The sequence below is a fragment of the Nuphar pumila genome, chromosome 12, assembly GCF_984573655.1.
Source record: "Nuphar pumila chromosome 12, dmNupPumi1.hap1.1, whole genome shotgun sequence".
NCBI lineage: Eukaryota > Viridiplantae > Streptophyta > Magnoliopsida > Nymphaeales > Nymphaeaceae > Nuphar > Nuphar pumila.
In genome coordinates, this window is record NC_143260.1 from 39,141,250 (window position 1) to 39,202,197 (window position 60,948).

General features: G+C 38.4%; 2 protein-coding genes across 2 annotated transcripts; one reads left to right on the plus strand and one right to left on the minus strand.

Moving 5' to 3' along the window:
- The first annotated feature begins 17,306 nt into the window (after positions 1-17,306).
- LOC149820789 (lipase-like) lies at positions 17,307-38,743 on the plus strand. The gene is made up of 11 exons (XM_089982318.1): positions 17,307-17,522; positions 18,955-19,024; positions 19,629-19,708; positions 19,980-20,045; positions 20,191-20,238; positions 20,992-21,059; positions 22,465-22,537; positions 22,624-22,785; positions 23,633-23,827; positions 38,050-38,138; positions 38,230-38,743. Exons 2-11 carry the CDS (start codon positions 18,958-18,960, stop codon positions 38,441-38,443), a joined length of 1,062 nt encoding a protein of 353 aa, XP_089838444.1. The 5' UTR covers positions 17,307-17,522; positions 18,955-18,957; the 3' UTR covers positions 38,444-38,743.
- Positions 38,744-43,079: 4,336 nt separating this feature from the next.
- Positions 43,080-51,841, minus strand: LOC149820790 (serine/threonine-protein kinase PBL27-like). The gene is made up of 5 exons (XM_089982319.1): positions 51,460-51,841; positions 50,769-50,968; positions 50,329-50,518; positions 44,575-44,966; positions 43,080-44,208 (listed from the first exon to the last, which is right to left on the minus strand). Exons 1-5 carry the CDS (start codon positions 51,563-51,565, stop codon positions 43,600-43,602), a joined length of 1,497 nt encoding a protein of 498 aa, XP_089838445.1. The 5' UTR covers positions 51,566-51,841; the 3' UTR covers positions 43,080-43,599.
- Positions 51,842-60,948: the final 9,107 nt, after the last annotated feature.

Here is a 60,948-nt window from a genome sequence, read left to right on the forward strand (position 1 = left end):
TCCTCCTTCTTCTCCTTCCTTTCTCTCTCCCTTTTCTCCTCCTCCTTCTGCTTCCTTTCTCTCTCCTTATTATTCTCCTCCTTCTTCTGCTTCCTTTATCTCTCCCTTTTCTCCTCCTCCTTTTGCTTCCTTTCTCTCTCCCTTTTCTCCTCCTGTATCCTTTCTCTCTCCTTTTTTGCCTCCTCTTCCTTCTCCTTCCTTTCTCTCTCATTTTTCTCCTCATCCTTCTGCTTCCTTTCTCTCTCCCTTTTCGCCTCTTCCTCCTGCTTCTTCCTTTCCCTTTCCTGCACTTCCTCCTCCTGCTTCTTCCTTTCCCTTTCCTTTTCTTCCTCCTCCTTCCGTCGCCTTTCTTTCTCTTCCAGTTCTTGTTTCCTTCTTTCCTACAATTCTTCCTCCTGCTTCTTCCTTTCTCTTTCCTTTTCTTCCTCCTCCTCCTTCTCCTTCCGTTGCCTTTCCTTCTTTTCCCCATTCTCCTTCTCCTGCCTTTGCATTTCCTTAGCTTCCTCAAACTCCTTCTCCCTCATTCGCCTTTCCTTTTCTTCCTCATACTGAGGAATATTCTGTTCCTTCTCTTCCTCCTCCTTATTCATTTGCCTTCGCCTCTCCTCCGCCTCCTTCAGTAGCCTTGCCTTGTTTCGCATTGCACTACGCTCCAAGTCTCTCCTCTTACATTGTGCCGCAGTTTCATCCACTAAATAGCTAACATAACTTTGAAACTCCTCCACATTCTTCTTCATCTTTTCCATCACCTGTGCGTTAATCCTCCGCCTTCTATTTATATTCTCATCAATATTTCTTGCCTTTGCCTTCAATTCGTCATCCTTGTTCTACATCTTTCGTAATTCAGAGTTCTTCCTTTGGTCCGCAGCCTCGATATCTGATGGATAATCCTTCGCATAATACGATTCCAAGGCTTTTTCCCTATCTTCATTGTTCTCAATCTTAAGTATATTTTGGTATCTTTCAAAAACCTTAGATAGATGGGACTGACAGATCACTTCTCTAATAGACAACCCATAGAACGACGAGGTATCTCTAATCTGATGAGGCGCAGACATTGCTAACCTGCACAACACATTACACGATTATCATGATTAGAAATCATCGGAATATTTGGGTTCATAAGAAACAAATCATTGTATAAGAAGCAATCTTCAGATTGAAGAAAGAAACCTTACACGAAACTCACTGAAACGATGGGAATTTGGATATTCCAACTGTAGAGTAAGCAGTGGTAACAACTAATACGCAACAGAAGGTGGTTATTATGCTGCGACTGCGCGTAAGACGGAAACCGATGCTCTGGAACAAAGGGAAAGGATGCTCCGACGACTCCATATGAAAGAAAAGAATCTTCGGTAGAGTGCTTAGAGCGAGAATGGATTGTTTTGAACTATTTGAATCATACAACATAACGCTTGCTACATACACAAACTCTGCGGAACGTTTTGGCGCGATAATGATGGAGGGCAGTTTTATCCTTTTCACGAACCGACAATTCAGTTTCCTAGAAAGAGGGCATTTATGTCCGTTCGAGGAAGAGGAAGCGAATGGCGGTAAAGGGTACTTAAGTCTTTGCTGCGGCACCAAATTACGATGCAGTATGATGCGGACAAACATCAGGATACATGCCAGTCTGGATCTTATATGTGGCACTATTTGGAACCCCCGAACATGAGATCTCAGTACCGGCCCTGTTCGGGGGGGGGCATATAACCTGCTTTGGTGAAAAAGCCGCCGGCCCGGACGGCTTTCCTGGCCTGTTCTATCAGAAATGCTAGACCATTGTTAGTAGAGATATGATTGTGGTTGTCAAAGACTTCTTTATCAAGGATAACACTATTAAGAATGTAATTTCTACCCTTATTTCCCTTATTCCTAAGTTTCTAGGTGCTGAGCAACTTAAGGATTTTCGGCCTATTGCCTTATGCAATCCCATTCAGTAAAATGAAAGAATTATAAATCTCAAAAATAATAGATAAGAATACTGTAATTTTTTATATAAGATTATTTCTAAGGTTACGGTGAATAGGACCGAAGATATTCTCACTAGAACAATCTCTCAAAATCAAGGAGCTTTTATGAAAGGCGGAGATATCAGAGATAGTATTCTTTTGGCTTATGAGATTGTTCACTCTATTGGAAAAAAGAAAACCCCAGCTCTTTGCTTAAAGCTTGATTTATCTAAGCTTACCATAGAGTTTCATGGAACTTCCTTGAGAGTTCTGTTGTTTACCTTGGATTTTGACCTCAATGGTTTCAAAGGATTATGTTATGCGTGAACACAACTTCTCATCGTGTGGTCGTTAATGGCAGCTCGGGAAAAAATTTTGGAGCTCTAGAGGCCTCAGGCAAGGTGACCCTCTTTAGTCCTACCTTTTCTTGATAGTTATGAAATGCCTTTCTAGATGCCTTAATCTAAGCATTGGTAACAATCAACTGAAAGATGTCAAGACCCCATTTGTTGATCATCATATTTTACATCTTCTGTACGCGGATGATGTGTTGTTATCGATAATAAAGACTTGAGAAACATAATTACAGATTAGTAAAGATAGATCAACAAACAATCTGCCACCAAAGCTTATGCACACTGATCAAGCAACCAAAACCAAGCAAAGAATGTGCAGATGTTTTCTTATACCTTATCTTCATCCAAGTCAAATACTTCAGCAGCTGCAACATAACACAAGTTAATCCAACAATAGTTGTAAGTAGGGGGGTCTACTAGGAATGAGTGGCAAACCTATCCAAGAAAGGAAGCAATCACACGAAAACTAGTTCTAACAATGTATAAAAGCATGAACTCAACATATTGTCATCCATTTTAAAATTTATGGCATCTTCTGTGAACTTCATCTTTGCGTCAAGCTCTGCTGTTGCCTCTTCACAACAACAACAACAACAATGCCTTCATCCCAAACAATTGGGGTCGACGATATGAACCAAAAAGAAAATCATTTTGGGTCCTCCACATGAATCCTTCTTCTCCAATCATTTCTATCCAATGTCATGTCCTCGGTGAGGTTCAAAGCATTCATATTCTTTCTTATCATCTCCATTCAAGTCTTCTTAAGCCTACCCCGACCTCTTTTAGCTAATAGATTTTCCCATTTCTCCATCCTTCTAACCGGAGCATCATTAGGCCTTCGCTGAATATGCCCAAACCATCGTAAACGATTCTCACTCATCTTATTTTCAATAAATGCAATGCCTACCTTCTTACGTATTTCCTCGTTCCGAATATTATCTTTTAGTGTATTTTCACACATCCATCGAAGCATACACATCTTGGTTACACTCATTTTTTGAAAATGATGTCTCTTGGCAGCCAAACATTTTGTACCATATAGTAAAGCGGGTCTAATTGTCGTCCTATAAAACTTCCCCTTCAACCGCAATGACATTCTACGATTGCACAACACTCCAGTTGCACTTTTCCATTTCATCCACCCAACCTTAATTCTATGATTTACATCTCCATCAATTTCTCCATTCTTTTGAATGATAGATCCCAAATATTTGAAAGTCATCCATCGCTATTTGTTGCTCACCAAGCTTCACTACACTCTTATCACTACTTTGTTGCTTACTAAACCGACATTCCATATATTCTGTCTTACTCTTACTCAACGTAAAATCTCATGCTTCCAAAGTTTGTCTCCATAATTCTAACATAGCATTAACCCCAGCTCTAGACTCATAAATCAAAACAATATCATCAACAAACAACATACACCACAACACATTTTCTTGAATTGATCTCGTAAGTTCATCTATAACTATAGCAAAAAGGAAAGGGCTTAATGCAGATCCTTGATGTAACCCAACCGTTATAGGAAAATTGTTTGTCATCTCTCCACAAGTGCGAACATTGGTTACTACTCCTTCGTATGTATCTTTAATTATACTAATGTACTTGAGAGAGATACCTTTCTTCATCATTGTCTACCAGAGAACATCCCTAGGTACTCTATCGTATTCCTTCTTCAAATCAATAAAAACCATATGCAAATCTTTGTTCCCCTTTTTATATCTCTCAATAAGTTGTCTAAGAACATGTATAGCTTCCAGAGTTGATCTTCCAGGCATAAAACCAAATTGATTCTCTGATATCATGGCAACCTTCCTCAACCTATACTCAATCACCCTCTTCCAAAGTTTCATAGTATGACTCATGAGTTTTATACCATGATAGTTTGTGCAATATTGTATATCACCCTTATTCTTATAGAGATGCACCAAAGTACTCTTCCTCCACTCATTAGGCATCTTATTTGTCCGCCAAATCTTGTTAAAAAGATTTGCCAACCATACTAAACCTTTCTCCCCCAAGCATTTCCATGCCTTGATAGGTATACCATCCGGGCCAACTGCCTTTCTGGATTGCATTTTCTTCAAAACCTCTGCAATTCCTTTCTTTTGAATCTTGTGCATGAAGTCATGATTCATCTCATGAAAAGGAATGGAGAAGTCTCCAAGATCCTGGGCATGCCTTCCATTAAATAGCTTATCAAAACAATCTTTCCATCTCTCTTTAATCTCCTCATCTTTAACTAAAACCCTATGCATTTCATCTTTGATACATCTAACCATACCCAGATCCCTCGATTTCATATCTCTCATCTTTGCAACCCTATAAATATCTTTTTCGCCCTCCTTGGTATCCAACTTGTCATGGACCTCCTTATATACCTTATCCCTCGCGTTTCAAAATACTTTTTTAGCTTCCTTCATTGCTACCATATACTTCTCCAAATTCTGATTGTCATGACTCTTACTTAGATTTCTATAACACTCTCTTTTAATCTTAATAGCTAATTTGACATCTTCGTTCCACCATGATGTATCCTTACCTAGCGGTGCACCACCTTTAGACTCACCCAAAACCTCTTTTGCCACCTTTCGCATGCAACCCACTATCTTATTCCACATTGATTCTTCATCCTCCTCGAGATACCAATTAATTTTCTTAGCTACCTGTTCTACAAACATTCATTGTTTAGCTCCTTTCAGTGCCCACCACTTAATTCTATGATCTATCATATGTCTATCCCTTTTGTGGCATTTTTTAATTTTAAGATCTAAAATTAAGACTCTATGCTGTGTAGCTACACTTTCTCCCGGTATAACGTTACAATCGATGCAACAACCCCTATCTCTCTTTTTTAGTAGGAAAAAATCTATCTGACTCTTATTAACCCCACTTTTAAATGTTACTAGGTGAGACTCCCTCTTCCTAAACCACATGTTGGCTAAGATCAAATCACAGGACAAACCAAAATCTAAAATCCTTTCTCCATTTTCGTTTCTTTCTCCTATACCATAGCCTCCATGGATACTCTCAAATTCATCCCTACTAATGCTTACATGTCCATTAAGGTCTCCGTCGATGAAAATCTTTTCTCCATGAGATATCCCTTGTACTACTCCGTCTAAATCTTCCCAAAATTGACGCTTAATGAAATCGTCTAAACCGACTTGAGGTGCATAAACACTAATAAAATTAATAATATCCGTACCTACTACTAATCGAATAAGTATAATCCTATCCCCCTTCCTACATACCTCAACTACATTATCTATAAACTCACGACTAGTAACAATCCCAACTCCATTCCTATTCCTATGTATTCCTGTATACCAAATCTTATATCTTCAAGGTTGTATCACTTTTGCTTTCTCACGTACCCATTTGGTCTCTTGTAAACATAAAATATCAAACTTTCTCCTACACATAACATCTACTAACTCGACCAACTTACCAGTTAAAGACCCTATGTTCCAAGTGGCTAACCTAATCGTATGGTTTTGAACTATCTTTTTTACCTTCACTCGTCCAACAAAGTGCGAGAACCCTTGCCTATTTGACCCCACCCCCGGGCGCCGGTTTGACGCATCGCTTCTGGGCAATGTCCTAGCTACCCTTGCCCACTTATCGCTACCTCCAGGCTTATAGAGTACAGAGCGTCACTTAGTAGGGAACACCCCAACGAAATTCACATATTGGTTCATATTCATAGGGTGTGACTAAGTTTTTACGCTGGCTGTCACTGGCCTACCGCAACCCTCCTCCGTTATCCGGGCTTGGGACAGACAATGTATAACTAAACAGTTATGCACATGATAAAAAAGCACTGCCTAAAATGTATAAAAAGCAAGTTTTTTTTTGAAAAGAAACGACATGAAAACGCCAACAAAAGGAGAATTTGGCAGAAATACGTAAAAAAATACCTTGAATCGTTGCTCATCGATGAGGGCTTCCTCCGTCGCCCGTGTCGAATCTCCCAAAGTGTGAAACCCCCTCCCTACCGCTGAGAGAGAGAAATAGATGGTGGGAGCTTCGCCTACCTTCGGTGACCCAGGTTCCGACGAACTTCCTGAGAGAGAGAGAGAGAGAGAGAGAGAGAGAGAGAGAGAGAGAGAGAGAGAGAGAGAGAGAGAGAGAGAGAGAGAGTATCCGGTAGTCGAGGGTTTCAGATTGCGTCCCTGCTCTGGTTCAGGCGACCCCAAAAAGAGAGAGAGAGTAACCGTTAGTCGAGGGTTTTGCTTCACTGTTAGTCGGCGACCCAAAGAGAGAGAGAGTATCCGGTAGTCAAGGGTTTCAGATTGAGCCCTGCTCTAGTTCAGCCCCCCCCCCCCCCCCCCCTTGATTTACACCAAAAAATTGAATGATAATCAGCCTTTCAGAAATCCACGAAATCCCCAAATCAACTACACCTACGAATGTCGATTCACGAAAATCTCAACCCCTCCTGGTTCCACTCATGAGAAAGGTAAGGAAGGAGTGTGGAATGGCCTCACAAGATAGTGGTTGGCTGATCAGGAACCCTCGGTGGTGGTGAAGTGGCGGAAGCCTGCCGTGGTTCTGACTGCAGGTAGGGATGTCGGATACACAACGAAACCGGTGGCGGTGGCGGTGCCGACTGCCGCGGTGGAGTGGGCCGAGTGGAGGAGCCTAAGGGAGCCGTCGACGCCGAGCCTAAGAGCCGGTGGTGGTAAAGTGGCAGAAAGAGCCTCCGGACGAGTCGCCGTCCTCCGAGGGGCGACTGGGGAGGAAGGAGAAGGGGACGAAGGCATCTGCAGGCACAATAGTGCTCTCACCGCTGTTGCCTCTTCACCTTTAGCAATAATTCTATCAATATCTTCATCTGTAATTGTGCTGTCCTTAGAACTGAAAACCATTTCAGCACCAAATCGCACCATTTGCAGCAATTCATCCTTTGTTAACAGCTGCAGCAAGAGATTTATTAAAGGTCAAAATAATCACCCTCAAAATAAGGCATGTACTTATAAGTTTTTACTCAAAAACATTCAAAAGTAGAACAGAAAGAACAGGTCACATACCTTTCTGCTCTGCCAGTCGACCTTGTTGAATGACCAAGGCATCAAGTGCAAGCCTTTTATAAGCCCTTTCAATTACCTTCTCTTCTATTGTATACTGCAATTAAGCACAGTAAAATGTGACCGATGGCCATCAAACTGGTTGACAGAGGTGATAACAAGTATCCTACTGAAAAGCCATTCTTTTATAAAAGGATTTCAACAAATACCTAGCAGTTGATCCATTTGTGTGTGCACACGTGCACAGACACAGGAGTTAGCGTGGATGTGTGTGTGTGTGTGTGTGTGTGTGTGTGTGTGTGTGTGAGAGAGAGAGAGAGAGAGAGAGAGAGAGAGAGAGAGAGAGAGAGAGAGAGAGAGAGAGAGAGAGGTGGAACTTGGTCCAATTCAGATTCAGGCAAACATGCAGGGAAATGGCACAAACTTGCTTCAAGCATGCATACTTACAGGCATAAGACACTAACTGACCTCAGTACAAAAACAGAACACTTGAACTTCTTTGTTCTGACCAATCCTGTGAGCACGATCTTGAGCTTGCAGATCAACTTGGGGATTCCTGGTTAGTACCATGGACAACTTTATATGACTTTATCCACAACTAAATATGGACACTAACAAAAGATCAACATAATGTACAAGCCATACCAATCACTGTCATAAAGGATCACAACATCTGCAGTTGCAAGATTGATCCCTAAACCACCAGCTCTGGTAGAAAGCAAAAAGATGAACTTTTCGCCTCCTGGTTGATTGCATGCATCAATTGAAGCATCGCGATCTTCACTACCAGTATTCCCATCAATCCGACAATACTGATAACCCCTGTACATCAGATAGTCTTCAAGAATATCCAACAGCCTGGTCATCTGAATACCAGAAAAAACCCAAGTATAAGTGTCTCCTATTGAGCACAATGATAATGAAGATTGCATGCTTTCTACATACACAAATGAAGGGGGAAAAGAAAAAGGAACCCATCAAGAACTGCTGGAATGGAGCTTGACAGATAAAAATGAAACCCATCAAGGACTTTTAGAATGGAGTCAAATTATCAATTTAAAGGATAAACTGAGCAATGGAATATCCAAGATCCGAGTATGTCACATATTAAAAAAAATGACTTAGATGAAGGCATTCATCTTAGAAATTAGAATAATAAATTGATGGCCCAAGGCAATATAACAAAACCCACCAATACTTTGATTAAAAAATGAATGAAAAGGTAAAATGTAACAATAGTTTAAAAATATCAAAAGTTTAGAACTCTCTTGATACTATCACAATTATGTTGTGATAAATCTGTTTATCTTTTCTATCACTTGAAAAACTGTTCTATATTTTCTTTACATTGTTGAAAAAAGATTAATCCTGAGACCCATGTCACACGGATACTCCATTTTTGACTTCTGTTCCATCACCTTATATATGAGTCATATTGGAAACCTCGCAAAAATGGCTAAAATCCCTGTATATGGAGCCATATCCATGTGACATAGGCTAAGACCAGTTCTTTTCACTTTTCATATTAGTTTTAACTTTTCAATTCTTTTAAAAACCAATATTTCCCAAGATATTACTCAGACCTATAATATCTCAAGAATATTCTTTGCTAGAGATATAGATGGCACCAAGTGTGACCATGGTTCAAGTAAATGAAAACCTAATTAATTAGCTCTAGTGGTTCAAAATAGAGGGAAAAATATCACAGCAGACAGAAAATAAGCTTCACACTTCAGCAATTTAATATTCAGATAAGAAGCTTCAACATGTTTATTCTGTATGCATTCACTTAGTAATCCTATCATGCAAACAAATATAGAATAAGTTTTACCTGTGAAAATATTAGAACACGAGAGTCACGCTCTTTCAGCTTTGGAAGTAACTTATCAAGAAGAACCATTTTACCTAGAAACAGCAAGCACACCAAAATTATTAACACAAGGGTCCTCCACAAGATCACAGCAAAGGGAAAAAATTACCAGCAATAGTGATAAGATGTTCGCCAGTGGTATAAGGAGGGCCCGGTTCAGCTCAATGAAAAGATACGGATGATTACAATATTTACGTAGCTGCATGGCAATATTTAAAAGACGCTTGCGTTCTCTCCCAGCATTGATAACTTCCAAGTCTTTCTGAAGCAAAGCTCTATAAAACTGCTTTTGCGACTGGGACATGCCAACCTTAAGTATGGTCTCCTTTTTCGGTGGCAGACCTTTCTCAACATCAGACTTTAATCTTCGAAGAAGGGGCCGAAGGACCTTGAAGATGAAAACAGCATGCATAGTATTATTGAAACTGACTAAAGTATAGCACCAGAAGATCAGAACCAGATAGATCAGGTCTATAGTACCTTATGAAGCTGTTGAACGACCACCAGCTGATAGGATTTTACTAACTCATGCAAACTGGTGGCAAAAGACATGTAGAAGCTTCAGAAAATGATACTAAAACACGGAAAATTAGTAAAATATCTCCTGGAATGCCATATTGGCATCAATAACCGCGTTTTGCTTGTCCAATATCTCCTGGATTTTTTTTTCTTAAACTGTTGCAATTCTCTCAGCCTAAACCTTTCACGTTTCCCAACCTCTGCACTATACCGCTTTCCACCCTGCGCGAACACCATGAGTCAAACTTTCCAGCTACCGTTTTCTCATGAAATGACTCATTACAGTACATGTCAAAGATTAAAGAAATAATGATGGATTTTCCGACAATCAATTGGAGAAGACAAAGAAGAACAACAACGAGGAAAGTACATAGCATAAATTAAACCAAGAAAGAAAAACAATTCCAGAAAAAAACACTAGAAATCAGACTCTCACCTCTTCCTCAGACTCCGTATCACACCCCGCACCATCTCGTTGTCGATCCCCCGTGAGTCGCCGACCGCCGGCTCCTCCTCTTCGTCAGGATCCGCCGTTCTCCCCACCGCCTCGAGCTCTTCCTCATCTTCCTCATTCTTTCCCTCCGAATCCTCTTCTTCGGACGATCCGGCGGCTGATACGTCGCTCGAAGGCGTCTCTTCCTCCTCTTCTTCGGGCAACGGCTGGGATTTCTTCGGATTGGCCATGGCGTAAACCCTCGGATCTTCCGCAGAGAAGCCCTCTGGAGACGCTCTCTATGGCACGAACAAAAGAGGAAAGAGAAAGAGAGAGAGAGAGGAAGAGACACGAGTAGAACCGATACTTCGCGCTATTGAAACGGAGAAAGTATTGTCCGGAACGCGGGTCGAGAGAAGCACTATTTATACGTGGGCGTGTACCGCGCCTAAGATAAAAATGATTAAATGGAATTATTAATTGCGGGAAAATTACTTCTCGCCAATTTGTTTGTTTTTTTTTTTCGCATTCCCCTCTTTGGCCACACGTGCGATAACTGCTTCGCTCGTGTTGAACGCTGGTGTGGTAGAATGCCTTTGGGTTAAACTCTTTTTGCAAACCCCTTATGAGGGCAAGGGATAATTCCTTGCACGGCCTAAGCCTGGTGACTAACTGTTTATACTTTCGAGAAGGTGACCTTTAAGTGCCCTAACTGGGGTGATGTAATGGGGTGGGGGCCTTGTCCGTTAGATGAGCAGTCAAGGTTCGATTATAAGTTTGATGTAGATATGGCAGGTTGAGCTAGTGCGATCAGGTTTTCATGTTGGGTATGATTTCTTCGAGTTATAAATCCAAAAAAAGGCCACCATAAGTATGACAAACTCAACTTGCACAACTAAGCCTCTGATTCTAAGGGCGGTCTCTACATTTTGAAAAAACAAAACAAGCTCATGTAATGGTGATAAGCCTTAGAACTATGATGTTTTTCATAATTTTTTATATAACAATTGTTTTAAATGTTTGAAATCAATATTTAATCATGGCTTTTATTTTCTTTCCTTTAGTCAAGCTTGGGATATTTTAAGATATCATTCCATTTCATTGAAAAATAAATAATATGTCTATATTAATGGAGTAAGATTGTCTCAGATCGAGCTTTCGGAATGGGGGCACGTACTAAGTGAAAAATGCATCTAGTGTAGGAACGTGTGATATGTGTTGGCTTGATCGCTGACATGCGATAGTAGAATGACATGCGGTAGGCAACAATATTGCCATTGGTGCGACGATATGTGATGGTACAGACATGAAGCGTTGTTTGTTTAAACAGTGTCAGCGGATCAGATAATGTTGCCTTTGAATATTTGGTTAAAAACCTCTCAACTTGGATGATTTTCTCTCACATAATGTTTGGATGCACAAGGTGTGTGTGAATTAGAGATAATTTTCTCAAGGATCACTTTAAGTGATTTCAATCAAGTATGGTAATTCGGGGCTAAGCGAGTGAATGCCTAAGGGCCGACGAACAAGTCTTGGTGGTGCTCTTTGCTATGGCATGCAATCATCAACTGGTCTTTAGACTGGGTGTCAAAAAGCCTTATCCCTTTAGTGATAAGGTTATGCTTAAGTATACCATGGGGTCGCGACACACTCTCTGACATGCGAGACTAAGACATTTGTGCATTGTTTGAAGGTACTAGCCGATATAGGATGACTATGCATATAAGTAGTATAGACCATATAGAATACATATTTGAAGATGTGCTTGATCAGTTTTCGTTAGTCAATTATGCAAGGGGTAGTGCGCAGGGCTAATGAAATGATTTGGCATATAGAAAAGTATTGGTACGCGATATTTGGTCGTTAGGCTAGACAGACTGGGCAGTCTAGTGCATTGCGAGTTTACAAAAAAATTTATGCCTATGACAAATTGACATCAGAGCAGAAAGATTCATGAAGACCTTGTTGTTTGGTAAGTACAATACTAAAGAGAGTGGTGATAGTTTGCCATGTTTACATGAATTTGCACAGTTGAATTGTGGTTGACCGAGCACATAAGCAAGTTTTTGACAGAGTGGTATGAGTCATGTTATTGATGATAAGCATAAGTGTAAGGTTGTTGTTTAGTTGGCTAATAAAACATGGATAAACCAAAGATTTCTACCACTTGTGAGTCACGCTTGCATGTGAAGTGTAATGTTTGCCTTGTATCAAAAGATAATGCATGTTGGATTCAGTTGCATGTGAAACATGGCGTTTGCCTTGTGTATAAAGAGAATGCACGTTGGATTCGGTTGGATCAATTTGAATATTTGAGTATGAGAGACTCAATTAAACTTATATGTTCCCTCTAAAGATTTTGGGTTAGCGGAGTGTCCTACTTGAGCAGAATGCTCGTTGTTTTGGTCCCTGGAGTTTGACAGTTCCTCTATAGATTATGTGTGCGAAAAAAGTCATTTTTTGTGATTCGTTGATTTGGTTTTTTGGAGAGCATGTTTGTTGGCTCTGGATGAGAGTTGCAATGTTGAGCCGTGAGTTACCTCTATTATGGATGAGTGACTAGGAAGATGCATTGAATAATCAATTTGAAGTGATACGCAAGTAGGCATCTCTCACTTAGGACTAGTTTAGATAATTGAAAAAATCGCAAGTTGGTATTTTAAGGAAGTTGTTATCTCTGTGGTGAGTGTTGGTAGTCGCTCTTCTTTGTAAGAACCACGAACAACTTGAAATTGTCCTTGTTGGGATCGAAAGGTGCCCCAACCATGAATATGAAGATGATAAGTTTATCGTGCGGACGTGGATGACTCGCTTATATATGAAACTACATTGGGGTCTCACAAGCAAATAATGTTCAATATTGATGGAGTGGAAGATCGTTGTCTAAGTGATTTGAGACGCATTGAAGAGTAAGACTTGCCATAATAATGGTTGCAGCGATGACATATAAAAACTGAGCAATTTGAGTAGTGTGAAGAAAATAAGATCAAAGATAAGTACAAATAGAAACTGACATATTAGTAAAGGTTGTGTTATTACTTGCATCGTTATTGTTGATGATGCCAATGGTTTGGGTGGAAGATAATGTCCTGGACCGAGCTTTGAGAATGGGTCATGTGCAGTGCAAAACTCTACTTAGTGAAAAATGCATCAAGTGTGCGAACGTGCGATATGTGTTGGCTTGATCGCTGACGTGTGGTGGTAGCATGACATGTGATAGGCAATAATATTGTCATTGGTGCGATGGTGTATGATGGCACATACATGAAGCATTTTGTTAAGCAGTGCCAGTATTACCTTTGGGGATTTGGTTAAGGATCTTTCGACTTGGATGAGTATTTTCACGCGTAGCGTTTGGATACACAAGGGTATGTGTGCGTTATGGCTAATTCCCTCATGGATCACCTTAGGTAGTTTCAACCGAGTATAGTAACTCGAAGCTAAGCTAGTGAATACCTAGGGGCTAGTGAACGAGTTTGGGTGATGCACTTCACTATAACATGCAATAATCAACTGGTCTTCAAATTAAGAGTTGAAAGACCTTATCCCTTTTGGTGGCAAGGTTATGCTTGGGCATGCCCATGGGGTCGCGATACACTCCATGGCATGCGAGGCTACGACATTCGTGCGTTGTTTTGAGGTGCTAGCAGTATGAGATGACAATGCACATAAATGACATGGACCAGATATAATATGCATTTGGAGATGCGCTTGATCAGTTTTCGCTAAAGTATGGAGTGGTGCGTAGGGCCAATAAAATGATTCAACATATGAAAAAGTGTTGATGCACGACCTTTGGCTGTTAGGCTAACCCATCACATGTTTGTAAAAAAAATTATACTTGTGACAAAGACATTCTCTATCGATAAAATATAGTACTCACCAACGAGGACTCTGCTTGTCTGGTAAGAGCAGCTAGTGCACGTCACCTTGTGTTGGGACGTTGCCGGTTCAAAACCCAATGGTATAGTTGTATAATCGATAAGGGTCTGCCTAACCCCAGCTTGCCTTGCAAAAAAAACAAAAGAAAATCAAATGTAGTACCTTTGATGTTTTTTGCTTTGTACATTCTTTAACTTCTGCATGTTTGCTATTTTAGTAACTTTCTTAGGTGTAGGTCTCATGTCCCTCAAAGATCCTTGATCAAAATTAGGGGTGTCAACAGGCCTGGTTTACCTGGATCAAACCCAAACCACACACTATAGGGTCCGGGTATGGTGATAAATAAGAAGATCCAATTAAGACCCGAATCTAGACTTGGAGGTCTGATTAATACATGAACCCGAGTATAGTTTGTGAAAATACCAGACCTAGACCCGACCCGAGTTCCGATTAAGACCCGCAATTTTTTAATATAAAAATGATAAAAAAATATGGTTTTATCGGGTTTAGTCCATGTAGTTCTTATCGGGCCCGGGTATGGTTTTTCTTATAGTGGACCCAATTAGACCTGGGTCAATACCCGATATAGCGTACCCCAAAATCTGGTCCAAGTCTGGTTCCATCTGGGACCAAACCTGACTGTTGACACCCTTAATCCAAATATACAAAAATAGAAAACTACCCCCACCCCGTGATGTGTTCTCAACTTGAACATTTTCCTCTCAATCCCCTTCATAGAGATTCAACCACATTAATACATGAAGCAGTTCAATTTGTTTTGAAAGATAGGACATGAATATATTGAGGGAGTAATTTTCTAGCGAAAGTATGATTTTTTTATAAAGAATTGAAAAACTCCTTAAAATGATCTAATGGTGCTAGTCAAACCTATGCATAATTGGCTAGGGGCATTAGTTACACTCCTACTCAAGTGTGAAGCCTCTTTTCTTTAAAATAAGTATTTTGGAGGGAAAAGTGCTTCCTCTGAGAGGAAAGTATGAACCCATTTTAACGAGATACGTGAGTTCCACAATGTATTTCTCTATAAATGACTGTTTCACATATTTTAGTTGAAAGAGAACCTAATTTTGTAGGAAATGTCATAAAACAAACATCCCCTAAGAGTGTTTGGTGAAAATGAGGGTTCCACGAAAAAGGAATCGGACCCCTCAACGAGAACCGTTTCTGCTGAAAATGGGGTCCAGCATTTATTTTTGGATTCCCTTTCCTTGAAAGAGAATTCAATGTTTGTTTTGTCACTGTAGGCCCCACAAAAATGCTCGCCCGTCCATGCATCTTCGCGAAAAATTAGATGTTTTCAGTGACAAGCAAACACCCCCAAAAGAAAGTTTGAAAAAATGGAGGAGGGCTTCGCTTGTTTGATAGGAGCAACTAGTGCAGGTCACCTTGCCTTAGGACTTTGCAGGTTCAAAACCCAGTGGTATAGTTGTATCAGCTTGCTTTTCACAATAAAAATAAAAGAGCCAAAGCAGTCACCATTCAACGTCAATATTCGCGAGATTTATGAAAATCTCGCAAGAAAATGCCTTAAAGTTTAAAACGGCAATTTCTTGCAAGATTTTCAAAATATCATGAGATTTATGAAAAAGCATAAATATCGTGATTTAAACGTGATGTTTACGTTTTAAACAGCTATTTATCATGAAAAAACCAAGCATTTTTATTTTTAAATAATTTGTATTAATGTTTTCTTATAAAATTTATTTTTATTAATAATTTATTATAAAAAAGTATTTTTTATATATTTTAATTTATCTTTTATTGCCAAGATTTTACCAAAAAAATGCGAGATTTATGATTTTTTTTTTTTTTTTTGAGTTTTTGAAAAATGAATTTTTGCTAAAAGAAACGTTTGTCACTATGCATGAAACTAACAAGTCACCAAGTTAATTAGCATACAGCCGGAGACCATTTTGTCTCCATCATAAATCACACGTGAGCAGGTCTAATACCGCATCTACATTTAGAATTGGATCTAATCCAATCCGTTCGCACATGTTACAATATCACTACACATTTAGGGCTGTAGCTGGGTCGTGTATATCCGGCCCTACTGGATGACCCAATTCAATTATACCGACCCAACCCAATTTTGATGGAGCCATGGGTTTGGTTGAGTCCAAAATATGAATCCATAATGAAATGGGTCAGCTTTTGGTATTGTAAATAAAGACCCGAACCCGTTTATACCTGACCCAAATGATTTCCCATAATGTAAATCTGTCTCTACCCAATTATGTACCCAAACCTGTTTTTATTCACGAACTCACCCAATCGTACGTGAACCCATTTTTTAGTCATACCCAAACCCAAATCAGGACCCAAATCAAAATGGGTCGGGTTTGGGTATAATAATTAAACATCCGATTCGGGATGAGCCACAAAAGCAAATCAACTACACAAAATTCGGATTCAGATTTGGATCAGGCAGGCTCCGGTCATATCCAATCCGTTTGCAGCCCTTTAACCTTCTATGCAGAGTAACAAATATCGTTGTACTTTATTTTTATGCAAAAAATGCGAGCAATGGCCTAGTCGATAAAAATATAAATATTGCGAGAAATGTAATTGTTATAATTGTAAGGTTTCTAAAACTCTTTGTAAATATTAGTTATTTACTTTATAATTATACTGTTACTGATAATTTACCCCCAAAACGTGAGAAATGCGAATGTTTTCAATTTCTCGCGAGAAATTGATAGCCGATATTTGCCGTCTTCAAGGCTTTCATCACCGTGCTTCCGTGTCCACATACTCAACGACTACAATGAGGGCCAGGAATGGCAGTGAACCGGGTAAACGGGTCCTGCCCCACGTCGCCCCGTTTGGATCGGGAATGGAGGACATGAATCAGCGATGAAAGTTAAAATCAAAACCGCGAGATGGACTTATGCTTTCCCCTGCCCCGCCTCTTCTTCATCCCAATCCTCGCCTTGCCCTGCCCTGCTGGGTCCTCAATTCTTCTTTAAGGATGGCAATGGACCGAGGAGAAATGAGGCCGCACCGCCTTGCACTGTTTGGACCGGGATAAAGGTTAAAATCCAAACCCGTACAGGGATGGAGGCCCTTATTTTGAGATGGGGCGGGGGGTGGAGACCTTGTCCCTCGCCTCCGCCCCGGTCCACTGTCATTCTTAAACGGGGCAAAAAGTTTTGTTTATTTTGAAAATATTATTAACCGACACGATTCGTCGGATACGATCCAATAGAAAGGGGAAGCAAGATTCGCGCACGGCAATTCTTGTTCGCTCGAGCCCTCAGCTGTCTCTGAGGAAAGGTGTGCCGGGAAATCAAAATCCGGCGACCAGAAAAAGGCTTCGGTGCCCGTCGAAAGGGGTCGGCAGCACCCTCTCCGGCCGGAAATTCGCTGAAAATTCAGATTCCAGCCGCTGGAGTAGGACGCAGGGGCCACCGGAGCCCATTTGCCTCGCAACGAACCGTCGGAATCCGAGAGGTACGTTTTCCCATTCCCTTCCATCGTCGATTCAGCCGTGTGGGAAAAAATTAGGGATGCTGCTCTCTGTTGCTTTCCCGTAATTCCGATTAGGTCGATCTTTTGTTGATCGATTGGTGCAGTTTAATTGGTACTCCTTGCTTTTCTAGGGCTCGGTGGAAAGGGAAACTGTAGACGACGATTAATTGTTGTTTTTTGTGCTTTTTTTATTTGATTTTGTAGATTGTCACTTATTGTTACGATTCGTGGTTTCATCTTGAGACGATTTTTTTTTTTTAATTTGAAATTCTAGAATGGCATGCACGTTTTGCAATCCGTTCTTCTGCACACAAAGAATTCGATCAACAACAAACCGTATGATTCCGAGATTGCGAAACGAAAGCATGCCCATCACACGATTTGTTTCTTGGTGTAGTTTAGAATGGATGGCGGTAGATGGAGTCGATTTCATATGCCCTTGAGTATTGGGTTTTAAGTAGATAAAACGACTAGTTATCAAGCTTCCATAAGCTTCGGAAAGCTGGATTTACCAGGAAGCTCAATTTGGAAGCGTGCAACCATGTCCTTCTTCCACACTTTGGAAAATTTTGCGGGAAGCTCGCATCCGATGAATGGAGGGCTTGCTATTTTGAGTGCAAATCAAGTTTCCTTTTATATTGAGCAGTAATTATGATCTGATCGACAGGAAGAGTATGACAACTGTTTACTACATGAGGTTGATACGTTGATTTGTTATCAGTATATCGACTAAACAATGTTGCTTAATGTTTTGATGACGTTGCCGCTTTTCCTTTGCGTTCTATTGGATGCACTGAAAACAATGCCCACAGATTTGAATTGAACAAATGAAAAATCTGAATATCTAGGGAATTGCATAGCATGGACAGAGGGGCATCTGAATACTTTTTATTTTAGATGATATATATGGGATAACATTTGGTAATGACGCCATTACGTACAAGAGCCTCTGGATATCCATGTTGTGGATTGTTTTGAACCAATCCGACCACATGGACGTGTTCGCCATGTTGAAATAGTGGGAACCAGCTTTTGGATCATGTTTTTTCGATGACAAAACACATTTTTATGACCCGAGAAAGTATCACACATTGTAGGCCGTTGATTTTTGTAGCCTTAAAAAAACTAGCTATGTGTCGTAATCGGATGATATAGAGCTGATTCCCACTAAGAAAAGCATGTACACATATGTAAGGCTAGTTTCATGAAAAACAGCCAAAAAAGAAAAAGAAAAAGAAAAAGAAAAAAAGAGGCATTTGTACCTCCTGTCACGGTTACCAAATGATATATATATATATATATATATATATATATATATTATTCAAGCATCAGAAGTGATTATTGATGTCCTCATCCTTTCATATTTCATATGAATGTTTTGGAGATAACATGTGAATGGATACTTGAATTGCAGGTTATGGGATTCTCCCGATTTTTTCTTGTGGCAATTCTTATATTCTTACCTTTGATCTGTGGAGGAAGAGGTATGTGTTCTTGATCCTTTGCAATACATACTCAGTTACTTCAAAATTATAATGCTTGTTTTCAGCTAAATTTCTGCATAGCTGTTACTTGTATGCAAATCTCAGATTTCATTTAGACAACTGAATGGCGTTTAATTGTGTGTGTGTGTTTAATGTTGGAGTAGCGATTTAGATTTTGAGCAAAACCTTGTGATGCTCTATCGCAGTTTCTTGTTCTACTCTTTCAAAAGGCATGTATGTAATTGCTGCTATTATCTATTTTTTCTTCCTAGCATCGGAAGTGTCTCTGTCAATCATCTGAAGCTTTCAGAGTATCCTATCTGAATTCAGCATTTTTCTGCATCTGCATGCATGCCGTACTTCTTCATGGGTACCCATGGCTTGTAGTGGGTCTGTGTGGTTGTGTATGTTGGACGGTTTAGCTAGGTTTTTGACTGCAGTCTTATTTTATGAAATGTACCTCCGAGGAAAAAACAAACTTAGTATTTTCATTGTGGCTTAGAACGTTTCTTTAGATTCCAGTTTGCTTTTCACTTGGAGATATATGCCTTCCTTCTGTTATATCCTTGATTGAGCATCTTTGTTGTTGTTTTTATGCTCACAGAGCTTGGAGTTAAACATGAACATCATTCTGCTTGTTACAACCAAACACTTGCAAGAATACTGGTGGAGTATGCCTCTGCGGTGAGCTTAACCTCAAATTAGATCCTATTACTTGAATGGCTGGTGATTAAAATTTTATTCTAGTAAAGTTCCTTTCCTGTGACCAAAGACTGTGATCCTGGATCTATCTTTTTCAGTTATTGTAACAGAGCCTTATTCTTTGTGACAATTTTGTTAAAATCATGCTCCTTAGTTGTAGACTTCAAATATAGCATTTTAGTTTCATCTGACCATAATGCTTTCAGGAGATACTTGTCTACATTCACAAAATTATTCTTTATCCTTCTTCTAGGTCTACATGTCAGATCTAACTGCACTGTTTACTTGGACATGCTCAAGATGCAATGGCATGACGGAGGTATGTCCACGTCTTGATTTATTATGCTGTTCAATTGAACCTCAAATTAAGGTTCAGTTGCACCTGCTTCTTTTTTCTGGACTACGGATTTATGCAGTCTGCTTGAATTTCTGAAAGTGGTTGATACCTTTTATGTTCTCCACAGGGCTTTGAAATGATAGAAATTATAGTGGATGTGCAGCATTGTCTACAGGTGCCCTTCTTCTTATTTCATTTGTTTGTAGTGTGGTAAAGTGGATTGTGTGTGTGTGGGGGGGGGGGGGAGGAGGGAGGGGGAGGCTTTCTCTCTGGCTGATCAATCCTGGCTTGACTTGCATAATCAAATAGGCCAAAACATCACAAATCTAGGGATCTGGTTGAAGGTCCAGGCCCATTATGAAGCAGGTCTAAGCCTAAATGTTTGGCTGAGCTGATCTATAACAGATCAAAGTCACCATTGGTTGCCCTGATTCTTAATGGGTGAAGGTGACCAAGAGGACATGTAGCCCTTCAGCATCCCTGAAATGGGGGACTCAGTTACTGCACGAGATATAATTTCTTCATGACCTTGGTAGGGCTTACTGGATCTGGATATAGGATTATTTCATAAAAAGGACATAGTTTTGGGTCAGGCATAATCTGAATCATATTGGACCACTCCTAGGAGTAGGGGAGCAACATGATTGGTGGTGGCAAAAGAGAATTTATCTTTTACATTTTGTAAACCTCATTAATTACCTTTCTTAGTTTTAATATTGCAAAAAAGCTTATATCAAGTTGTTGACATGGGATAATATCTTCTTGAGCTTGGGATCTTTTAGAGTATCAAGGCTGTATGATGCTACTTATGGTCCTTCTTGGGCCACGAATATTATACATAGTCTGCACATTTATTATTATTTTTATTTTCTGTTGATCTTGCTGGTTTTCATGTTCTAGACTATTACTTACCATATGCTTATTACAGGCTTATGTAGGCTTTGCTCAAGATCTGAATGCTATTGTAATAGCATTCAGGGGAACACAGGAACATAGGTATGCATTATTTTTTTTGATGTTTATTGCTCTTGGGAAGTAACCATCATGAGCTCTGAACTATGCAGTTAAAAGCATGCTTAGGTGCTCATGAGTTGACCTAAGCACTAGCCCGGTGCCAGGCTAGTTTGTATCCAGCACTATATGGGTGCTAGGTGAGCACCTAAGGGGCAGCTAACGAGAAGATAATACTTTTTGATGTAGACTAACATTATATGAAATCATTATTTAGTAATTTCTTAATAATTTCTAGTTTTATTAGATTTCTAAGACGCTATTTAGAAATTCAATTTTACATGAGTTTCTTGGCAACACCTACCACTATTTACTATATACAGAGAGATTGTGTACAGCGGAAACAATAACCTGAACCTTTTGGACGTTTTCCAGTGTAATTCTTGAGGTTCAGTGGTGTCCATGAAATGATAGGATTGATGCTTGATTAGCTAGCCTACTCATGACAAGACCCTCTTTTTCTTTTAGTATTTATGGTTGGCACACACACACACACACACACACACACACACACACACATATATATATATATGCATGTATGTATATAAACTTGGGCATAATCTAAATTATATTTTTGAAGCTTAAACTATTTATCTAGGTTTGTTGCCCAAAGTAAAGCATGCAATTCTCATTAGAGACCAAACCAGATATTCAACTTACTATTGGATGCGCTCATCATATCTGATTAACTGAAATATCAAGGCTTACTTTCATGATCACGGAATCAGATCAATGTGAATTTAAATCAATCTGTTGCTTGCTTCAAAAGAAAAATCTATATATTGAAGTGCTGATGAATATGTCAATGCAATTTATGGAAGAATCACACTTGCTGAAGAGAAGGACAACTAATTCTGACAAAGTGATGATATATTTATTTATGTTTTATAGACTGTATTGTTCAGATTATCTATGAAACAACTGACCTTGTCAATTATTCTCTGTCCTTTGATATTCTCAGGCCTGTAATTATTATTTCTTTCAGTCACCATTCATCAAATAGACACCAGATATCCGGTTGGATAACACGTTCCTACATCAACTAATCCATATATAAAACTGAAATATCTGAGACTGCATTTTCTGGTGTTCTATTCAAATGATAAATTTAGTTTTCAAACGTTGCTTGCTGTGCACAAGTCTTGGAAATCCATCTATTTGCTTTTTTCTATAATTTATCTTTTTATATTGAACAAAGTAAGCTGGATCATCTAAAGTTTCATATCTGTATTCCATACCTATCCCCTGTCTCTTGGAGCTTCTTTATAGAAGAAACCTTTTTTCTATTAAACAGAGCAAGTTGGATAATCATAAGTTCATAATTCTATTCCCTATCACCCTCTCTCTTTGAGCTTCCTGATGTTTCTTACTTTTGGACTACTGCAAGCAGCTTACAGAATTGGATTGAAGATCTGTTCTGGAAACAGCTTGACCTAAACTATCCTGGCATGCCTGATGCAATGGTTAGTTGCATAAAGAACTCTTGTCATAGCTTTCTACAAGTAATCTGGTAGGAATAATCGCTTTCTGATTTTTTTCCTTGTTGCAGGTGCACCATGGCTTTTACTCTGCTTACCATAACACAACAGTACGTCCTGGAGTTGTCAATGCTGTTCAGAGAGCTTGGGAATTGTATGAAAAAATTGGTGTCATAATTACTGGGCATTCCATGGGAGGAGCTATGGCTTCCTTTTGTGCACTTGATCTTAAAGTAAGCACAAGAGGAACTCTGTATTGACAATAAAAAGTATCAATTATTTTCTCTTTTTCTGCTGTTTATGCACCCCACACATACACTGATTAAATTTTCTGGTTGAACTAGTTTGACTGGTTCAATGGTCAGATGGGTGGGACTTGGGGACGGTTTCTTAGACTAAGCCAAGCCTGATGCAGCTCGGCTTAAGCCCTAGGCTAATGACAAAGGTTGTGTACTGTTGACCACCTCGAAGTCATTGGGCTCTTGATAGGCCCAAACTGATTTTTTCCTGTCCTCAGACGCACATGGGTATTCTACAAGTGTCTTTTGTGTCGTGGTGGCTGTTCTGGCGCTTTGACTGATATGAAAATGAAAGGAAGAAAGTATCATATTGTATTCTTACTTTTAATGTTTCTAGTACCTCTTTTAGAGTTTGATTGTTTTTATGGTCTGATTTTTTTTAGTGGTAGTCTGTCACTAAGTATCTCAGCTCTTTCTGCTTTTGCCATACACATCATGCTCTATTCTTGATGTATTGTGTGAAAGTTCATGGTTTCTTGTAGCTCAGCTCTTTTTGCTTTTCCTATGATGTTTGTATACTCTATTCTTGATGTATGTTCCAAAAGTCTGTTCTTCACAGAAACATGTGTGTGTGCATGCACGTGTGCTACAGTTTCTGCATGCCTATGTGCTAGAAGTTGAATACAATTTGTTGTTTCTTCTTGATGGCTGGACTTTTTCTGCTTGTTTCAGGGATATTCATTACAAAACTGTGTTCACCAATCGTATGAAGCATTTAGCCTTTGTTAAGCATAATATAGCATGTATACAGTTTAAAGTTAATTTGTGATTTCTTTTCCAGGTCAATTATGGAGCAAACATTATTCAACTGATGACATTTGGTCAGCCACGTATTGGGAATTCGGTTTTTGCTTCCTACTTCAGTGAACATGTCCCAGCTACTTTCCGAGTCACTAATGAGCATGATATGGTGCCACATTTACCTCCATACTATACCTATTTTCCCCAGAAGACATACCATCACTTTCCACGCGAGGTAATTTACTTTTAGTTATTGATGCATAAGGTATTACTTTTTGTTTGTCTAAATCCATGTGACAAAAGAAAGGAAACTGAAATGCTATGACTTTGGATAGGGAATATGGTGCAAGAGGTATCTAATAAGGATATAGTTTCTCTCCATGAAGAGCATGACATTGATTGCCACCTAGAGTTATGAAACTTCTGAAAATAAATAAATGTCTCCTTCTTGCTGGTCTTGGTTATGGAATTTTGGTATCTAGTATGTCTTGTGTGCATCTGTACATTTTGGAACATAAATAAATGACACGATCTACTACTAGACAGCTGACGTTTGTTGTTGTACTCTGTTCATGTGTGCACTGGAGCAGTGAAGCATATAATGTATTAATTAGGGATCACGGTGGTGAGAATATAAAGAACCCACACTTTATGACAGGTCACAGTGTGTAACTTTTGCAGGTTACACCGCTAAGTAGAGAATGAAATCACCATCCTGTGGTGGGTTTCAGTGAGAGAAAGCTCTCTTAGAACTTATCTGCATCCTTGCCTGTTATTAACCTTGATTGGGGTGTCCTTGAGATCAAAATTTCAGCTGGGGATTAGTATATAGTTGAATGAATTCTCTATGTGATCTTTTGAGGGATGTTCAGATTTGGTGAACGGGCAGCTTCGAGGACCTTTTGTTAGAGTGGTTGTCACTTCAATCACTTTGGTATAAAAAACTTGGCAAATTTATCAGTTGATTTCTCATTCTATATGAGGAAGGGAAATTGGTTGCACTTTCAATGGCTAGGACATAAAGAACCAGGGTGTGGTAGCCCTTTGTGAATTTGCCTAACATTTTTACCGAGCTACATGCTTTTGAGATCTTTGAAGCGATTCTATTTGATGCCACATGGATAACTACTATGTTACTTTTTGGTACTCTATTTTGTGTGTGTGTGTGTGTGTGTGTAAAATGATAGGGTGCTCTCGGAGTACCTACTCCCACCTAATAGGAGCTTTAGATTTTCAAAATTTTTTAACTTTTTTTGTTGATCAAACCTTATAGATATGATCTATAAGCATTATTCAATAGAAAACAAGTTTTGTATCATGTGATTATAGCATACATGTAGTTTTTTTAAGACCTTTAAAAATCAATGGTTCACAATGTTTCAAAATTTCATGACTTTAAAAATCTTATTTTAATGTCCAAAAAATATGACCCAAAGCATTATTCCTATCAAATAAACTATGGTGAGTGCATCCATAAGGCCTGATGGAGAAGATACAACCTACAACTATGATTTCTAGTATGTGGGACTAGGTGCTCTTAGAGCACCTTAGCAATGCTCTCTCTCTCTGTATATATATATATATATATATATATATATGTGTGTGTGTGTGTGTGTGTGTGTGTGTGTGTGTGTGTGTGTGTGTGTGTGTGTTAAAATATGTAATCTCATAGGCATGCAATCTCATGTAATTTTCTTTTTTCTTTAGTTAGTATTTGGTTTAGTTATTTCTAGTTGAAACCTAACTAGAACTAGCTAAATCAGTCCATTTTAGGACTCTTATAACCTTCACCTTTTTGACTAGTCAAAAAGGTACAGTTACAAGGGAGCCGTTAGACTCCCAACGGCTCTAATAGAGCCGTTGGGAGTCCAAAGACTCCCTTGAGGCTCCTCTCCCCTTCCCTATAAATATGGGGACTAATCCCCTTTGTAATTCATTCCTTTTGTATGGGATTTTATCCCCATTCATTAAATTTATTTATTTCATGTTTGTATACCCATTTTCGGGTAGTTTATGTTCTTGAGTTCTCTTTGTGAACCTTTGTGGTTCTTGTGGTGTATTTGTGAGAACTTGTTGAGAGATATTTTTGTAGTGTATTTTCACTTCCTTATATGGTATCAAAGCGAGGTTGGTGAACATGCATTGGGAAGCATGCCATTCAAGTATTCTTCAAGAAAGTGAAGTCTCTTTGAAGAATTGATCGTGTGTACCCTTGAAAAGCTTGGAAGGCTACCTATTCTCGCTCTTTGTGGTAACAATATTCTCCGTCTTACTTGTTTTTCTCCTTCCCCTCTCATTCTCAAGCTTGTAAAATGAATGACAATGATAATGTCACTATTAAGCCCATAAAACTCAACGATTCAAACTATATAACATGGGCTTCAATAATGAAGCATCTCATTTGGGGAAAAGGTGTATGGGGCTTAGTTGATGGAACCGATGAGGAACCTAAACTAATTCTCACTAAAGAAGGAGGAAGAGAAGTACCTCTTTCGGAGGTAGAAAAAATTAAGGCCATCTCTACGTATGGGAAAAATTGGAAAGAATGGAGAATGAGTCACACCGAGATCATGTCTTGGCTAATCTCTAGTGTAGATATAAAGAAGTGTTTAAGTCTCGCAAAATTTGAACACGCTAATAATGCGTGGGAGTATCTTAAGCGAATGTATTCTCTTAAAGATATTGCTCACATATGTAATTTGCAAGAAAAAGTTTGGAATATGGTTCAAGGGGAAAAAAGTATTAGAGAGTACTACAATAGCTTATCCGAGCTATGAGAAGAATTGACTCTTCTTGAACCAAAGTGGCATTGTCCACAAGACATTGAGCTTCGATAGAATCAAGTAAATGCAGAGCATTTCTTTCAATTTATCAATGGGTTGAGATCCGAATTTGAATCAACAAAGTCCGCTCTTCTACATCGGAAAAAGGTTCTCTCTATTGAAGATACAATTGAAGAGCTAAGCATGAAAGAAAATAGATTCAAGAAACGAGTCACCAAAAGTGATGATGATACAGTTTTAGCTGTATCTAGACCCACTAATCACATTCGCACATACAAACCTCCACATGTTGGGAGGACAAACAATGAAAGGCAAGGAGGCGATTTTGAAAAAAGAAAAGTTATTTGTTATTACTGTCATGAACCGGGACACGTTAAAACTTACTGCTTAAAGTTGAAAAGACCTTATGAGAAGAAGGTAGCTTCCGTTGAATCAACGAAAGAATCAAATGAGACATCCATTGAAAACATGTCCCTAACTCGGTTGGTGGAGGCTTTACAACCTCTTCTTAAAGGATCTTCTTCCTCTGCCGGAGCTGCTGCTTCTTCTGTTGGCATCTCTGATCCAGGTAAACCCCTATGGCTCCTTGAATCTGGTGCTTCCTTTCACATGACACCAAATTTAAAGTTACTGTCAGACTGTTATAACTCAAGTGGATCGAATGTTTTGACTGCGGATGAAACAACTCTTGAAATAAAAGGAATAGGAAATTTCGAAAATAACTCTCAAAACTCAAAAGGATTTTGTGTTCCAAAAATTAGATTTATCCCTAAACTTAATCTAAACCTCTTATCTGTCTCACAATTAACTGATCATGGGTATAATGTTTCCTTCTCTTCTCATGATTGTCGAGTACAAGATCACCAGTCAGGGAAGCTAATTGGGGAAGGCCATAGAGGAGGCTTGTATTACATGGACTTTTTGAAATTACCCAAGAAAACATTATGCTGCAATGTTCAAAAATTGGGCTTGAATCTTTTACACCAAAGATTTGGTCATCCTTGTATATCCAAGCTCCAGTATTTTCCAAACATGGAAAATTTTTATAATTTTGAAACTTTCACTTATGAAAAATGTATTCTTGGAAAAATGAAACGGCTACCATTTCAAGAAAGAACCTTTGTCTCCACTCGACCACTTGAATTAATACATTCTGATGTTTGGGGTCTTGCAGTGATTATGTCAAAAGGTGGTTTTCTATATTATGTAATTTTTGTAGATGACTTTACACGATATACCTGGATATACTTTCTTAAACACAAATCTGAAGTGTTTTCATTTTTTCAAATATTTCATAATATGGTCAAAAATCATTTTAAAAATGATATTTCAATATTTTGCACTGATTCAGGGGGGGATTTTTATTAATTGAATTTAAAGAATATTTGAACTCACATGGAATTTCACACCAAAAATCTTGTCCCTATACTCTCAACAAAATGGGTTAGCTGAGAGAAAACACAAACACATTATAGAAACAACTAGAACACTCTTATCACACATCAAGTTTCTAAGGTTTTTTAGGCCGAAGTAATTTTGATTGCTGTTTATCTTATTAACATAATGCTCTCATCCTCAATAAACAATATCTCTCCCACTGAAAAGCTTTTCAAACAAACTCCTGATTATTTTAGATTGAGGGTATTTGAGTGCAAATGCTTTATTTTTACAAATAGGAATGATAAATTCTCTCCCCGAGCTGTCTCCTGTGCCTTCTTAAGATATGCAAGTCATAAAAAAGGTACAAGTGTTTTGATCCTAAAAATAACAAGTTATATGTCTCAAGGAATGTATCCTTTCTAGAAAATGAAAGTTTTTTTGAAAACAAAGACTCTACTGAAATAAATGAGTATTCCTTCTTGTTGGATCTAGTTCCAAGGGATAGTGAAAGAGAAATTGATCTGGATGATCAGACGGATGTGATTGATTCTGATCCTGTTAGCAACAGTCAAGATTGTATTCAATACTCTAGACGAGGAAACATAGAAAGACAGTATGCTCTGGATAAATACACAAGGGAACAAGAATATGTGTCTTTATCTAGAAAATTCACTAGGATCTCGACGGTTCCTGAAAAGTTTGTGTCATACGGGTCTTTTTCACCAAAATATCAAGCCTTTATTGCCTTAATTCATTTCTATGAAGAACCTCTTAGTTATGATACAACCAAGGATCAACTAGAATGGGTCAAGGCTATGGAAGTCGAATTAGAAGCTTTAGAAAAAGCAAATACTTATCCATTCAAGACCATCCTCCAAACAACAAGAAACCCATTGGGTGTCGCTGGGTGTACAAGGTGAAAACTAAGAATGATGGCACTCTTGAAAGATTCAAGGCCCGATTGGTGGCAAAAGGCTATTCCCAAGAGTATGGAATAGACTATGAAGAGACCTTTGCTCCAGTAGCTAGAATGACCACCGTTAGAATTCTAATAGCTCTTGCATCAATAAAAGGATGGCATATTTTTCAAATGGATGTCGAAAATGCATTTCTAAATGAAAATTTAGCTGAAGAAGTATACATGAACCCACCACCAGGAATGAATGTCCCTAAAGGAAAAATTCTTCATCTAAACAAGGCGTTGTATGGTCTCAAACAAGCTCCAAAAGCTTGGTATGACAGGTTTAGTAAGGTTATGCTTGATTTTGGTTTTTGTTTTTGTCTTACTGACACAACTTTGTTTGTTAAGAATTATAATACAGGTATTATCATTCTTCTACTCTATGTTGACAATATGATCATCACCGGAAGTGATAAACAAGAAGTTTATGACATTAAAGAATTTCTCAAAAAACACTTTGAAATGAGTGATCTGGGTTTCTTGAAATACTTTCTTGGTATATAAGTTGCATACTCACCTAGAAGATACTTGCTAACTCAATCTAAATTTGCATTGAATATTGTTTCCAGGTCAGGTATTTCAGATGAAAGACACGTTGATACCCCTGAAATTGTGAATGCCAAAATAAAGATTGATGATGGGGAACCACTCGAGAACCCAACTCCATATAGACAATTTGTCGGAGCTCTATTGTATCTATCCATCACTAGACCTGACATTGCACATGCTGTTCATACAACCAGTCAATTTCAGCATGCTCCAACTTCTGTTCATATGGGCGCAATTTTGCACATTATTAGATACATTAAAAATTCTATTTCTCGAGGTTTATTTTTATCTACTTCTTCTAATTTAGAATTGCTTGCTTATACTGATGCAGATTGGGATGGTGATTTAAATGACCGCCACTCAACTACATGTTTTTGTGTCTTCTTGGGAGAATCCTTGGTGTCATGGCGATGCAAGAAGCAACAAAAGGTCTCCCTCTCATCAACAGAAGCTGAATATAGGGCAATGACTACAACCACTATGAAATTAGTCTGGCTTCGACGTCTCCTTTCCGATATGGGGGTTGAAAGTTCAAAAGCATCAAATCTGTGTTGCGACAACAAGAACTCTATCTATATTGCAAGCAATCGGACATTCCACGAACGCACCAAGCATATAGAAATAGATTGTCATTATGTTCTAGAGGAATTCTTGCGCGACACCATTAATCTTTCCTATGTTGCTTCAGAATATCAGTTGGCCGATTTCTTCACCAAGCGTCTCGCTGCTCCTAGATTTCACTTTCTCTTAGGCAAACTTTCGGTTATCCAACCGTAAGTTTGAGGGGGAGTGTTAAAATATGTAATCTCATAGGCATGTTATCTCATGTAATTTTCTTTTTTCTTTAGTTAGTATTTGGTTTAGTTATTTCTAGTTGAAACCTAACTAGAACTGGCTAAATCAGTCCATTTTAGGACTCTTATAACCTTCACCTTTTGACTAATCAAAAAGTACCTTTTTGACTAGTAAAAAAGGTACAGCCACAAGGGAGCCGTTAGACTCCCAACGACTCTAACAGAGCCGTTGGGAGTCCAAAGACTCCCTTGAGGCTCCTCTCCCCTTCCCTATAAATATGGGGACCAATCCCCTTTGTAATTCATTCCTTTTGTATGGGATTTTATCCCAAATCATTAAATTTATTTATTTCATGTTTGAATACCCATTTTTGGGTAGTTTATGTTCTTGAGTTCTCTCCGTGAACCTTTGTGGTTCTTGTGGTGTATTTGTGAGAACTTGTTGAGAGATATTTTTGTTGTGTATTTTCACTTCCTTACAATATATATATATATATATATATATATATATATATATAGAGAGAGAGAGAGAGAGAGAGAGAGAGAGAGAGAGAGAGAGAGTACAATGCTCTTGGAGCACCTACTCCCACATAGTAGAAACCATATGTGTAAGTTAATCTTCTCAATTAGACTTCACAGATGCGTTCAATATAGTATATTTGATAGTAATCTATGTAACACAGACTCTTCTAATAGGGCACTGACACAACTTCCTTTGTGTCAGGTGAAGTCAACCACACTGACGTCCATTTCTGTCAACCCTAACCAAGTCCAGTTTTATCTATATTCTATATATAAATACATAAATGCACACACATACACATAGTGTTAACTTAAAAATGTTAATATATATATATATATATATATATATATATATATATATATAGGGTCACTAGAATATATTAACTGAAAATATTGGAATTGAAGTATAAACCTATATTTTCATGGGTATTTTTGTTTTTTTTTTAAATTTCACCGTATGGATGTGATCTAAATGTTTGGTTTTATAGAATCAAACTCTTGGATCATCCGACTATGATGCATAAGAAGGATCTTTCGAGGCTTGAAAATCAACAATTAAGAATTTTCTTAAATATTCAAGCTTCCAAAAATCACATTTTCTCATCGAAAATACATGATCCAACTGTTAAAATATACCATGCGTATGGATCTGGATCCAGATCCATACGCATGGCATATTAAATGAAACACATGCTATATTCATCTTCATTAATGGCATCCTTGTAATATCTCTGGTATTACAAGGCTTGTTGTATACTTGTTTTGTTTTATATATGTTAGGGTTTGGAGGTCGAGCAAGGTGCGTGCCGCCCCAGCCGATTGTGCATCTCTCTCTCTCTCTCCCTCTCTACTTTCCTGTGCAGGCTGAACCACACATGAAATCGAGATCTCAGATGGTATCAGAGCTATCAAATTTCTGGGCGTGAAGGGGCGTGAAAAGTCGTCTCTAGCTTCTCGTCAACGAGTGCCGATTTGCCTCCAGACCTTCGTTTCCTTCTTCTCGTCAACAAGTGCCAGACCTTCGTCTCCTCCTCGTCAACGAGTGTCGACTTGCCTCCAGTCCTCATCCTCTCATATTATCCTCAAAGTCGTGTTCCGATCTGCCTCTGGTCATCCTTTTCTCCTCCTAATTTGTTCACCAAAGGTTCCCTAAGTATCCAACAGGTTTGACCGACCTTGTGTTTCCTAAGTATCCAACAGGTTCATAGCAGATCTGAATCACATTCAGATCTGCTGTGTATTCCAACAGATCTGTCATATTTTTTTTATTCATTCTTTGATTTCCAGAACCTTTAACGTCTGTCATTTTCATTCATTCCTTGATTCCAGGAAATTTTTCCTTTATTGTTATTTTAGTGTCCCCTGTGCATCGCCTACAGGCAGATTGTAACTGTTTACAATCTCGATTCTGAATTGCAAAAAAAAAAAGGAAAGGAAAATTACTTATTGATTAAGTGATCTCAAACCTGTTTGTTTCTTTCCATTCGTTTTGTTTGCTTATTCATTGTCCCATTGATATGGATTACTCATCGTCATCCGGTCACTCTGCAAATTTCTTGAGTCAGCTCGTTACAAAAAAACTTACTCATTCTAATTTTTTGACTTGGAAGAGGCAAATCCTTCCTTTTATACGGAGTCAGGATCTCGCTGAACATCTGGATGGTTTAGTTCCTATACCACCACGCCTTATTTTGCAGGAAACCAAGGATGAGAAGGGTGACACAATTACCATTTCTATTAAGAATCCAGAGTATACAGCTTGGAGGAAGCAGGACCAGTCTTTGGTTGCTTATATTACGTCAACACTCTCTCAAGAAGTGTTGGTTACTCTTTCAGATGATTACACTGCGGCGGATCTGTGGAGTAAGCTGTCTCAGACATATTCTTAGATATCAGAAGCCCGAGTTATGTACTTAAAAAATGAATTTCAAAGTTTGAAGAAAGGCTCCATGACAGTCATGGAATACATAGGCCGCTTGAAGAGTATTACTGATCAATTGGCGGTTATTGGAAGTGCTATTGCAGATAAAGATAAAGTTCAACAACTTCTCAATGGATCCTGATTTTGACATGCTTACCACGACTTTATCATGCCTTCCGCAGTTGCCCACTTTTGACGACCTTCAAGCGAAACTTCTCCAGCATGAGATGATTATGAAACAAAGGGCAGAAGGAAATGAATCAGCTCGTCCTCATTCAGTTTTGTCCATGGACACTTCTGTAGGTTTTGGACGAGGGAATAGAGGGCATCAAGGAGGCAGAGGCCGCAGACGTTTTGGGCAGGGAGGACGCGGTATCTTGCCTACACCTAATATTTCAGGGGTTTTTAATACAGGGAATTAGAGGAGAGTGCCCACTTGTTTCTTATGTAACAAAAGAGGACATGTGAAAGCTGATTGTTGGTTCAATCTACATAATAGAGGGAAAATAAACAAAATTGAGAATAAATCAGCTACTACTGTGGACACAAAAGGGCCATCCACAGATGTGCAACAAATTTTGTTATCAACATTATCACAGATGATGATCAAGCAAAATGAACAAGGCGAATGGTATGTTGATTCAGGTGCCGCCACACATGTTACGGGTAATGCGGGTAAGTTATCTCACTTATTGCCTTATTTTGAAAAATGTAGTATAGTTACGGGAGATAGAACTTATCACTCCATTAGTCATAATGGCAGTGCACATATCCCTATGTCAAAGTCCTCACTTCACTTGTCCAATGTCCTTCTTGCTCATAATATTAAAAAGAACATTGTTTCTGTAGCTAAACTTGTTGACGATATGAATTCTTTCGTCGAATTTACTCCCTCTTCTGTTTATGTTAAGGATCTACGAACGAAGGAGACGTTCGCTAAGGGGGAGCGACAAGGAAACATGTACGTCTTCAAGGAGATTCCTTCAGTGTCTTCGTCTTCAGTCCCAGTTCTCCAGTTGAAGTCGTCCAAGCATTCTTCAGTGTCTTCACCTTCAGAGTCTTTGTTTTTCCCTTCATTGGAAGTTTTTAATTCATCTCTTTGTAATAAGTCAGATACTTGGCATAGTCGTTTGGGACATTGTAGTCGGGGTTTCGTTGAAAACCTTGTATCTGATGGTCTCCTTCCAGAGTCTAGTTTATGTTCATTTTCTGATAATAATAATAAATGTTCTTCATGCGAACTCTGCAAAAGTCATGTTCTTCCTTTTCATATTATAAATAAAGAGCTTCAAAGCCATTTGAGATTATTTGTTCTGATGTTTGGGGACCCGCACCTATTCCTTCTCTTTCTGGCAGCCGTTACTATGTTATCTTTATTGATTCTTATTCCCGTTATACTTGGATATATTTCTTAAAACACAAGCATGAAGTTTTTCAAATATTTCGGGAATTCCATTCGATGGTCAAAACAAAGTTTGCTTGTGATATTGTGCATTTACAATGTGATGGTGGAGGAGAGTATTCATCGAACGAGTTTATTGCATTTCTTCGGGATAAAGGAATAAGTCGACAAGTTTCTTGTCCTCATACTCCTCAACAAAATGGGGTTGCAGAGAGGAAACACAGACATATTGTAGAGAGCGCGATGAGCATGTTACATGATAGCAATGTGCCCGTTAGTCTCTGGACAAAAGTTTTTCACACATTTGTTCATATCATAAATCGTCTTCCTATGGCACTTTTGGATCGGAAATCTCCCCATTATACTTTATTCGGGCAACATCCCTCTTACGATGAGCTGCGTGTTTTTGGTTGTGTATGTTATGTACATGTTGATTCATCTCTGCGAAATAAGTTTCAGGACATGGCTGTCAAGTGCAGATTTGTTGGGTATGCAAATGAATACAAATGTTATCGATGTTATGATCCTACTACAAAACGTATTAGGACCTCCAGAAATATTGTTTTTGACAAACGAAATTTTCAGGTCAATGACTCTGCAGCGTTGCCATCTCGAGAATTAGAAGTATATGATCTATGGATGAGCGCAGATCTTTTTGCTAATACAGGAGAAACATGTCAGACAAATTGTCCTTCCTTCGGCTTGAGTAGGGAGTTGAATGACTCACAGATGCATGTTGAATTATCTCCAGTTGAGTCTTCAGTTGAACCACCCCCAGTAGAACACTTCTCTGGGCAGATATACACTAGACGGGACAAAAATACAGAGCCGAGAAATGTGGAAAGCATCGCCAATGATCCGGCTCAAAGGCCGTCATGCATTAAGCATCCTATTCAACGATGGGTGAGTTATGAGACCTTCTCCCTTGATTTCCAGTTGTTTATGTCTCAACTCACAAAACAAGATGAACCCACTTGTTTTAATCAAGCTCTTCAATCTCGTCATTGGACTGAAGTTATGAATGAAGAAATGGAAACTCTTCATGAATGCCAAACTTGGGAAATAGTCCCTCGGCCAGAAGGAAAGAATGTAGTTGGCTCAAAATGGGTTTATAAAACAAAGTATAAGCCTGAAGGAAGCATTGACAGATATAAGGCACGACTTGTTGCTCGATGATTCACACAACAATATGGTGAAGACTACGATAAAACTTTTAGTCCGGTAGTCCAAATGGGTACTATTCGTGTCATCATATCCCTAGCAGTCGATCGAGGTTGGAGCCTTAGTCAGATGGATGTTAAAAATGCATTTTTGCATGGAACTTTAAAGGAAGAAGTGTATATGGAGCAACCTCCTGGTTATGCCGAGAAGGATCCTACTGCCTGGGTGTGCAAACTAAGAAAATCTCTGTATGGGTTGAAACAGGCCTCCCGTTCCTGGTTTGAAAGTTTCTCTATGCAAATTCAGAGTTATGGTTTTAGAAGATGCCCTATGGATCACTCACTCTTTATTTGCCAAAAGGCAGACATTGTTATACTTCTTATATATGTTGATGACATTGTGATAACTGGGAGTTCAAATAATCATGTGCAAGACGTGAAGCAGTTTTTAATGAAAACTTTCAAGATGAAAGATTTAGGGGAGTTGAGGTACTTTCTTGGTGTGGAAGTTGACAGACAACAAGACACATTGACACTCATGCAACAAAAATACACTCTTGACCTTCTGGAAAGAGCCGGGATGACGAATTGCAAACCAGTCAGTACTCTTAGTGTATTACATCAAAGGCTGAGCTCTGAAGATGGTCATCTTTGTGTCAACCCTACAACGTATACATGTCTCGTGGGGATGTTACAATACTTGACCTTTACCAGACCTGATATAGTTTATGCTGTCAATCAGGTATCCCAGTTTATGCATGCTCCAACGGAGGGTCATATGGAAGCTGTGAAACACATTCTACGCTATTTAAAAGAAACTATAGGAGACGGACTTGTTTATCGCAAGAACGATAATCTGCATAGAGGACATGAACTCATCACTTATACAGACGCAGATTGGGCAGGGGATCTAGATGAGAGACGATCTGTCTCTGAATATTGTGTATATATTGGACACAATTTAGTGTCCTGGAGCAACAGAAAACAAAAGGCAGTGGCACGATCGAGTACAGAGGCTGAATACAGATCGATGGCTGCAGGCACGACAGAAGCCACATGGATTAGACACTTATTGAGTAATCTTGGGGAGACAATTATTCGATCATTTCTTCTATGTGACAATCAAAGCGCAATAAACATTGCATGTAATCCTATCCAGCATAGCAGAACTAAGCACATTGAGATTGATCAACATTTCATACGGCAGAAAGTCGAGATGAAGGAGATAGAACTACGTCATGTTTGAACAGAAGATCAAGTGGCAGACCTGTTTACCAAGGGGTTAACAGGACGTCAATTTTGGTTATTGAAGAGCAAGTTGTACATGCTCCAAAATCACGTACAACTTGAGGGAGGGTGTTAAAATATACCATGCGCATGGATCTGGATCCAGATCCATACGCATGGCATATTAAATGAAACACATGCTATATTCATCTTCATTAATGGCATCCTTGTAATATCAGACATCATTGTAATATCTCTGATATTACAAGGCTTGTTGTATACTTGTTTTGTTTTATATATGTTAGGGTTTGGAGGTCGAGCAAGGTGCGTGCCGCCCCAGCCGATTGTGCATCTCTCTCTCTCTCTCCCTCTCTACTTTCCTGTGCAGGCTGAACCACACATATGAAATCGAGATCTCAGACCAACAGTTGATTCCTAGCAAATTGAACACGCCGAATGCATTTGCAGGGTTGGATTTGCAAAATAAGTGTAAGAGATGCCTAGTTTACACTCCGGTTCACATATTTTCAGTTAACATATTCTAGTATATATGAAGGGTTAATATTTGCTATAGGTGATTGTAGGTATAATCGACCTAGAAAATGGGAAAGCTCTCCCTTGTTTGTTTTTTCTGCTTTTCAGGTTTAGGGAAATCCTGCTGAGGCCCGGCCCCTGAACTCGATCTGGTGGGCAGGAAGAGAATATGTGCGAAATTCCAGCATTGGGGGTACAAGACTTTCTTGAATGAGGTTTACTCAAAAAGCACTCACAAAGCTATATATATATATATATATATATATATATATATATATATGAAGGGTTAATATTTGCTACAGGCGATTGTAGGTATAATAGACCTAGAAAATGGGCAAAACTCTCGGCGATCCAAAAATCAACGGCTATGAAAGCATTGATTTTTCTTGACTCATAAAAACATGTTTTTTCATCGAAAAAACATGATCCAAGAGATGATTCATACTAAATTAAGCATGCTGAACACATCTATGAGGTTAGATTGTATCAAAACAACTCACATCATGAGATTCAAACTTGATTGTAGGTACAGTAGATTGTAGCAAATATAAATCCATATACAAAGTAGTTATGTAAATGTTAGTAGCATTCAATTGTTTGAAAAGGCCAAAACACCTGACCAAAGAGCCGATTCCTACTAAATTAAGCATGTTGAGCACATAAGGTTAGATTGTATCAAAACAACTCACATCGTGAGATTCAAACTTGATTGTAGGTACACTATTGTAGCAAATCTAAATCCATATATAAACTAGTTATGTAGATGTTAGTAGCGATCAACTGTTTGAAAAAACCAAAACACCTGACCAAAAACACCCTTTGTGTATTGTGGCAATTTCCTGCTTTTGTTATTTTGGAGAACTTTTTAAGATGTACTTCCCTTTGTTGCATGAATACACATCTTTTTTACTTTTAATGGGAAAGCATTTGCTGCACTTCTGCATTACACATGTTGAAAATCTGAAGAACTTCACAAAGCTAAGGACAGCCATGATTGACATAAACTGTGCTGGTTGCTGGGTAACAAAGCATGATTTTGAAGAAATCCTCAATTTTTTTAGTACATGGAAGTTCAGATTCATCCATGGACAGGTTGATTGGCATAAACTTATCCTGGTTGGTGTCTAACAGCACATAATTATATAAAAGTTCTCATCTTTTTTTATTGCACGAAAGTTCATTAGATTCACCTGTAATGTTGGTGCTTATACTCCAAAATCGCAGGTCTGGCTTTATAATATTGGCATGAGAAACCTGGTAAACAAAGTTGAGAAAGTATGCGACGGCTCTGGCGAAGACCCAAGTTGCAGCAGGTAACACTTTTAATCCTCTTTCCCCTTTTGGATGCAATGCTGCTCCGCTCCTTGGTTCAGTGATCACATTTCTCATCCTGGTGCTTTTCAGATCCGTCTCGGGGAACAGCATTTCCGACCATTTGCAATATTTTGGTGTCGAGTTACAAGCAGAGACATGGGGCTCCTGCAAAATTGTGACTGGAAGCAGCATGATCAAGAAAGATGGCACTGAGACCACAAACTTTGTATTAACAAGGAATTCTTCTTTTATAACTTTGAAGAACAGCGATAAGGATGGTCATAGTTTCAGATCTTCTCAGTAGCTCACCTTCTAAGGTCAAGAGGTGTGGCTCTCAAACCTGAAAAAGTTTACTCTCCCTCAAAGAGCACCCTACGCTGTTTCCCTCGAAGTCAATGCCTGTTTTCTGTAACTGTGTATATATATTGTAAGTCAGGGGTGGGTCATTTATTCACATATTGTATAAAAAAAATGGTACCAAAATGTTGGGTTTATTAAATTCATGTGTTCCTGATATCTCATTGTCGTCATGTCCACTAGGGTTTGCTGTGTTGCATGTTAAGACATCATCGATTAAGACTTCAACGTGAGGACGTAAATTGGTATGGTTTGGACTTTGGATCTGGGTATTGCTCAGCAATGCATAATGAAATAGATGGATGGTAAACTTGCAGTCATGATCGACCCGAGGGGTTAGCATAGTTGGAACGGGCTTTCGGGGTTCGATTCCCATGGGCATTATCCCCCTTGCATAAGCTGAAGCTGGTGGCTCCCTGGGGCGGAAAAGTGTGCCCAGGTTCACACCCCTTCCGGGTTGGTTTCCTCATATGCATATATAGTTTCATCCATAGAAAACAAAATAAAATCGTAAAAGGAAAAAAAGGTTTGTACTAGTTAGGACCATAGTCGCAAATCTCGTTTTTTTGTCAAGGGATATATCGTGATGAATTTAAAAAATTCATTGTTTGGGGGAAAATCTCAAGAAAAAATTGGTATATTTAAAATTAAAAATATATGCAAATATAAGAAACAAAGTTAAAATAAATTATGTAAAAACACATTAATATTGTGTTAACAACACGATAGTATCTCAATAAAATTGCGATATTTTTTATTTTTTTTGCAATTTTCAACTTCCTTTTTTATGAAAACTCTATCCACATGCCCATACAAAATTTTAAGTACATTCTCAACCCACATAACATAAGAAGAATGTTAATTAAGAAAAGGTTATAAAGCATTCAGTGTTTTTTTGTACCTGATACCCTTGCTTCTGCTTTTATGCCATTATAAGGATCTAGGAAAATGTAAGAGTTTTCTCAGTAATCGTCCCCTCTTGTAAGGCAGACCCAACCAATGTTGTGAGTATCTGTATCGGCTCTGAATCGTTTGGCTACCGATTCAGCTGTATTGTCCGATAGGCCCGATACCGATACCGATACCGATACTTAAGTGAATTTATCAGCCAAAAAATAATAAAAAATTATTACATCTCAATCATAGTGACACGTGTTAAAACTATTAAAAAAAAATTTAAATTTTAGTATTCTTACATTTATTAATCCCACTTTCCAACATCATCCCTCCTTTTTGCCAACAATGGTTAAGCTGTCCTCATATTGGCTGGACGTTATGTGACAGACGAGTGTATTTGTCCCAACCTTAGAAAAACTTCTATTTAGAACTGAAATTCCGTCTTTTTCAATAAAACTTTGAAAATGAAAAAAACTAAAATTCTATCTTTTTCAAAAATCGGCAAAAAACACATTTTATGGCGACACCGACAAGGAGGGCGTTTTATGGCGACATCTCATCAGCGAAAAACTATTTTTAAATATCTTAACATTAAAAACGGCTTTAAAAAATAAAATAGAATAAAATAATATTAAAAAAGTATTAAAATAATGCTGTACATGTCGGTGTGTCCGGTCATGCCCACTCGTGTCACCAGGGACACAGCTAGAATGGCATGTCCCTGTGATGCTGTGACATCTGTTGTGTACCTCTAGGGATGCACAACCAACAGAGCCGGCTCTAAGCTCTTCTGTGCTTTAAATGAGCCAAGCTTGAACAAGGTTATAAGGCTAGGACGAGCAAACGAGCTGAGCTTGATCAACCTACCAAGCTCGTATATATATATATATAATCAACAAGCTATTGTTAGGGTAATGGGTAGGCCGTTGGGTTTATATCCAAACGCTCGTAGGTAGAATCCTGTTTTTTTCACGCTCCTTCTGTTAATATAGAGTACTTTTGGTATGTATATATTATTTTCCGTGCAAGGATTAAAGTATATGCTTTGTCTCAGTGGTGGTCACTTGTGAAACTTAGAGAGGTTTGAGTTTGAAACCCACCTTCAACAATATTTAATTTTTTTTTCCCTTGAAGCTCGGCTTGGCTTGAGCTTGGAACCGAGCTGAGTCTGGGCAAAGCCATTCAAGCCTGGACAGATATATTTTGCACCGAGCCAACTTCGAACAACCCAGGCTCGGCTCAAACTCGGCTTGTGTGCATCCCTATCTACCTCATATTAGCTAAGGTTGTTGTCAGTGGGTCAGGTTTGTATTGGTGCCCGACCCGACCCGAATCCGAATATCTCATATATAAAAAACTGTCGACCCGAATATTATTCAAGTTGAGCTTAACCACTTCAATAATATGCGAGTTGGGTTTGGGTTATGATTTTGTCAGATATTTGACCTGACAGAGTGTATGTATTTTTAATAAAAATAAGCTGCTTAAATTATATGGATATGGGTTTGAGAATTTATTTTTTTGACCTAACAAAATCCAACTCAAATTCGATAAGTAGTTATTTGGATGGGTTTGGGTATATCTTGATGGGTCCTATGCGGACCGGGAGCAGATTAGGTGATCCGCCAAGTGATTTGGCATCCGCACCTTTACAATTTGCACAAAGACCATGAGGTTCTTGTTGGTCCTTGTGAGATGAATCAATGGACGGTGAAGATGTCAAATCACTTAAAGTAATTTGACAGATCACCTAATCTGCTCTCATAACCACGGTTGGCAGCTATGGTAGCCCTAAAGCTTAGCGTGAACATCAAGTTGTGTTCTCGGTGGAATGGGTTGGGCAAAGGCTGTCAATGCGGACCAAAGTCCCATGGATCCCAAGCCTAATCCGACCCAATTATGAATCAAGTCTAAAAGTTAGACCCAAACTCAACCCAAATTGATTCGAGTCTGAGTATGGATGAAAATTATGGACCCATACAAGTCAGTAGGTTAAGATACATACAGGGTTGAGTTTTGAATAGACTCCTTTTTTAATTGGGTCTGAAACCAAGTCCGAGTCTAGACATCGCTGAAAAATGTAGATCTAAATGGGTTAACGAGTTCAGGTATGATCAAGTTAGGTTTTCAAGAGTTTGCATAAGTTAGGGCTTGAGTATCCTTGATATTCTAGACCAATTACCCTTAGTCAAAATTTAAACATATAAATTAATGGTTTTGGTTATTTTCTAAGATCATATGCTAACAAACTTTATTATAATCATTTAAATTGACAAGCTTATTAAGTATTCTAGAGCATGCCAATATTTAAATACAAAAAACTTTGTTTTGAAACCAATTCAATTATATCAAGTTAAAGTAAAAAGACATCAATGTTACATCATATTCAAAATAAATCAAAATTGGGGGCCCTACACAGTCACCCTCTTGTAAGTGCTCTCTCTCTCTCAAAGTCGTTTTTCAACTAATTATCGGCCAGCCAATGTGCCAATAGGAAGAATGGGCCCCGGGGGCAGGGGTCCTAGCCTCGGAGTTTTACGCTGCCGGCACAACGACCGTTGGTACGGCAGGCTGAGCCTGCACAACCAGGTCGTGGTGCCGGGTGCTGTTTCTTTGGGTTATAAATTCAAAAAAACTAATTATCAGCCAGCCAATGTGATGTTCGTGATTTGGGACTATCCAAACAAAAAAAAAAGGATGGTAGTGACTCAGCTAATTAAAAATTAACCAATGATTTGTATCTTTGGGGACGCTCTAGATGTCAACAGTAAGAATAATCAAACATTTTTTTCACAAGAAACTTATGAAATGAAAATAAAAGTACTGTAAGTTACCAAAAAACAGATGAAAATTGAAACAGATTTGGAATGGTTGTAATTTAGGAGGCTTCAAACTTCAAAAAGGTTCTATTGGCAAAGATGTTAAGGTCCAAAGGCAACAGAAATACACCCACCAAGACTTCAAACCAAAATTTGGATATAAACCAGTTCCAATTCCAATGGTTGGATCAGTTTAAGGTCTTTCAAGTACAAGCGATGGTTAATTATAGATCACAATTAAAAAAAAGAAAAAGGGTTCTAGATAAGATTCAACAGGGGTTTAGACATGAGTCAAATGGATTAGATCAATCAGGGGCCCATTTAGGTATCAATATGAATGATTCGAGTTGAATCTAATTGAGTATGGTCTAATACAACTATATGCCGTTGATTATTATTCGTACTATGATTCCTCAAATTTATTCCTATCATGTGTCTAACCAGGTTGCATTGATATAGGTTCTTTATTGAACCCTCTTCACATCCAATTCCTGCTGAATGAATCCAAGTGGGACCTAAGAAAGCCATATTAAATATAGATTGAATCTACACAACCTGTGAATACAAAGTCAAATAGAACTTGGAACATTTTAATATGTGAATTGAATTGAATACAAATTGGAACATTTTAAATATGAATTGAATTGATACAAGTTAAAAAGATGGTTCTTTGAAGATAGAAGATGGACTTGGTAACTCATATCTCAACTTGGATGGACCAATGTGGGTCAAATATGGCCTAAAGGAAACATTAAGCACAGGTCATGGTAGAAAAGCAAAAAATCTTTCATGCCTGAGCAGATTTGCTTTTTAAATCCCGGTTTGTAAAATATTTTAATCAAAGCATAAACAATGAGGCAGATAGTCTTCCTCCAAAACTTCTCTAAATTCAATCTGGGCACCATGAAGGCCTAAATACAACAGGAAGTGCAAAAGGTTGCACATTAAAACATGTCTAGAAAATTGTCCACCCTCATGACTACTGCAATTCTACATTTTATTAACTATTCCTTGTTTACCTTTTTTTTTCCTTCTTTTTTACTAAAGGGAATGGGCACCCCTTCCACCCTTTACCAACCAAAAGATGAGTTGCAAACGTCCAGTTTGCGAGCAGCACAGTTCATCTGACCTGAGAAAACATACATAAACAGAAGTGCATGATACTGTACTAAATGGAACTTTGCTTCATCATCAAACTACCTTATTTGCTTGACTTCAAACCGGGAAACAAAATGAGAACGAGTGAATGCGCTGCTGTGGAATCTCCTTTTGCATAGTTCTTAGGGGTGACATCCATTTTCAACTGCATCACATGTTTCCACCACAGACCAGTAGGCTGAAACAATGTTTTTACCACAAGGAGAAAAGACACATTACTTGTTCCTGTTCAATCATTTGTGCTGTCAAAGCTTCCCTGTGTGGTTGCTCGCTTCCTGTCTCTCCAGTTCTCCCCCCACACTTTTGCCTCTAAGACAGCCCTCTCCCGATCAAGGTCTCGATTAGAGTTCCTGGCTCTCCCACCCTGAACTGGACTGTCCCTCTGAGAATCTGAATTGTCCAAGCCATCAAAGTCCCATTTCCTTCCAGAACCACTTCCAGATTCAGCTCTGCCTAATTCTGGACCAAACCCGACTCCACGACCAGACTCCCTATGTCGAAAATCAGGAGAATTCTGGTGTGATGATTGAACAGAGTGTCTGCCACCTGGGGACTCCATTCCAGCCATCATATTCTTCCTCTCATCCCTCACTCTTGGTTTGGATGGGCCACCTCTACTATTTTGAACAGCAGCGGCATTTGGGTCATACGTTTGGGAAGCTAAATACGAGAGGGCAGTCACAACATCTCCGATGAGAGGCCGGGTTGCAGCTTGCTCTTGCAGACACATAGCAGCAACTGCAAGAGCTTGGTAAAGGCCTCTCATTGGGTATCGGCCTTGTAACAGTGGGTCAGCCATCTTAGGGAACTTCCTGCGATCCTTGAATAGCGGACGTGCCTGCACAAAGTCAGCAAGAAGAAAATCAACATCAGCATTCTGACAACTGCCAAAGACTGACATTTATATTGTGAATCAAAGCATCACAATATCGTGCATTTAAAGAGTAATGTTTACATCAACCTAACATTGTAAATTCTCTTAGGTTGAACAATCAAGATAAAACTAACAACTTCCCTCTATATGCATTTACGAAAGAAAATAGTACCACAATATTTGTTTTTTCTAATAAAGTGAACTGGCACTGGTCATGTTATAGGTACTCGATCAATCAACTTTGGATGGGATCAAATTTTCTGTCCTCTAATTTTGAAGCTGACCTCTAACACATCAATCAGTTTAGTAGTTTGGAAAATATCAACTTACCCATGCAACAAGATTGTGCTCTCCAGCAGATCGGGTGTTGTCAATGGCTTTGCGTCCTGTAATGAGTTCAAGAAAAACCACACCAAAACTATAGACATCAGATTTGAGTGTCAGCTGTCCTGTCATGGCATATTCAGGAGCACAGTAGCCGTACGTTCCCATCACCCTTGTGGAGACATGAGTCTTATCACCAACTGGACCCAACTTTGCAAGCCCAAAATCTGACAACTTAGGATGAAACCCTTCGCCAAGTAATATATTGGATGATTTGAAATCCCTGTAGATAACAGGTGGGTTTGCTTTGTCATGCAAGTATTCCAATCCCTTAGCTGCACCCGCTGCAATCTTCATCCTAGTGTTCCAGTCAAGTGGTTCCTTGTCTGGTGGAAGATCTGAAATGTACAAAACTGATAATTACTTTATAAATCTGATAACTCATAATTTAAACATGCATTGGATACATCAAATATTCACTAAAAAAGAGCACAGAAACAAGGAAAAAAAAGAACTGAATTTATATTTAGGACAAAACAAAGGTTGGGGTGTGGTGTGTGGGGTGTGGAAGAGGGGGTCTCACAACAATGCCAGAAACTTTTAAAAACTATGTAATCACCATGAATATCACAATCATGGAATACCAACAGATCGTTTGGACATATTAGATCACTAATATATGAACTGTCAACATTTTATTTTTCAAAAGTCTAGTTAGCTTAATGTCCACGAATCTATATAGGTTCTGAAATTCACTTTAACTCTCTTTTGAGCACACATCAGATAAGGAAACAAGTTTCTATCTTTTATAGGGTTGGTCAATATAAAAAAGGGGTATACTCAGTGTTGTCTGTAATTGATATATACATGACTATGGTTAAATTCTTCGTGCATAAAGTTGTGTGTAATCTGAGATACCCAATGGAATGGCAAGCTTCTAAATTATGACATCATCTTTTTTTTCCTTTGAGTTAGTGCTATTGTTAAAAGATTTTTTTTTTATAGTTACTGTTGACGTAAAGGGAGAAGACGCTAAAAAAATAGCCATTTCTGATGTCCACTTGGATCAAGTAATAACAGCTACAATATTGCAATGATAACAGAACTAGGCATGAATTTGGAAATGAATGCACAATGCTACAGAAGCAGCAGCCCCTTGTAATGTATTGGTTTATCTTTGGCATGGACTCAAGATGACATATGAAGGATTCTTGTCCAATAGGTTTCTGAAGCTGAGAACAGAAACTGGACTTTATCAACAAGCAATGCCACAGATTTTCCATATAACTTCAAGGAATAAAAGTGGCAGAAATTATACTTCTATGTGATAGAGTTGGGAACATGAAAAGAATACCATGTCAGCATTCTTTTCCTTTATCCTTAAATTATGACCTCAAAAATACCATGATGCCTATTTTACATGTAAGAGAAATTTAAAAACAATATGTTGATATACATTTATATTTTTGCAAAGGTAGAAATAAGCTAAAAAAATCCGACTTAATTGGTGTTGGTATCAGATTAAAGGAGGGAAATAAATAGATAAAAGAATGAGAAGATACCTTTGACCACTTTCAATCATATTATGAGCCCTGAAGAAGAAATATTGAAGATGAAACATCATTCTGCAGCACTAAGATATCATCCAATATATAAGTACTATCCAATCAAAGCATGTTCATCGAACCTTTAACAGCAGAAATATGTATCATTATGGAACATTGACTTATAGAACCCCAGTTACATCCTTGAAAGAAATTTAAGCTGGATTTGAAGGAATATAGGATTGGATATGAAAAATGTTGATGATCACAAAATCTTCATCGGTTCTACTCTAGGCATCTTTGTGGTATCTAAAACATATTGAACGACCAATAATTATGTGCCTCATAAGAAACTACCAGAAACATGGAATGCCCAAGGATATAAATAATTAGAGTTACACCCTAAAAAGTGCCTATCAAACTTGGTTTTCCAGCACGGAGCAATACCTGGTCTTGCATGTCCAAATTTAAGCAAGGAATCACCCTGCATGTCAGGGAATGGTTCAATGAAATCTGTATGGGATCAATCAACAATACTGTAAAATGTCAAGCAACATAAACTGGTCTTGGATATTGAATTAAACTAAGGAAGCAAGGTAAAGTTACCGTTGAAGACTTTGCTCAGAAAATGATCTATAAATTAGATGGAAGTGATGGGCGAAAAGGAAAAGATTTTGTTGCTCGTTAAAAGGTAATGGCCTTGTTAACTTGATTAAGAAATAACATATTTGATGGAACCAAAAAAGGGGGCTGCTACGTAGCACTTGTTTGTAAGAAGGGGATTTCCACATTACATCACAAAGAAGGATTGAAGGGATATGGTGTCTGAAACAGATGACCTCTCATAGGAAATGATGATCTTATTTCCAAATCTGCTTCACATTATTTAAAGAACTAAATTCTCCCCGCAGCTTGGAATTGAATGGAGATTAATCCAGTAGTATTGATCTGGAATCTTAATTCAGGATCCTTGGCAAGGTTTGACAAGCTTTTACCGAACTTTTGCAATTTTAAGGCCGCTGCCATCACTAAACTTAAGCTCACTACAGGTGATAAACAGCCATTATTTTCAATATTTGTCAAGCCAACCACAGAAACCCAACATGTTGGTACAGTGGGTGCATTCTATGGTGTAATTGGTTAGACTGCACTGGCTCAAAAACAGATTGCTCTAGCACTAGCTGATTCTATGCACACAACCCTGTCCATTTGAGTTTACCTTTTTTTCAAATAAGCAACGCTTGGACTATCAACTGCAGCTTCGGACTAAGGATACGGAGCTATGGTCATTTTTGTGAAGTTTTTAATATGAGTTGTATATAAGAGGATACAGAATGGGAGTCAAAATCGAGTATCCGTGTGACATAGTTGGCATGTGTGTATGTATAAAAATAAATACATATATAAATAAATAAATATGTACGTACACTTGTATGTATGTAGGTATATCAGATTGCTTGATCTCTAGGGAAATTCCCTTTGAAAGCTATACATAGAACCCTATCCACTGGAGGTTTTTTTTTCCAGGGGACAAGCAATGCTCAGGTTATCCACTGCAGCTTTGAGTGGGTGTGCACACACACACAATACCTTAGACCGTGGAATTTCTCTCAAATGAATACCTAATATATAACTACATCTAACAATGAAAGAAATACAATAAACCTGTAAGACCAGAACAAATCTTTGCCTATTTCTAGTCCTCTTTCTTGCCCACCATAGGTTGGGCACAACTAGCTCATACTACTGGCACAACTACTCTGCTCATTGATTCATAAAGGTGTACTGTATAACCTTATAGTTAATATCCCAATATTTGTGAAATTAGGAAAGGACCATTTTCCAGTATTCAGACCAACAATAAAGTATTGTTTTGACCCTAGGCAGCCAATTTCCACAGCAAAAATCAACACAGTGGATGAGATGCTCAGGGGATCTCCAAACATCAAAATGCAGTGTTTGAGATAATGTGGTTGATACCTAAGGATCAAAGTGGACATTTTCACTTGGAGCAATTTTTGTTTGTCAGGAAAATGATGTTTTGATTAGGGCAGGTTGGTCTTAGTTAGATGATTTTCTTAGTATTCGGTTAGAAATCTTAGTCATTCATTGAAAACTAGGAATTTTGCTTGTCAAGGACCAACTTGAAGACAGAAATTTCTTTTCCCTTGTGAGAATCTGCTTGTAACAGTCATTTTCAAAACCAATCTTTACATCTCAACAAAGACTCAAAAGAAAAAAAAAACTCCGGTCCTCAAGTTGGTCCTTGACAAGCAAAATTCCTAGTTTTCAATGAATGACTAAGATTTCTAACTGAATACTAAGAAAATCATCTAACTAAGACTAACCTACCCTAATCAAAACATCACTTTCCTGACAAACAAAAAATTGCTCCAAGTGAAAATGTCCACTTTGATCCTTATTAAAATTCACCATGTTATCAACCATTGTGACAGTTGCATCCTCAGGTATGCCAAACAGATCAAAACACATATACATTGATTTAAGCAATTTCCAATAAGATCAAATGTTCTCCGGTCAATGAATGACAAGTCCAGTAATCTCTTGAACTATGTCAGATGGACAAGCTGCTTTACTGTTTCACAGTATCCCCTTGTATACTATTCCCAGTCAACAATACAGGAACCTATAGTTTGAACATACAGGATTAGCTTTCAATGCAGCTCCACCAAAACGCCATTTTACTAAAACAAGGATATTTCTCCCATCTTCATGCCATAAGATCATCAGATACTGCCTTTCTTTCATGACCATCTGTTATATGATTTAATCCCCAAGTAATTAGAAGGATTAAATAATCCTCCTTTGTTACACCAGAAAGGATAATGTTTAAATGAAATTTCAATGGTCAAATCACAAACTTCTATTGAAAGGCATTAGAAATAGGCTACATGTGAACAGAACATCCCTCAGATATACATCTTGGCTTTTAGAAACTGAAGTTCAAGTGAAGACTAAAACTGAATTTCATATATCCGACTTAGCAGCTCTACTATCTGGCTACAACTGATATGCTGGGAAGCAACACCATTATCCATGCTTATCACAAACAACCTCAATGACGTAAGCAGATAAGAACTTGGAAGCATGACTAAACCAGAATAAAATCAACCCAAACTTACCTTTTTTATTACATTCGTCATGATCTATCAATTAAATACAACATCTCTTCCTGCTTGATATATAATTGCTTAGAAGGTCATTGATTCAATTTTGGACCAATTTCAAGATGTGACTGGTGAGGAAATCTAAAAATCAAGTTTCAGCTTCAAATATGTAGACCCAATATGATGGAGGCATCTCCTCTTTTACTCTTCACTCGCTGAACAAACGGAGCATATAAGAATCTCATACACCATGCCTCAGTGCTTCTTGGCAGATGAGATGCATTTATAAAAATGGCAAGTACATAAAATTCCTATACATGATTAATTAAGTGAAACAACATCCACCAAAGAAGGCTTATATATTTCCTAGTTCCAATAGCTTGATACTTGGTGAACATCAAAAAACTTGGAGCATGGACAAATGAATTAATACTGCACAGAAAGTATGACCTCATAGAGGAAGTGCTACTTAATGTCTGTTCTTCTTCTCAGTGACAGTCATAAATCCAAACATGACTAATTATTCTATGTTTTTCATGTGAAGAATGTTTTGGATTGATGTTGAGAAAACCTTTGCAAGGACTGCTTGAACAAGAAAGAAATAGATGAGGCCAATGAACAATATCATCACAATGACTGCTATTGATGTAAACAGAAAATCCAATTTAATATCTCATTTATTGGATACAGTTCTAACATGTATGAAATAAAGAAAAGAAGATGAACAAAAACAGAATGATCTCAACAATTTCACAAGAATGTGTCACAACTAAGATGGCCAAACCGGACCCATTAAGATGCTTCATTAGGCAATTAACTGTAGAAGAGCAATAGGTTACCAATGAGATGCCAAAGAGTACCCTTTAAGATGCTTCCTTAAGAATAATTTGCAAAATATTAAACCCTTAAGAAGCTAAATACAATTAAAGCAACCTAAACAAAGAGGCATACGTTTGGGCCACATATGTCATTAGGTAGTGCGCACTATTAGCAGTTATAGGTTCTCAATATGCAAAACACAAGCTGGTGCAGTATTTTATCAAAAGAAAATATTCAACAGAATTTCAAAAAATCAAGTGCCGTCTAACCATGTAAATGATCCTCCAGTGACCCCAATGGCATAAACTCGTAGACTAGGAGGCGTTGATCTCCATCAGCACAATAACCGATCAAATTGACAAGGTTAGGATGGTGCAAAAGGCTGAGCATCAGAACCTCCACCAAAAATTCTCTGTTCCCTTGTAGGCCATTTCTGTCAAGTTGCTTCACAGCAACCACCTGCAATGTTCACAAGTACTGAGATAACATCCAGGAATCGACTCGGCAAGTAACCTGACATCACCACTTCATAAGTCACAAAGTGTAGCAAAAACAAAACCGACACAGGTGGAGCAAAATGCTCCCTCAAAAAACACAGTGGAAGTAAAGAGATCATTCACTGATTGTCAGCGTATCTTGCAGCATTTTGCTTACATATAAGTAGCAAAAGTTCAAAACACACAACAAGGCAAGAGTAAACCAACTGAACCTGTCCTGTGCTCTCCAACCGACCCTTGTAAACACGGCCAAAGCCACCCTCTCCCAGAAGACATTCCTGCCTAAAATTCTTCGTTGCCGCAGCAAGCTCTCGGAAGGTAAATGTCTGCGCAGCAATATGTGGTGTTGATCCATCTTTGGGAGTAGAAATTTCCTTCTTAGAATCGGCACTACTCCTAGATTTGGATTTATCTGCATCCCAACTCAAATCAATACAATTTCTACCATTCTTGGCAAGATCATCACAAGACAATCAGCTACACTATAACACGTTAAACTTTAAAATCAGCAATACCCACTTTTTTTTTCTTTTGGAATCTCATAATTCACATTGACAAGCACACTTCATATTTCATTCAGGAGTATACCAATTGAATCATCTATGAGATTCATAATCAAATTCTCTTTCAATATCTTCTAACTGATAAAGGGAACTCCATAAAACATCAATTAAAAGGAAAAAGAAAAAGATTAGAACGGACCACCAAATAAATTGTGCCTAAAAATGAAGAATCCAAGAAAAGCTGAAATTCCGGAAAGAAGAGAAAGTAAAAAGCTCTGCACAATTCTCACAACAACTCCAACAACAAAGGCTATCAAATGGTTAACAAGAACAACAAAACAAGGAAATTGGAAAAAAGAAAACTGAATCTACAACCATTTCTACTCCGAATCAACCTGACCTGAGGCCACTCTGTTGATATGAGAACCGGTTGAGACCTGCCCATCCTTCCCCCCCTCATGCTTCACATCCTCCTTCTTGGATCCAAAGCAAGGGAAGCAATCCATCCTCAAATCCACCAAGCAACCATGAAAAAACTATCAACCCCAGGCAATTCTACTCACAAACAAAGCAACACCCAGATCATGAAATCCAGTAACACCACAAAGATCTCACCTTTCTGTTAGGTTTCCTCCCCCCACCCACACCACTCACCAAGAATGAAAAGCCCTTCTTTCTCCTCTCACCCTTTATACCCTTTATGTCTAGATCCAACCAAAACTGCTTCACTTTCAAATCTCACATTCTCCCAATGGTGAGGGCAGGATTCTACATTCGTCATCTTCAACATCATCTCTCTCTCTCTCTCTCTCTCAGATTACAACTCACTCAAAGGACATTACGCACCCAAGGGAGATTGTTGCTAAGAAAAATACGAGGATGTTAGAGAATATAAATCTGCATGACATCATAAGTATGTCAAATTATAACAATAGCCCTGTATTTGGAGAAATCTAACCAGAGCACAAAACTTGGTTGAACATGCAGGAAAGGACCAACAGCCAATTATAAGAGAAAAGATGTCCTATAAGCCATAGTACATAAAAAAATGAAGTTTGACCATAGGGGATCTAAACTAGAGCCTATAATTTCATGGATGGAAGGTCAACTTTTATGTGGTTTGGCAAGCTAGGGTTAGGTTAGGGTCAATTACTTGGGTGGTATGGGTACGAGCCCATGGTTGAGTTGGTTCACACATGTCCGGTCTTTTTTTAACTTTTACAAGGAGAAACCGCACCAGACTTAGAGACCTAGCAGCGCTGGCTCAGCCAGATGTACTTATGGTCTCTGTCTTTGTCGGTGTAAAACTCTGAAGGCTTACCCTTGACTCCAGAGAGTCATCAAGCTTTGGCTTACACAGGAAGATGACGCTCATAAGATTTGAACCTAGACTGCCCATGTTGGTCTTACTCTTAGTAAGCCCTCCCCAAAATAACAGTTTTTGCTTCACACTCTATCTTGAGGTAGCAATGCAACATCTTGTGTGGAAGATTGTCTTGGTTGAAATTGGTGCATTGAGAGATCCAACTGGAGTGGCATTGAGGATGAAGTTAACTTGTCTGATCTTTGGACCAAAGGAGTGTAACAAAGAAGTTTGGTATTTGATATTATTAAGCCAAGAGAAACTTGTGAATGTCACCAAGTTGACTGGACACCACAAGTTCAAAACCCACGGGTGGCATCCCTTGCCGCAAGGTTGCAGCTGGGTTTAAAAATCGTTTAGGGTCTAATTCGTAACTTGGCATGACTCGACGAGTTAACTCGGATGGCTCATTTTTTTTTTTTATAAAATTTAAAAATAAATTTTTCAAAAATTAATAAACATTGAGATTTAATATTCAAAGAAATAAAAAAATATAAGAATTTTGACCCACCAGGTGTGCGGAACCCTTGTAAGTAGCCAACACCATTTAGCATCAAAGAAAAAAGAAATATTATTTCATTCATTTTTTATTTGAAGTACATAAATCTTGTACCATGCCAAACATGACCAGGGTCAGGTGAGCCCTTAAGACATACTTTGGCAGGTTGCCCAAGTTCCAAAGTGAGTAGAATCAAACACAAAGGAGTTGAAAAAAACACACACACAAAATAAAGCCTAAAAGGTTTTGAGTACAGTGGGAGGCTTCTTTTTTTTCTCTTAAAAAATTGGGTTGTACCACATTTCTAAGGAACTTGGTGCATCAAATATTTTACTGTTCTAAAAAAAAACTATGTATATCTGAAGATTCTGAACAAGTGGTGGCATAACAAATTTTAACTTACCAAAAGAAGCCACCAGAGTCTCTGTTTTTAATGGAGGAGAAAAATATACTGTTTGATATTCTTTTTAAAAGCAAGGGTAGTTTTAGAATCACCTCATTTTGTGCTTACACATTGCCCAAAATGTAGATATTGTAATAACTGAGTGTAGTTAACTAGTAATACCTATCTTAACTAGGGGTGGTTAAGTGATGCACAAATATCCAAAATCTCTATGAGATATTTACTAAAATGCCATGATCTAGTACTGCTTTGCTCCTTCTCGGTGTAGACTTTTCCTAAGAGCTAGGGAAATTCTGGTCTTTTCGAGGCAGACAATGGATCGGATCCAGATTTGAGTCTGATTCAATGATTCTCCGGCTAGCACAGTGACAAAAGTAAAAAAAAAAAACGACAAAATCTCAGCAGCCAAAAACTCATAAAAAAGCAAAAGTTTTTTTGTAAATCTCACTTCATCTCGTCAATAAAAAATAAATTCAAAATATAAAAAAATGGACTTTTACAAACAAATAAAAATAAAAACATGTAAAGATTAAAAACACACATTTCCTATGATAAATAGCCAATATAAACATAAACAACGTGTTTAAAATGCAATATTTATATTTCTGATGAAAAACATGATAAATTGCAATAGAAAGAGCGCTCCGCCCCAGCCTGACCTGTAGGTCCGGCGAGGAGTCGAGCGAGCCTGAACTGGCGAACCGAAGTCACTTTGGGAACCATACTTCCTACAGCGAAAACGTGTCCAGCAGACGTGGGGAACACTATATCGCGAGAAACTGATGTTTTTAACTTTGCAGTAATTTCTCGTGATATTTTTAGAAATCTCGCAAGATTTGTCACTGTAAAGAGGCTCCTGAGAAGCATATCTGGTCTGTCAATTGGTTAGACTTTGATCAGAAATGAGTGTGGATAGGATCCAAAATCCTTGAAGATTTGAATGTTTATGGTGTGTCTGACATCGATCCGGATCCCATATGGGATTTAATTGTAAGTTGATGTATTTTGTATTTACATGTAAAGCTTTGAAAAATGAAAATGGGGATTTAATTAGATTAGGTTAAAGCTCCGAGTTATTTGAACCTAGTCCCGGGTTCAAGCATGTAGGTTTTGACCAGGACCTTTTTAGAGGACCGGGTAGACCCAGACCTACCTTTTCTGAGTTGGGTCCAACTCGTTACCTTGCCATTTCTGTTTGGGTTTGGATCCTCCTTATACCGTATCTACATTAAGATCCATGAAGGTCGTTGGACTGGATCTTGTCAATTTATGGCCATGATCTTGAGATTTTGGTTTAAAGGATTTGTAAGTACTGCGAAAGGAATGCCGATTGGTAATTCCCAATCATGTGTAGGACTGCAAACGGATTGGATATGAGCAAGATCCTGCCTGATCCAAATACGAATATGAATTTTATACAATAGATCAAAATACGAGTTCAGGATCTTGAATGGCATCATTGATGATGCAAAGTTGGCCGTGGATCTGTGATACGTGTGTTAATACTGGATCTGATAAAAAATGACTGAAATGGAGGCTTTTATGGGTAAAATCTTCAAATGGATCAGATCATATCCGAATATGACTTGGATCCAACTTAAAATGCTGATTCAAATCTGAAATAATCAGACTGTGCAAATCTGAATCTGATCCCAATACTCTTTTGGATCTTACATTAAGAATCTCCATCTAGAAATGAAGTGTTGGATTCAGATCCAAGGTCTGACCAAACCCAATCCATTTGCACCCATAGTCATGTGGATGAGAAATTTTCCCATAACCAAGTCTGAGTTTGTTGAGAATCGGTTGGAAACGAAATCAACGTGCATTAGCAGTCCATTGAACTTTTGCTCCTTGCAAGTATTGAGCACGGATCCCATCATACAACATTTGATGTGATCCATACTATGTAGATCCTAGCGATCTAACCAACATACGGCTAGGATCCCTGTTTCATGTCCTCCATGCCTGGTCCAAACGGGGCGAGGCAGGGCGAGACCGAGACCCCGTTTCCCCTACATCCATTGCCATCCCTAAAGAAGGATTGGGGATGGGGCAGGGCTGGGCAAGGCGGGGATCGGGACGGGGCGGGGAAAAACATAAGTCCATCCCTGCCTCCATCTCCACACGGGTTTTGATTTTAACCTCCATCCCCTCCTCATGTCCTCCATACCCAATCCAAACGGGGTGAGGCTGAATAGGGCTCTGTTTCTCCCAAGTCCACTGTCATCTCTAGTTTAAGGAATCAAGTTGATGCATCCTTACGTTTTGACTTAAACCTAGTCCAAGGAATCAGTTAAGCCAGTGCGCAGAGCAAATTACGTTGACTGGGTCTAGTCAATAGCGAACCAATCAATATAATTAGGATTTTTTTTTTTTGTTTTAGGTTGATATTTTCAGGAATGTGTAACTTGTCTTAGCATTATCACAATACTAGCCAGTTGCCCCATGGAATTTTGGTCCTAGGCTTGGCTTTTTATTTTTATTTTTGAGGATAAGAACCCCTCGCCAATCGAAGCTAAGAAAACCCCCAGGTGGGGCACCACAACCACCTTGCCCGTGCTCCCAGTGAGGTTTAATCCGGTGCTCCATGAGTCATGACCCAAGATGTATGTCTGGAATTGGAATTGGAATTGGAATTGGATGATAGATATAGCGCGATCTGGGTCCAATTAATTTCCCCTTTAAAGTTTGCATGTCACATGAGAACTCTGAAGTATCCAAATTAGGTCCACATCTCTGTGGCCCCAAAGGGGGTTGGCTAGTGGGGTGGGGCTTTGGCTGCTAGATGAGCAGTCAAGATTCAATTCCCATGGGTGTCACCCCTTTGTGAAAGCCAAAGCGTAGCTTAGGCCCCATGGGCAAGGGTCCTAGCTTTGAAGTTTTACACTGCTGGCATGACGACCGTAGGTATGGCAGGCTGAGCCAGCATGACCCAGTCTTCTTGCTGGGTGTGGTTTCTTCGGGTTATAAAAAAAAAGGTCCACATCTCTGTGGACCACTATTAGAGTGGACCCTACCTAACATGCAATTGGGACCAACATCTCTCTCTCTCTCTCTCTGAGATCCACTAAGAGATTGTTAGATTTTACCTTAATGGCCCACAGTTGACCTTGGCTTGTTTGCATGCTAATACTAATTTCCCTTTGTTCACCATTCTATTAAGCAAGGCCAGCATATTATTGTTTTTTTTTTGCCCTAAAGAATCAACAGTAGTTATCTATGATATGTGGGTGCTAACATGTAGCAACAAAACATACAATATTATTGGGCCAACAGCCATATGGTGCAGCTGCTATTGGCCAACTCTAAACTACTTTGTATAAAAAAAACTCCATTAGCTTAGATGATGACCTATTTCTGTAAGTTTTACCAACAATGGCATCCAGTGCCCAGTGCACCAAGGAAAACCACAAATAGAAAGCACATATTTTTCAAAGCAAAGTTTGTTGGTCTAGCTAACCATCAAATGAGGGCAATTGCTTTGACACAAAAAGCTGGGAACAGACATTCCCTCAAAACTCACCTTGCATTTCTTTTCAATTTGAATGCATGCTTGATTTGGTGGAATATGTGACATCTTCCTAAATCCCAATATTTTCAAAGGAAATGCCCAAGGTTGCAAGTTTCTAACACCTGGTTCTCTTTCTTTTGGTTGGCAATTTTCTTACACCAACTTTTCTTTATTTTTGGTGGCATTTTTTCTAACACCAAGTTTTCTTTCTTTTTTTTGTTTGGGTTGATATTGGAGAACCCAAGAAATAAAAGTTGAGAAAATACAGGGTTGCCAAACTATGGCTGGTAAGGCCCACCATTCAAGCCCTAATATGGAGTGAGGGTTCAAGGCCCTAACCCCTCCACCACACCCCAATTGCATGAAATCTCATGCCTATGTCACAAAGACACGGGTATGACCTGACACATGAGGTGAGTTTTCAATTTTTTTTAAAATTAAATAAGACATGAGAACATCGTTTTTTTAATTTTTTTTAAACAATAAAAACTATAATTTTACCATATAAAATGTATTTTTACTAAAATATGAGTACAAAATAAATAAAAACTATTAAGATATTGCTCATACATGCCTAGTGTGTCTGTGTGTCCAACTCTTGTATCTCTAGACACGACCCTAAGTGGCGCGTGTCATTGTGACAGTCTAATATCAATTGTATTACTAATGGAAAAAACTTCTAAATCTCAAGAACACATGTGAGCACAAATACCAAGGGGAGATAGCATAGTGAGGTGGAGCCTTGGCCACTAGACGGCTGTCAAGGTTCGATTCCTATGAGAGTGTCTCTCCTCTGCACAAGCTGATGTCCAGCATAGGCCAGAGGAGCAAGGGTCCTAACCTTAGAGTTTTATACTGACATTAGGACGACCATAGGTATGGCAGGCTGATCCAGTGCGACCAGGTCTTTGTGTTACCGGGTGCTATTTCTTCAGGATATAAATAAAAAAAGTAAAAATAAAAATAAAAATACACACACCTTTCTTGAGAATGCAAAGAAAAGTTCGTCATTCTTTCACACATATATGAATTCATAGGTATTGCATGATAAAGGACAACCATTTATGATTTATAGAGAGTAAGGTCACCGTTTGCAAACCTATGATATCATTAATTACCACCACGATTGAGCATCTTCAAACGACATCATCATCATATTAACAATAAAAAATAGTGAGAACACAATGATTTAATAATTGAAAAGAAATATTCATAAAAAATATTCTGATCTTAGACTGCTAAATTGTAGCATAGTTAAAAAGAAAAGAAAATACCATAAAAAAAAGAAGGGAGATATAGCTTATTAATACATAAGCACCAGTGCTTATAGTGGAAAACCCTAGCAACCCTTTATATAAATATTTCATTTATTTGATTGTCAGGTGACGTCTAGGGATGGCAGTGGACCGAGGGAAAGCGGAGCCCCGCCCCGCCTCGCCCCGTTTGGACTGGGGATGAAGGCGGGGATGAAGGTTAAAAATTCATCCTCGTGCGGGGATGGACTTATGCTTTCCCCGCCCTGCCCCGTCCCGTCCCCGTCTCAATCCCCAATCCTTCTAAGGGATGCCACTAGACCAAGGGGAAATGAGGCCCCGCCCCGCCCCCGTTTGGACTGGGGATGGAGGACATGAAACGGGGATGAAGGCGGGGGTGGAGGTTAAAATCCATCCCCGTGCAGGGATGGAGGCGGGGATGGAGGTTCGGATTTTGAGACGGGGCGGGGGTGGAGACCTTGTCCCCCGGCCCGGCCGCGGTCCATTGCCATCCCTAGTGACATCCAATCTAGTCTTCTTAGAAGGTCAAGTATCCCTTTATTTTAACCAATTCAATATGTTAAACCCTATATATAAAATTGTTTTTGAGCCTATTAGTAGTTTAACTAATCTTGACCTTTTTACAAGCCAAAGAGAAGGAATCTTGGAGTTCACTTTTTATTGTTTTCTTCTTTCTCTTTTTACTGAAGAGTGTCGATGGATGATGAATGGGAGAATGATTTAGCAATATGGCATATATTCCATTGTCAAAAGAAAGAAACCAATAATAAAAAGTAAAGTCTTGTGATGGTCCAACTTTAGGCTTGACATTAAGTGGTGGATGTGAGGCCCTTCACTATTGGCTCAATAAAAGGGAAGCATAAAGCATGGAGGTAGCAAAAAAAAGCTTGCAATGGGATTCTTGTGTGAATCTAGGAGTGTTAATTGGTCAGGTTTGGCCCAAACCCAGACCCGACCCGTACCAAATCCTATAGAGTCAGGGTTTGGTGATAGATAAGAAGGTTTGATCAGAGTCTGTGTAATACCCAAAATTTTTAATGATTTATAAATTCTGAAGAAAATTCAAGTTTTAATTTTTATTTATTCTGAATGTGAATTATAGTGTTAAAACCCTTATTTTTATGGTTAGTATTGTTCAAAGTAAAGATCTTAATATATATTTAAAATCCTGATAAAATTTTGTTGAGGCTTGTTCAAAAATCAGAATTCAGGGACATTCTAGTCATTAATCAAATTGTCAAAGGGTAGCTTAGTAATTCGCCAATTCAGTGGCATTTTTCGGTAAAATACCCAACTATATAAGGTCAAAATAGTAATCTTTCTTTTAGGATATTTTCAGGGAATTAATAAAATTGTCAGGGACGAAAATGGTAATTTACCATTTTCAATGGCAGGCTATGTAATTTATTGAACCACAGAAGGACACTCAAGTAATTCTAAATCTCCTATGGCATTTTTGAAAGATGGAATTGAGCCAAGGTTAACTTGGGTATTAAAAAGTAGCAAATTGAATAAAATATATTAATTTATAATATTTTAATCTCAGACCATGGTTTTAGAAAAACCACTGGCCCAAAACCATGGATAGGCCATGGTTTTCCAAAACCATGGGAGGACAAGTGTCACTCCTCAGTGAGGAGGTGACACTAAGCCTCTCTCTCTCTCTTTGACACTTGTCAGAAGAATGACAAGTGTCATTCAAAAATTAATTTTTTATTTACTTTGGTGACAAATGTCACCAAAGTGGGCCCCACAAGGGGGGGGCGACCTCCCTTCTCTCTCCTATAAATACCCCTCACCCCCTCTCTCTCTACTCAAGTTCAAAACCCTCCCTTCTCTCTCTAAGCTCTCTCTCTCCTACTTTCTCTCTCTACCTTTGATTTTCTCTCTCTAACTTTTAAACCAAAACCTCCGTAGAATCTCAGATTTTTTCTGAGAAACCTCTTCTAGCCCTTTTCCTCTTTCTTTTAGCAAAGTCCGTTCTTCTGCAAGAAGCTCCGTCAGATCAGAAACAGCCTCAGAAGCACTACCTGCAGGAGTTCTGCTAAACTTAGCAGAAAAGTCAGATTTGGATAACGGAAGCGCTGCTCAAATCAACTAAACAAGGTTAGTATTCAAGAACCATCTTCTGAATTCAAATTCTCCTTCTAAACCCCAATTCTACTTTGTGTGGATTTAAATTTTTACAATTTTGTCAAAATTTAATCCAACCCAGCCTCTGCGCAAGGGAAGTTCTGTTCAAATTTTTCTAAATATTTTTAAGTATTCCAAACTACTTTAGCAGTAGTTCTGGCAAAATTTTATAAAAGACTTTTGAAAAATTAAGTTTTTATAGCAGGAGTTCTGTCAAAATGATTTAAAGATTTTTGAAAAAAGTAGAATTAGTATAGCAGTAATTCTGACCAAATTTTTAAATAATTTCTAAAAATTAATTATTTTAATCAGAATTTTGGCAAAAGCTTTTCAGATAGTTTAGAAATTTTTAGTAGAAGATATATCAAAATTTTTATAATTATTTCAGAAAAAAATTGATTTTTATAAAAGAAATTTTGTTAAAATTTTTCAAAAATCCTTTTAAATATTTAAATCAAAATTTTTGAAAAACCTTTATAAAAATATTTGTGACGCAAAGTCATGTTCGAATTCTTACAACTCGAATTCAAGTTCAAACCTTTTTTCGAACATTTGAGTTATTACAGAGGAAACTCTGTGAAAATTCTTATAAAAGTTTTAAAGTCAATTACAAATAAATTTTTTAGATTTTTAATAATTTCTTCAAAAGATACTTCTTTAAATCATAGGGCAAATACTACTCAAAATTTGATATAAAAATATT

What these genes read in the sequence shown, in the direction of transcription:
- LOC149820789 (XM_089982318.1), top strand. Translation starts at nt 18,958, where the DNA reads ATGGGATTCTCCCGATTTTTTCTTGTGGCAATTCTTATATTCTTACCT. An exon ending in AGGGGAACACAGGAACATAG is followed by an intron (nt 21,060 to 22,464) that starts GTATGCATTATT and finishes TACTGCAAGCAG; the next exon opens with CTTACAGAATTGGATTGAAG. An exon ending in ACCATCACTTTCCACGCGAG is followed by an intron (nt 23,828 to 38,049) that starts GTAATTTACTTT and finishes CCAAAATCGCAG; the next exon opens with GTCTGGCTTTATAATATTGG.
- LOC149820790 (XM_089982319.1), bottom strand. Translation starts at nt 51,565, where the DNA reads ATGGATTGCTTCCCTTGCTTTGGATCCAAGAAGGAGGATGTGAAGCAT. An exon ending in TATCAACAGAGTGGCCTCAG is followed by an intron (nt 50,969 to 51,459) that starts GTCAGGTTGATT and finishes GTTGGGATGCAG; the next exon opens with ATAAATCCAAATCTAGGAGT. An exon ending in AGCACAATCTTGTTGCATGG is followed by an intron (nt 44,209 to 44,574) that starts GTAAGTTGATAT and finishes GACTTTGTGCAG; the next exon opens with GCACGTCCGCTATTCAAGGA.